The sequence below is a fragment of the Sus scrofa genome, chromosome 10 (genome assembly GCF_000003025.6).
Source record: "Sus scrofa isolate TJ Tabasco breed Duroc chromosome 10, Sscrofa11.1, whole genome shotgun sequence".
Taxonomy (NCBI): domain Eukaryota; kingdom Metazoa; phylum Chordata; class Mammalia; order Artiodactyla; family Suidae; genus Sus; species Sus scrofa.
Genome location: NC_010452.4, coordinates 28,836,133 through 28,908,221, shown reverse-complemented (window position 1 = coordinate 28,908,221; position 72,089 = coordinate 28,836,133). Strand labels below are relative to the sequence as shown.

At 42.5% G+C, this 72,089-nt stretch overlaps 1 long non-coding RNA gene across 1 annotated transcript; it reads right to left on the bottom strand.

Moving 5' to 3' along the window:
* Window positions 35,674-42,108, bottom strand: LOC106507908. Its single transcript, XR_001304273.2, has 2 exons — window positions 41,593-42,108; window positions 35,674-36,231 (listed from the first exon to the last, which is right to left on the bottom strand). It is a non-coding gene; the product is annotated as an uncharacterized LOC106507908 (long non-coding RNA).

Sequence of the window (72,089 nt, the reverse complement as noted above, 5' to 3'; positions counted from 1 at the left end):
CCCTCTGCAAACCACTTCTTTAACTCTCAGGAGGGTGACAAGCAGAAGAGCAGCCTGACTTCATACAGTGAGGTTCTGCTGGCCCCCAAGCTGGGGACCACAGAGCTTGGTTTTTTCTCTTTACTGCTGTCTTGGTGTTTTCTTTAAGTTAGATAATAAGCAAGCCATCTCTTGGATTTCAAGGCTGAAGGTATCGTCTATAACCAAACATTGAATTGGACAAAAAAATTAGAGCAAGTGGCCGTAGAATGACTGAATGATACTATTAGTTCATTTAGATTTTTTTTTTTTTGTCTTTTTGCTATTTCTTTGGGCCACTCCCGCGGCTTATGGAGGTTCCCAGGCTAGGGGTCGAATCGGAGCTGTGGCTGCCAGCCTACACCAGAGCCACAGCAACGCAGGATCCGAGCCGCGTCTGCAACCTACACCACAGCTCACGGCAACGCCAGATTGTTAACCCACTGAGCAAGGGCAGGGACCGAACCCGCAACCTCATGGTTCCTAGTCGGATTCATTAACCACTGCGCCACGACGGGAACTCCAGTTCATTTAGATTTTTACCTAGAAAGATAAATTCATTTAGAAGTTGGAAGGAGAACATTAATTTTTAAAAAGCATTTTAACCTGTTTTATTGAAATCTATTGATTTACAAGGGGATGTTTGTTTCTGGGGTACAGCAAAGTGATTCCGTTTTACATATATGTTTGTGTATATATATGTATGTATGTATGTGTGTATATATATATATTCTTTCCCATATTCTTTTCCATCATAGTTTCTTACAAGATATTGAATATAGTTCCCTGTTCTTTATGGTAGGACCTTGTTATTTATCCATTCTATATATGATGGTTTATATCTGCTAATCCCAGACTCCTAATCCATCCCTTTGCTAACCCTTCTCCCCCTTGGCAACCACAAGTCTGTTCTCTATGTCTGTGAGTCTGTTTTTGCTTCGTAGATAAGTTCATTTGTGTCATATTTTTATTTATTTATTTATTTTTTTGTCTTTTTGCTATTTCTTGGGCTGTTCCCGTGGCATATGGAGGTTCCCAGGCTTGGGGTCGAATCGGAGCTGTAGCCACCAGCCTACACCAGAGCCACAGCAACGCGGGATCTGAGCTGCATCTGCAACCTACACCACAGCTCACGACAACGCCTGATCATTAACCCACCGAGCAAGGGCAGGGACCGAACCCACAACCTTATGGTTCCTAGTCGGATTCATTAACCACTGTGCCACGCTGGGAACTCCTGTGTCATATTTTAGATTCCACACATAAGGGATATCATATGGTATTTGGATTTCTCTTTCTAGCTGACGTCACTTAGTATGATCATCTCTAGTTCCATCCATGTTGCTGCAAATGGCATTATTTCATTGGAAGGAGCATATTAATATAGTTAAATTCAAGCTTAAAATGTCAGTGAAGTAGAAGCTGGGGTTAGGATGGTTCTCAGTTGAATGTCTCTTTTTCCTAAGAGTGTTGTATTCCTTTGGAAGTACTTGGTTCCAAAAGAGGAATAAGAGGAATAAAACTGCTAAGACCACTTGTCATTTCCATGGAGCCGACCTCATACCTGTAAATAGGTGGAGCACCCTGTGTGGGAGGCTGAGAAGAGGAGACCACCAACAGCTCTCTTCCTTCCAGGCCCACAGGAGTCTTGGGCAAGGGGGTGTGGTACAGAGCCATTTTAGGGTTCTACTCGACAGACTGAGGCTTACAAATAGACCTAAACCTACTGATCGGGCAATAGGGCAGTAAATGCTTCTTCTCTTTCATCAGGGGTCAGAGAGATTGTTCGGTAAGGGGTTGGAAAAAAATGGATTCTTTTGTTCAAAGGTTTGAAAAACACCCTGTCAGCTTAGCCATCTCTCTGATGGAATGGAGAGCATCGAGCCTGAAGTTTCCTTATTTTTAAGTTATAATCAGTGGAAAACTTGGTGGAGCAACAGAGTGTCTTCTTCTTCTTGCGTGTTCTAATCACACCCAGTTTGTTAGACTAGGCATGTCAGAGCAGGTTCTTGATTAATACATAGAGGTTGCTGATAATGCCCAGCTTGGTCTCAACAGGGTGGGAACTTGGGACAGATTGGGTACCAGATAACCCTCAGAGGACGCCTCTTTGCAAATGGCAGAATTAAGGCCTCTTTTGTATTATCGGGTATTTTCACAGTGCAACTGTGCAAATGCTGTTATCCTGCATTGAAAAAGAGACCTTCCCATCACTCTTCCCCAATAGAGGCTTTTAACCATCATAACTATTTTTCCTTCCATGTCCCATGCCCTCAATTTTCACCTTTCTTGGACAGCTTAAGTATTATATCTGGATCCTGTAAGCCCCCAAACACACGATTTTTCTCTGTCATTGTAATTTCCACATTTTGAATAATTTTTAAAAACTTGCTGCCTTTAATTGCTTAATTGTTTATATATTAATCTTTTGGAGGGCAAGGTGAGTGAACAGGTAGAAATGGCCTAAAGAAAGGATTCTATGACTTAAGAAAACCACATCAACAGCCAAGCAGCAAGATGTCTGGCTCTCCCCTGACTTCTGAAATTCTGACACACAGAATTTTTACTCCATGTATGGTTTACCCACTGGTCAATAGAGTTCTGCTGCTATACAGATTTCTGAGCTGTCCTGTGACAATATGACATTGAGGTCATGAGAGAGGCCTCGGCATTCAATAATGTCTCCAGATGAGTGGGTGTACCCATGGGGGCAACCCCCAGAGAGCAGATGAAGACCAGCTCAGGGAGTTCCTGTTGTGGCTCAGCGGGTTAAGGACCTGATGTCATGTTCAGGTGGGTTCAGTCCCTAGCCTTGCTTGGTGGGTTAAGGATCTGGCATTTCTGCAAGCTGCAGTGCAGTTCACAGATATGGCCTGGATCCAGTGCTGCTGTGGCTGTGGTCTAGGAACCAGCTGTAGCTCTGATTTGACCTCAGCCCTGGAAACTTTCATATGTTGCAGGTGCATCCGTAGGAAGAAAGAGAGAGAGACCAGTTCTGAAGAGTATCTGCTGGTGAATGTTACTTAAATCTGAACTTTGAGTCATCAAAAATAGAAAGATGTACGTCGTTATGGTACTGTTTCCAGGTAGGTATTATTTCTTTATCCTCAATAGGAATAATGTTTCTAAGCACAATTTTGACTAGTGTTCCTTCAGAAGCAAAGCTGGGAAAGACCACTTACTTATTGACTAGCTTCCCAAGCCTTCCCAAGCTTTGTACCAGCTCCCAAGAAATCAGCACTTGAACTGTGGTCAATTGACATAATGACATATTAGGCTGATGGTTGCCCGCATAAAAGCAACACCAAATTGTATATTTATTTTGCTAGAAACTTTGATTCTTTTCTGACTGAACCTTGGTAGATTTTGGAGGTTTGCACCTGTTTGTTTCTCTGAATTAAAAAAACATCTTTTTAAATTCAGTTTTTAGCACACCATAGAAAGAGCTGTAACTGCAGAATGAATAAACAAATGAGTGGATGGAATGACAGACAGTGCTTTCAGGATACACTCAGCATTCCCCTGCATGGGAGACAGCCTGGGACCTGGGACCCTTTATGAAAGCCCTTGCTTGTACCTAGGCCAAGGAGCAACAGAATACAAAGAAACTATGAGGGACTAAAAATAATTGCACAGTTGCACAGTTGGGGCAGTTCTGAACAAGATACAGAAAAGGCCAAAACCCAATTGCTACTTAGGAGATACTGGGCGCAAAAGGAGGGGACTGTGCATGACCTCTGAACCCAGCACCACCAAAGGGGTGGACAGACCACCTGATCCACGCCTTTCATCCAACCCACTGATCTCCCCCACCCATACCCTGTTTAAGGGACCAGCTCACCCCCCTGCTGCAGCATGAGTCCCAATAAAGCCTTGCCAGAATTCTTCGTCTGCTAGCAATTTCTGTTGATGAAAGGGTACAAGGACCCCAGTGAGAATCAAATGGGGCCTGCTGCATTGTTGTCGAGACTCAGGAAACCATAGCTTCGAAAGCTAATGTGGGAGTTCCCATTATGGCACAGCAGTAATGAACCCAATGAGCATCCATGAGGACGCAGCCTCAATCCTTGGTCCCGCTCAGTGGGTTAAGCATCTGGGCATTGCTGTGAGCCGTAGTGCAGGGCGCAGACACAGCTTGGATCCTATGTTGCTGTGGCTATGGTGTAGGCCGGCAGCCACAGCTCCGATTTGACCCCTAGCCTGGAACTTCCAAATGCTGTAGGTGCGGCCCTAAAAAGACAAAGGAAAAAAAGAAAGCTAATGGGGAAATCATCAAGTCATAAAAATGCTGCTGGGGACCCACGTTTTCACTGGTCCCTGGCATTTCCACAGTCATCGCTTCCTTTCTTTACACATCCAAAGGCTTAGAAATCTCCAACCAGATGCATTGTAGTGTTCTCCTCATGTCTCATGAAACCCAGGGGGAAAAGATGTAAAAAGAGGGGCAGGTGGTTCAGCATTTTTTTTGGTTAGACCCCGTTTTTTGGTTCTCTCTTTCTCTCAGGCCTGCGCATGTGGGCCAGTGTGAATTTGCATGGTTACCTGCAGACACAGTGCTCTAAACTTGGCCAAGCATTGATGTCACTCACCAAACTCATAAAGTAACCAGGTCAAATTTCTGCTCCAGATGGTGGATTTAGCCTTAGTAATTTATAGTCACACCATGAATGGCAAGTTGGGATGTCAAGCCCTGTAGTCATACTTATATTAGTGGTGTTCCCTGCTGAGGATCTAGTTTATGCTGTCGCCTTTCAAACTTGTGTATTCTTTCACCACTAATTATATAACCATTGCAATTTCTGCTTGTCTTCTGCTTTGAAAAAAATAATGATTTTTTTTTTTTTAGGGCTGCAGCTGCGGCACATGGAGGTTCCCAGGCCAGGGGTCGAATCGGAGCTGTAGCCACTGGCCTACCCCACAGCCACAGCAATGCAGGATCTGAGCCATGCCTGCAACCTACACTACAGCTCACAGCAATGCCAGATCCCCAACCCACTGAGCCAGGCCAGGAATCGAACCGGAGTCCCCATGGATGCTAGTCAGATTCGTTAATTGCTGAGCCATAACAGGAACTCCAATATAGTGATTCATAATATAGGTTTTTATATGCATGCTTTGAAATGTGCAGTGGACCATCAAACACAGAAATTGTGAGCTTTATATATTCATTCATTCATTCATTCTTCTGAGTGCCTAGCACAGTGCCCAGCAGGCAGAAGTCAATCAATATGTGTGTGTGTGCGCGTGAGAGAAAGAGAGAGTGACTGAGAGAAAATAATACATAATATCCTTTTTGAAAAATGTGCCAAAGGTGTGTGAAGTTGTTTTATTTTGTTTTGTTGAAGCATAGCTGATTTTACAGTTGTGTTAGTTTCTGGTGTATAGCAAAGTGAGTCAGTTTAATATATATATTCTTTTTCAGATTCATTTACATTATAGTTTATTACAAGTTATTGAATGTTGTTCCCTGTGTTATTACAGTGGGTCCTTGTTTTTCATCTGTTTTATATGTAATAGTTTGTATCTGCTAATCCCAAACTCCTAGTTTATGCCTCCCCCCTTCCTTTTTGATAACCATAAGCTTATTTTCTATGTCTGTGAGTCTGTTTCAGTTTTGTAAATAAGTTCATTTCCAGCATTTGATTACATATATTAATGTGATATTATATGATATTCATCTTTCTCTGACTTCACGTAATATGATAAGTATTAAGTACGTACATCCATGTTGCTGCAAATGGCATTAGTTCATTCTTTTTTATGGCTGAGTAATATTCATGTATATCTCACATCTTCTTTATCCATTCATCTGTCAATGGACATTTAGGTTGCTTTCATGTCCTGGTTATCGTAAACAGTGCTGCTGTGAACACCAGGGTGCATCTTTTTGAATTAGAATTTTGTCTAGCTCTATGCCCAGGAGTGGGATTGCTAAATCAGATGACCACTCTATTTTTAGTTTTTTAAGGAACCTCCATACTGCTCTCCATTGCGGCTGCACTAATTTACATTCCTGCCAACAGTATAGGAGGGAGGGTTCCCTTTTGTGAGAAGTTTTTAATGCCCCAAAACATTAATCCCAAGGCTTAATGCCAGGCACAATTTTAAATGCTTTACCTTATTGGCACGTTTAATCCTCATAATAGTCCCTAGAGGAGCTTTTCATTGTCCATGAACGAACTGGATGCACGTGAAGGTGGAGGGAATTGTCCATGTCAGTGAACGGCAGAGCTAAGGTTTGAACCCAGGCATCCTGTGGTCAGAGATTGTGCCTGTCACCATGATCCTGCCTTGCCTCTCAAGTTGTGATGCTGCCAAAGTTCTTAGGTCCCCGGGAGGAACATGATATAAAGTGCATTTCATTAAAAAAAAAAAAAAGATAGCCTCTTTGTTCCAAGTCTGTTCCAGGCTCAAGTGAATGTTTGACATTTGGTGTAAGAGTTAGTAAGTGGGATCCATCAAGGTACATACGAGTGTACTGGAGTCTTTTCTCTGCTGATTTCCTATCTCATAGTTCATGTTGCATGTAAAATACCTCTGGAGTTCTTTGCCCTCAAAAGTCCACACAAAGGGCCCATGTTTTAATGACGTCAAGTGATCAATCTTTGTACGGTAGTCTTATCACAAGTGTTACAAAACTATTTTTCCTGTGTTTTGAGTAGCTATCGAGACAGTTCCAGAGCCACAGCTAATTCCCATTTCTATGACGCTTCCTTAGCCTATGGTGGGTGTTCACGTCTAGACAGTCTGACCATAAAACTAAACTGGAAGATAAAGGACTGTGAACCTGGATCATGGATTTGGTTCCCAAAGCACCCCCGTAGTGTTCTTTCTTCTTTGTAATTTTCAATTGTGTTCATTAATTATGAAAGTAATACATAACTGTTGTCACAACTGAACTAATGTGAAGATATGTAAAAAACAGTACTTCCTCAACACACATGCACACGCATGCACACGCACACACACCTATACACACACACAATAGTAACAGCCAAATATTTATTTTTATATTTATCTTTCACATTTTCCCTATCTTAGTGAAAACATATACAAACGTAGATACATATATTGTTAAACACAGTAGTGTGCATTTTAAAAAAATTAACAGACTTCATTTCTAAAATGCAGTTTTAGGTTCACAACAAAATTGATTGGCAGGTGCATAGCGTTGCCATAAATCCCCTGCCTCTGCACAGCATAGATTCCCTACACAGAGTGGTACCATGGTTACAATCGTTACAATCGATGGCTACATCGCAGGCTACATGCAATGCATTTTTTTTTAATGTAACAATATATGATGTTCCCAATATTTGACTATTTTGATCCGTAAGATTGGTAATTTCACACAGTTCAAAATAATAGCAGGTCCATTGATAGAGATTTCAAAATATAGGGGTGTGTGTGTGTATTTTTTTTTTCTTTTTAAGGCTGCACCTGTGGCATATGGAAATTCCCAGGCTAGGGGTAGAACTGGAGCTGCAGCTGCCAGCCTATACCACAGCCACAGCAACACCAGATCTGAGCCGCCTCTGTGACCTATGCTGCAGCTTTCAGTAATGTTGGTTCCTTAACCCACTGAGTGGGACCAAGAGTTGAACCCACATCCTCATGGATACTAGTTGGGTTTGTTTCCACTGAACCACAATGGGAACTCCCTCAAAATAATTTAAAATAAATGCACAGATGCACAAAATTCTATCATGGTTATTTAACCATTTCCTTAGGGACAGTCAGATTGTTTCCAGTTTTGGGGAGCACAAGGCTTCAGTAATCATCCTTCACCATCTCTCTTTTTAAAAGAATAATTGTTCACAGCTCTATTCCATTTTCTCAGAACGTAACTTGGCACATGGAAAGTGTTCTCTAAACATTTGTTGAATGACTAAGCGAGTGAAGGGGCTCTGATGCTGTCTTGCCAGCTGCGTGGATCTTAGGCTGCTCATTTGCTTTGCTAACTTGCCAGTGGGTGGGACCATGGGTTCGGCACAGCCCTTCTTATTCTTTCTGCGTCCTCCTGCCATTCACTTCTACCTGTGGCAGCCAGTCAGTGTTTCTTATCACACTCACAGCTTCTTTTGTATTTCCTTTAAAAAACAGCTTTGTTGAGATAGAGTTCATATATCATACAGTTCACTCTATTTGAAGTAAAGGATTCTGTGGGTTTTCCACATGTCCACAAGTATGTGTAACCATTAGCACACTTTTAGAGCATTTTCATCACCTCAAAAAGAAATTCCATAGGTTTTATCTTTCATCACCCCCAGCCCTCCTTTCCCTCCATCTACCCTCACTCAGTCCTGAGAAACCACTAATCTACTCTCTGGTTTGTCTCTGTAGATGTTCCCATTCTGAACATTTTACATGAATGAAATAATACACTGTATGCCCTTTTGTGATCAACTCCTTCACGTGACACATTTTCAAGGCTCATCTATGCTGAAGTGTGTATGAGTACTTTATTCCTTTCTGGACTGATTAATATTCCATTGTATGGATATACCTCATTTTATTTATCAGGTGATGGATATTTGAGTTGCTTCCACTTTTGGCCGTTAGGAATAATGTTGCTATAAAATTCGTGTACATGTTTTTGTGTGATTGTATGTCTTTTTCTTTGGGGTAGATACCTGGGAGTGAAATTGCAGGGTTATATGGTAACTCTATGTTTAAATTTTAAGGGAACTGCCAGATTGTTTTCTACAACACCATGTTATAGTCTCACCGTCAGTGCATGAGGGTTCCAATTCCTCCACATCTCCTCCAACATTTGTTGTTATCCAATTTTTTGATTCTAACCATCCTTGTAGGTGGAATGTGATATCTAATTATGGTTTAGATTTGCATTTCCCTAAAGACTAATAATGTTCATTGCCTTTTCATGTGCTTATTGGTCATTTGTATATCTTTCCTGGAAAAATGTGAATCCCCCCTCCCCATTTTTTTGCTTTTTAGAGCCCCTCTTGCTATATATAGAAGTTCCCAGGCTAGGGGTCATGTTGGAGCTGCAGCTGCCGGCCTATGCCACAGCCATAGCAACACCCAGAACCGAGCCACATCTGTGACCTAAGCCACAGCTTGTGGCAACGCTGGATCCTTGACCCACTGAGAGAGACCAGGGATCAAACCCACATCTTCATTGGATATTAGTCAGATTCGTTTCCACTGTGCCACAACGGGAACTCCCTGAATTGCCCCTATTTTAATTGTTATTTGTCTTTTCATTATTGAGTTGTCAGTGTTGTTTATATGTTCTGGATACTAGTCTCTAAGTGAATATGTTCATTTTCCTTTTTACTGAATTTCTTCATATGGTATTTTCTCTCTTTCTTCAGCTGGCTCTGCTCTTGAGTAAGGTGCCCACAGGGCAAGCAGGGGAACAGGAGGAAGGACTCCCTGTGTAATGGTGGGAAGTCTGAATGGCTTCAGCTGGCATTCAGGAGCTTGTATGCATCTCTCCTCGCCCAACAGGTCCCATACCAGTAGAGCCAGAACTGGTCTTTTTCAAAAACCATTTTATTACAGAAGGCTGCTTTCTGAGGGTGGATTAATGTCCAAACCTCTTAGCTAATTAGTGTGGAACACAAATCACCCTTATGTAATTAGGCTTGACAATCAAATGAGAAGTCAAAGCAAATGTTTCAACTGGGTGTCTGTCCCTTAGAAGCTTTAAGGCAGCTGGACAGGCTGTTTTGTGTCTTCTCTAGTACAGTGTTGATATAACTTCATGTTATGAGTAATATTTTCTATTTTGCACCATCAATTCCTTCATGGTAAAATCCAAGGATGCTTCATATATTAAGATTCTTTTCTCAAGGTCTAAATGGAGAATTAATCTTGAATGATTGGATTTTATTCTAGAAAGAGGTATTTGTGGATTTCTGTGATGGGAAAAGTCTGTATTAGTTAAAAAGAAGTCAAGACTAATTGGACTGATTAGCGGGGTAACTGTTAAGTTGCAAATGGAGAAAATAATAATCACCACTCCCCCAAACCCCTCCCAGTCTTCCTTTGAAGTCCTCTTAATAGATGGACTTAATAGATGGGTTATATCTAAATTGGTATCTGAAGCTGTTACTCCAAGGACATTCCTTTGGATAGATGCCTAGCATTGGTCCTTTCATGTAACCGTCTTTCATTGCAAGAACATATTGTATAATGGCAATTGGTGAATGAAAAATTTGGTTTGTAATAATCAGCTGTTCGGAAACTGAGATATTCAGTCTGTGACATATGAATTTTTTTTTTTTTTGTCTTTTTAGGGCTGCACCCTCAGCACATGGAAGTTCCCAGGCTAGGGGTTGAATTGGAGCTGCAGCTGCCAGGCTAAACCACAGCCAGAGCAACACCAGATCTGAGCCAAATCTGCAGCCTACACCACAGCTCACAGCAATGCCGGATCCTTAACCCACTGAGCAAGGCCAGGGATCGAACCTGCATCCTCATGGATAGTGGTCTGGTTCGTTACCGCTGAGCCACAATGGGAACTCTATGAATATTTGTTTTTAATTGATCTCGATTTTAAAATGACCACTCTAAAGAAGACTGGCCCACAAGAGAATCTTTTTAAAAACTGAGATATAATTAAAATATAATATTATGTAAGTTTAAGGTGTACCATGTGATGATACGATACATTTATGTATTGCGATATGATGACCACTGTAAAACATCCATCACATCATTTTCTTTTGTGCTGAGAACAGTTAAGATCTAGTCTCTTAGCAACTTTGAAGTTTGTCAGAAAACATTGCTGTCTGTAGTGACCCTGCTACATATTAGATTTCTAGGACTTATTTATCTACTACTAAATGCTAGTTTGTATCCTTACATAGCATCTCCTCAATTCCCCAACTCCCAGCTCCCCCCCCGCCCCGTAACCACTATTCCCTGTTTTTATGTGTTCTCCTCCTTGAAATTCTACATCTAAGTGAAATCATAGTCTTTGTCTTTCTCTGTCTGCCTTATCTCAGTGTAACACTCACAACAGAGTCTTAATAAGTATCGAAGATCAAAAACACTCCGTGAAGCCGAATTGCCAAATTCAGGCTGGCTGGCTGTATGAGGGTGGCGTTGATTGTGGGAATGAAGGTTTTAGGGGAGTAGAACCCAAAGCCGCAAACAAGGCTCCCCAGGATGGTGATCATGGAAGCGTGCACCTACCTGACTTTTCTGTGCAGCCCTCAGTGCATTGCTCACATCCCCACTGGTATTTTCACTGTGGCTGGGAAAAAGCATAGATGTAGGAGTGAGACAGACCTGGGTCGTACATCCCTCATCAGCTGAATGATGCAGGACCAAGTTACCTGGTATCTGAGACTCTACAGAGATCACAGCCTAACTTATCTCACAGGTTCATTGCACAGAATAAGTGGGAGTATGTGAATAGAGTGCCTCCTCCAGGAACTGGCCCACAGCAGGCATTCTCCACTTGCTACTTTCCTTCTTCTTCCCTCTCTGCCTTCTGCTCCCTTTCCCTCCACCAGACTGTTCCTCTACAATTTAGGCCAATTTAGCACTTGGACTCTTTGGAGAGTCTGCTCGATTCAGGGCCAAGGAGAGCGTGTCTTCATGTCCGTCCTCAGATCTGTGTGCAAAGTAGAGCTCCCTTCCAGTTCTCACTAGCTTTTTGGCAAAATTAATTGCAGTTCCCATCTCCTAACTCCTTTCTTTGCATGTGTCTTTAAGTTATTCTTTTATTAAAAAACGAAGATATAATTGACATATAGTTTCAAGTATACAACATAATGATTTGATATATGAATATATCAAAATATATACATCCCAAGAAGTTTAGTTAACATCCCTCACCACACAGTTGCTTTTTCTTTTTTGTGGTGAGAACTTTTTAATTTTTTTTGGCTGGGCCTGTGACGTGTCTTCTGCAGTGACAATGCTGGATCCTTAGCCTTCTATGCCACAAGGGAACTCCTGTGATGAGTGCTTTTAAGATGTACTTGCTTAGCAACTTTCAGAAGTACAATACAGTGTTATTACCTATAGTCACTTCCCAGTTATTCTGGACCTCAGCTGTGAATTCCATCTGTCTTCTGTTCACCTTGTAGGTGTATCACTTAAGAGGCAAGCTAGGGAGTTCCCGTCGTGGCGCAGTGGTTAACGAATCCGACTAGGAACCATGAGGTTGCGGGTTCGGTCCCTGCGCTTGCTCAGTGGGTTAACGATCCGGTGTTGCCGTGAGCTGTGGTGTAGGTTGCAGATGCAGCTCAGATCCCGCGTTGCTGTGGCTCTGGTGTAGGCCAGTGGCTACAGCTCCGATTCGACCCCTAGCCTGGGAACCTCCATATGCTGCGGGAGTGGCCCAAGAAATAGCAAAGACAAAAAAAAAAAAAAAAAAAAAAAAAAGAGGCAAGCTAGGAAAAGACAACCAATCCAGTAAAAAATATTGGCAACTTATAGATGAGTGATTCAACATAGTTAAAAAATTATGAAAAGGTACTCAAACCCACTCTTAATTAAGAGAATACAGATTAAGCTAACAGGGAAAATAACCTACAAGGCTATATTGTATAGCCCAGGGAATATAGCCAATATTTTCTAGTAAGTTTAAATAAAGTATAATTAATCCATAAAAATTGAATCACTGTTGTACACGTGAAACCAATGTAATATTGTAAATCAACTATACTTCAATAAAAACCTTTTTAAAAAAATCACACATACATGCACAAATAAAGTAATGCTGAAATACCACTGGCAAAAATTTAAAAGACTATAATACTTATGCAGGCTAGTAGTGAAGTGAATTAACGCTATGTTTATGGAAATAACCAGGCAACCACCAATGAATTTAGCAATTAAATTAATCTATTAAAATGAAAAAATACACATGGTTTCCAACCTAGCAGTCTACTGCTGTGACTGGTATTCCTTAAAAATTAAAGTATTGGAGTTCCTGTTGTGGCTCAGTGGTTAAAGAATCCTGGCTTTGCTCAGTGGGCTGAGGATCTGGCGTTGCCATGAGCTGTGGTGTAGGTCGCAGACGCGGCTCGGATCCTGCGTTGCTGTGGCTCTGGTATAGGCTGGTGGCTACAGCTCCGATTCAACCCCCAGCCTGGGAACCTCCATATGCCGCAGGTGCGGCCCTAGAAAAGACAAAAAAAAAAGTATCAACATGGAAACTTATATTTACAAGTACATGTGCAGAAAAAGTGTTAGTAAAGGAAAAAGCAAAAACAAACAAACAAATGCAAGCTGGAAACAAAGAGTTGTAGAGGAAAATCTGGTAAAATAATTGGTATCACTTCACCAAGCTATATTTTTAGATATTAAAGACAATGAATTAGAGATATCATGGTTGAGGAAGTATTATAGAATGGGAAAATAAAGGATGCAGAGAACTCTGTATAAAACAATCCAATTTGTAAAATCAACATGGATCGACAAAATTCCAGGTGTTTATGATGACATAAGCAAAGAAAAATAAAGATAACAGTTTGAGTCTACTAACATGGGATCCTGAAAAACTGTGGGATAGGAAAAATGAGGGCAAGAGAAAAAGAAAATTAAAGACTGCACTAAGCAGATCTCCATCAAATATGATAGTTGTAAAATTAACGTGTGCATGAATGTATGTACAAAGAAGTAGAAATAAAGGTTAGAATTTGAGCAACTGAATTGTAGACACAATTGCTGTAGACTGAAAAAGAAAATATTGAAGTAATGAGAATAGCATTATTTTAGATTGTAAAACAAAGCCATCCAATTCTCAATGAACCCATCAAACGTGTATATATGTGTTTTCTTTTTCCTTTTTTTTTTTTTTTGGCCTCACCCACAGCATGTGGAAGTTCCCAGGCAAGGAACTGAATTCAAGCTGCAGCAGTGACAACACGGACTTCTTGACCCACTGAGCCATCAGGGAACTCCCCTTGTGTGTGTGTGCTTTTGTATTTACGTGTACTTGCGTAATAGGGAAAAACAAATCTAGTTCTATATTAGATCTGTTTCTTCTACTTTAACCTTTGTACTCTATTTTTTTTTTTACTAAACTTTAGACCTTGTATTCTATCGCTTTTTCTACAAGTTAAGAAAGTTGCTTTTAGCCTGAAATATACAGGATAGCCCATTCTTAAGGCTGTAACCTTTAAGGGTATAATTTTTTCCATTCACATGGAGATAAAAAGTTGCCGGAATACCCTGGTGGTTCAGCAGATTAAGGATCTGGCGTTGTCACTGCTGTAGCCAGGGTTGCTACTGTAGCACGGGTTCAGTCTCTGACCCTGGAACTTTGCATGCAGCTGGTGAGGCCAAAAAAAGAAAAGGAAAAAAAGAAGTTGCAGAACAGAGAATGACATTAGTCTTGTTGGAGGATGATTACAGGAACATCATGACCTGACCTGAGTGGACAGTTGCAAGAACAAAGGATTCCAACACTAAGGAGTCTGCAGCAACCAACCACACCCCCTCCCTTTTTTAGTATAAAAGAAGCCTGAATTCTGACTCAGGTAAGAAGATTCTCTAGAACATTAGTCCATCATCTTCTCAGACTCCCAGCTTTCTTAAGAAAGTCTTTTTCTTTGCCCCAACAACTCATCTCCAGATTTATTGGCTTGTCGTGGGGCAAGCAGAATGAACTTGGACCTAACACTAGTATATGTATATATGCCTACAGAATGTTATGGAAGATGCATATGGGTGTGTTGGATAGCTTTTCTTCATATATCTTATGGACATTTGAAAAAAATATTTTATTATTTTTGTAACTTGAAAAATTATCTAATAAAGAAAAAGGTTATTTCAAGATAATACTTTTTTTTTTTTCAATAAAGAAAAAAAAAAAAAACAAGGCAAGCTAATGTTTATCAAAGGCTGAGCGGCCCTTTACAACTCTGTACTCATGTACTCAAAAATCTGGTTAACTACTTCAGTGGGCATTAACTAAATATTAAGTTATTAGTGAGCTAAAAATGAAAGTGGTATTAAGGAGCTCCCTTTGGGCCAGACCCATCCTAGTTCTTAAGAGTTTTGGCCAGAAGGCTCAGCTGCAATAGCTTGTTCTAACACTGACCTCTTTCACAGAGGGGCTTATCTTCAGAAGCAAGGCCCAGCTGATAAAGTGCCTAGACAGGGTTTGTGGTTTTCTTGCCCAACACACCAGATTTCAAATTGGACTGTCATTGTGGCTTCCACGAAGAGTCTCAGGAGTTCTATAAACTCGAGGTTAAACTCTGGCCAGTACACAGAGACCTGGGAACAACCTTTTCAAATCAATCCTTTAAAAAATACTTTTTGCTTCAGTGGGAAGAAGAGCAGAAGGAGGAGGGGAGGAACCCGCAGCCTTATGGGGCTGTGGATATTTCATCACACCAAGTCATGATGCTGATTAGAGCATTGGACAGAAAGTTAATGATAGATTTTATTTTCCCACGACTTGGGGTTTGTCTGACAAGTCTGTGTTGGAATTCCAGACTCTCTTTTGCATCACCATCTGAAGTCCTGCTGATTGTTAGGAAGAGATGCTTGGGATTCAGAGAAGTGGGCAATGAGTAGCTCCCATTATCCAGACTTTTTGCCAATTGAAAGGAGCAGTGAACTAAAAGGCCTTCTCTACATTCTGCCTCAATGTCCCCCCCCCCCATTTTTCTTCCTCTTCAATTCACTGTCATATCACAAGGCAGTTATAGGTGTTGAATCAAAGTACATAAGTGCAACGGAATTTCATGTCATATGAGTATATCTTTCATTGGAGATTATAAATCTCTTAAGAGCCCCGATCTATAAAGTAGCCTAATCCAAAAAATTCATGGACACACTGGCTAATTACCACAAAGGCACAAGAGCACTGACTGGTGACAATTTCTGATATATTAGGCCACATGTAGCGTTCCCTTTTGATTTGTGATTTTTTTCTAAGCCAAGAATTGTATATAGATATGACAGGAGAGCAGAAATATTTCTGGACATACTGCTTCCCAGTCTTACTTAGAGAACATCTAATCTTTAGAAAGATTATGGATTAATTCAGACAAAGCAGAGCACTAGTTAATTTGGGAAACTCGTGTTCTTTGCATTTATGCTTACTTTTGGACAACCTCTTCTTCTTTTTTTTTCTTTTTAGGCCCATACCCACGGCATATGGAGGTTCCCAGGCTAGGGGTCGAATCGGAGCTGTAGCTGCTGGCCTACACCACAGCCACAGCAACATGGGATGGGAGTCAGGTCAGCAATCTACACCACAGCTCATGGCCATGCCAGATCCTTAACCCCCTGAGCAAGGCCAGGGATCGAACCCGAAACCTTAGGGTTCCTAGTCAGATTCGTTTCTGCTGCACCATGATGGGACCCTGGACAACCTCTTCTGAAGTAACTGCTAGGCTTGCCAAGACAAAAATCACCCATTTACAAAACATAAATAGATGCACAGACTTTGAAAACAAACTTATAGTTACCAAAGGGGAAATGGGGGTTGGAGGAGGGATAAATTAGGAGGTGGGGATTAACATAAACATACTACTGTACATAAAATAGGTAAACCACAAGGACCTACTGTAGAGCACAGGGAACTCTACTCAACATCTTATAATAATCTATAAGGGAAAAGAATCTGAAAAAGAATGGGTATGTGTATGTGTATAACTGAATCACTTGGCTGTACACTGGAAACTAACACAGCATTGTAAATTAACTATACTTCAACTGCAAAAAAAATTACCCAGCTTTTGTGCATTTCCTTCAAAGGATAGGCTGTTCAACCCTCAGTGTATATATTTTTATTCTTTCGTTTCTCTTTTGGAAATTTTGTAATACACTTGTTATAAGGTGCCTCAAATATTATGCCTGATACATAGTAGGCATTCACTATATATTTTTTGAAGGAATGCCATGATCATTAATACATCTAGTCAGTATGGACTAGGTTATGCTGTTGTAACAAAGAACTCTGAAATCTCAGTGGCCTCAGTACAACAAAACGACATTTTTTTTTTTTTTCTCACCACAAGCTCTGATGTGAGTTGGCAGGGGGAGTTCCTCATCTGGTGAGGTGAGGCCCTTCAAATTGTGAGATTATTGTCTCAACAACTGACTTCCAGACTCATCCCAGCAAAGGAAGGAAAAGATGAGAGATTTATTCACTCTTAGGTGCCTTGGAATGAGAATGGCGCATCACCTGCTCTCACATTTCTGTGTCCCAGATGCAATCAGGTGGCCCTGACCCAACAGCAGGGGAGTGTGAGAGATGCAAGAACCTCATGAATATTCAGTGGGTACAATGGATCTCTGCTGACCTTGAATTTTTGGAAACAGTGAGATGTAAATTAATAGCCTGTGCAATATTTCCCATATTTAGTTGTCTAGACTTTATTACCTCTGTATTACAAAGGATTTTGTGGGGAACATTTTCCTGGTAAAACAAGTTTGGGAAATGCTGTGTATTATGTGTAACTCATTGAATTTACAATGTGCAGGTATTTATTAAAGCTCTTGAAGAGTTCCACATGAAATAAACTTATTAAGTTAGAATAGCAAAGGATCCTAGAGAGAAGTAAAGTTATTGTATTTATCTGTTTATTTCTTTGATAATTTTTTTTTGCATCATTTCTTGGGCTGCTCCTGTGGCATATGGAGGTTCCCAGGCTAAGGGTCGAATCAGAGCTGTAGCTGCCAGCCTACCCCAGAGCCACAGCAACTTGGGATCCAAGCCACGTCTGCGACTTACACCACATCTCACGGCAACGCTAGATCCTTAACCCACTGAGCAAGGCCAGGGATCAGACTTGCAACCTCATGGTTCCTAGTCGGATTCATTAACCACTGCGCCACGACGGGAACTCCTGATAAATATTTTTGAATATTATTATTTGCTGGGTGTTCAGATTGACTTTTGGAAGGAATTAAATGAGTAAGGTCTTCTACTTGCTTACAAGCAGATTAGTTCTGGGAGGGGGGTATAAAGCGATTCCATGTGAATGTTCACATTATAATAGTGGATGAATATTTTGCCTGTTCGTCAGTGGGTATCTAAATTTTTATGCCAAAGAAAATGGTCTTGTGATTCATTTGAGCATAACTGGGGTGATATTTCACAGCGTATTCATCATATGGTAGGCAAACAATTTTAATAAATATGTCTTTTTTTGTTTTCGCTTTTTAGGGCTGTACCTGCAGCATATGAAGATTCCCAGGCTAGGTAGGGACTGAATTGGGGCTACAGCTTCTGGCCCATGCCACAGCCATAGCAATGCGGGATCCAAGCTGCATTTGTGGCCTCTGCCAGAGCTCATGGCAACGCCAGATCATTTACCCACTGAGTGAGGCCAGGGATCGAACCCACAACCTCATGGTTGCTAGTCGGATTTGTTTCCACTGTGCCACAATGAGAACTCCAATAAATATGTTCTTTTTTAGAGCAGCTTTATGTCTACAGTAAAATTGAGGAGAAAGTATAGTGATTTCCCCTATACCCCTAAGTCAGACAATTTGAAATATCATGATGCCAGTTTATTTTCTGTGTGGTTGACAGTTTTCCTTAATCCACCGTAAAACAATTATGTTATCAAGTTAAATTATCATAAAAGCTAAATTAATAACAAAATGTACTAACATGATTATTACATTTTTAATTAGAAATTAAAGTGTTCTCGCGGTGAAAATATTAAACAAGCCCAACAGAATATATGTAAACGTTAAGACTTTTGCCTTTAGCCTTTAATCTAAATCTTCTAATCTCTTGTCCAGAAGTAACCACTGTTGCCTTCCCTTTTCTGTATTCATATATGTACATATCCACACACACAAGCCCAGCTTTCTGTATCTGATGGTTCCATATCTGAGGTTCAGCATCTGTGGGTTCAACCAACTGTGGATGGAAAGTATTCAGAAAAAAATTCCAGAAGATTCCAAAAAACAAAACACGAACATGCCATACACTGACAACTATGTAAATAGCAATTGCAATGTATTTACAACTATTTACATAGTATTTACATGGCATTAGGTATTATGAGTAATCTCGAGATGATTTAAAGTGTACAGGAGGATGTATAGGTTATGTTCAAATACTATATAAGTACATATATGTATATGTAGAAGGGACTTGAGCATTTGTGGATTTTGATATATAAGGGGGCCCTGGAACCAATCCCCCTTGGATACCAATGGATGACTGTATGCATCTCTTTTTAAAACATAAGTGATAACCTAGGATAAGCACTGTTTTGTATCTATTTAAAAAAAGGAGTTCCCATCCTGGCTCAGTGGTTAAAGAATCCGACTAGTATCCATGAGGATGTGGGTTCGATCCCCAACCTCGCTCAGTGGGTTAAGGATCTGGCGTTGCTGTGAGCTGTGGTGTAAGTTGCAGGTGTGGCTCAGATCCTGCGTGGCTCCAGATCCTGCATGGCTCAGATCCTGCGTGTCTGTGGCTATGGTGTAGGCTGGCAGCTGCAGCTCTGATTCGACCCCTAGCCTGGGAACCTCCATATGCTGTGGGTGCAGCCCTAAAAAGACCAAAAAAAAAAAAAAATTAAAAACAGATCTAGAATTTCATTCAAACACATACACACACTATTTGGATGTACCATGGTTTAGGTAGCTAGCCTCTTACGGATGATCACTGAAGTCAAAATGGATTTAAATATATATTTTTTTAATGTTACGCTTTTTTTTTTTTTCCTTTTTGTCTTTTTGCCTTTTCTAGGGCCACTTCCCACAGCATGTGGAGGGTCCCAGGCTAGGGGTCTAATCGGAGGTGTAGCCACTGGCCTACGCCAGAGCCATAGCAATGTGGGATCTGAGCCACGTCTTCGACCTACACCACAGCTCACGGCAACACCGGATCCTTAACCCACTGAGCAAGGCCAGGGATCGAACCCGCAACCTCATGGTGCCTAGTCGGATTCATTAACCACTGCGCCACGACGGGAACTCCTGTTTTGTTTTAATTAAAAAAATTTTTTAGGCCCACTCCTGTGGCATATGGAAGTTCCTGGGCTAGGGGTCAAATTGGATCTACAGCTGCAGGCCTGCATCACAGCCACAGCAACACTGGATCTGAGCCAAATACACGTTGCATCTGCAGCTACACTGCAGCTTGTAGCAATACCGAATCCTTAACCCACTGAGTGAGGCCAGGGATTGAACCTGCATTCTCACAGACACCATGTGGACTTCTTAACCCTCTGAACCACAATGGGAATGCCCAGAAAATGTTATATTTTTGAAATTAAAAAACCAAAGTAAACTATTGCATCCTTAAATTGCAGTTCTTGCGAGATATTCTAATACACAAGTGGGTCTTTTAAAAGTACATGTTTTGGCATTTTTAACATATAAGAATATATATCTATGTTCATTCCATACTCTTATGTCTGTATAAGTGTATGTATGTGTTTTATGTGCAACTTAAAAATGGGTTTTAAGAACAATAACTCATTTAGGTGTTAGAATCATTAGGAGATAGTATTCAAGATTTATGTTTTTAAATTCATAGAAATATACACTTGGACATAACATGGGTATAAACTGTTGCATAGAAACCATTATTAATGATAATTCTGTAGCTTTTGTGGAATTTTAAAAAGATGCTAATTTTAAGTTATCATATCTAAAAGTATTAATGCTTTCTGGGTTGTGATGAAAACATGTAGAACTGAGAATATAGAAATTTAGGAAAAAAGGTTAATATGTTTACCTTTGGTTATTCAATATAAACAGGAAAAGGGGCTGGCAAGAGCAATTTTTACTTTTTCTCCCTCATCTAAAAGAGCTGCCAGGAAACAAGGAGGAAGGGCCAGAGATCTTCCATGTGCCACAGCCATAAGCAATCACTCCCATCCTCAAAGTGATTTATGAACATTAATGAAGCTTCCCAACAGCCGTATAAGGTAGAGAGATTATAATTACCCAGTTTTACAAATGGGAGATAAAGACACAAATAGGTTAGGTGCTTTGCCGCAGGCACACTGGGATTCCTCTGATTAGACCGCAGGAGAGCTTGGTTTCACTGGCTCCTTTCACACCCAGCCCGGCGTGGCCTTCCTCTCCTTCCAGGGGAAGGCCCTGGCCCTGCAGACAGCACCACTGTCCTAAGGAAACCATGGCCAGGTCTCCACTAGGACTGAGAGGTAGAGAATTAGGACCACGTGAGGTAATTCAACGACTCCGGGTCACTATTCTCATTACTTGTCTAATTACTTTTCTTGTTTTTGTCTTTTTAGGGCCACACTTGTAGCATATGGAAGTTCCCAGGCTAGGGGTAGAATAGGAACCGCAGCTGCTGGTCTACACACAGCCACAGCAATGCAGGATCCCTAACCCACTGAGTGAGGCCAGGGATAAACCCACATCCTCATGCATACTACTTGGGTTTGTTACCACTGAGCCACATCAGGAACTCCGAGAATGCCTTTCCATATGGCTGTGTACCCAGTGGGCATTTAACAGGAACCTGATGGTAATCGGGGTGGATCACCCAGGGCATAAAGGCAACAGTGTTCCCCCTCAACTGTGTAGATAATTGTCCACTTTGACTCTTCCAAAGACTTGGCAGAATCTAGATTTCAAGTTAAAACAAAGATTATCTCTCATCAACAGGTGGTTAACTCTTTCTCACAATGCTGCTTTAAAGTGTAAGGCAGAGAGTTGAGAAAAATCGCATGGCAGATATAAAATGCTGTGTAGACTGGCAACCTGGAAATGAGTAATTAGGCCTATCTTGCTACTTGTCCTAATCCTACATTCGGATGAACTATTTTTTTTTAATTTTTAAAATTCTTTTTTATTTCAATGATTTTTATTTTTTCCATTATAGTTGATTTACAGTGTTCTGTCAACTTTCTACTCTACAGCAAATTGACCCAGTCACACATACGTGTATACATTCTTTTTCTCACATTATCCTCCATCATGCTCTATCACAAGTGACTAGATATAGTTCCCAGTGCTATACAGCAGGATCTCATTGCTTATCCATTCTAAAGGCAATAGTTTGCATCTATTAACCCCAGATTCCCAATCCATCTCACTCCCTCCCCTTCTTTCCCTTTTTTAAAAATACTACTGGAGGAGTTCCTGTCGTGGCTCAGTGGTTAACGAATCCAACTAGGAACCATGAGGTTGCGGGTTTGATCCCTGCCCTTGCTCAGTGCGTTAAGGATCCAGCAATGCCGTGAGCTGTGGTGTAGGTTGCAGACGTGGTTGCAGATCCTGCGTTGCTGTGGCTCTGGTGTAGGCCGGTGGCTACAGCTCCGATTCAACCCATAGCCTGGGAACCTCCATATGCCGTGGAAGCGGCCCAAGAAATGGCAAAAAGACAAAACAAAACAAAACAAAACAAAACAAAACAAAACAAAAAACTACTGCAATGCTGAAGGTGAACAAAATATGTAAGTAAGGGAAGATGTAAAGAGAAGCTTCGAAATAAATATCATTTGTCCGTTGATTTGCTTATTGGTTAGGCAGAGAGTAAGTTTGGGGAAGGATGACAATCAGAGAGTCAGTAAAACTTTTGGGAACAGCACTTTATTATAACTCAAGAATTGATGATCAACCTCAAACCACTTTCCTGTAATCTATATCCAGAAGGAGAACAAGTGGGCAAGCTAATAGAATACACATGCCACTCATGGAGAAAGCCTGCACGGGCTCTTAAACAATCTAAACATATCTTGGAAAATATACATAGGCATACGCACACACACACATACCTGAGGTATACATTTCTCATCTATAAGCATGTGTAAGAAATAAATACATAAAGCATACATTTACGCCATTATGCGCTTTATATATGTCTGTATTTTAGTTATTTGTGCCACTATCTTACCTCCTAATGGGAGGGTGAGCTCCTTGAAACTGTGGGACCGTGATCTTTTCATCTCTTTCAGCCTACCCAAGACTTAGCAGTTTTTTGCTTTTCATTTGTCAAATAATATCCAAATATGTGTGAATTAAAGATGTAGTCTCAGCTCTCAAGAAACTTAAAGCTCTGAAACACCATCCGGGTTGGCTTGATCTTTCAGAGCCTGCTATCCAGGAAATACATCTAACAGTGTCTCTTTGAAAGGGCTATCTATCTAAAAGACCCTGATAGAATTACTTCTGTTTTGGAGATAGGGCCCCAAGAGAAAGGCCAAAGTTTGTAACTTAAATGTCTTCGTCACTGTCACATTGTATTTGCCTTACAATAATCACCTATGAATTAACTATTGTTGAGAAAAATTAGGAGCAGAAGAGGATAAAATACTAAAGTGATTCTTTCTTTATCTCATCTGTGTTGTGAGGGAGTTTAGAATTTCAGTACATTTCAACGGACTCTGCTTTTTCTCTCTTTCCCTGAACTCCTAACCCAGTGAGTAACCTTCGGTGTTTATCCAAATTTTCATTTTCTCTTAAAGCATTCTGCTTAAGCCTGCAGATGTTGAAACTGCATTTCCAAAAGGCACACAACCCCAGCTTTTTAAAAATTAAAAAATGCAAACCAAACCACAATGTCAAAAAATTCATTCCTCTTGTATTTGTTTATATAGATACCTCGGAAAGTTCCTCTAAGAATAAATTCCATGGACATTTATTCATCTTTTGCATTCTGATTTCAGTGAAAAAAATCTTGCTGCTTTTTCTCTCTGGTTGCACTGCCCCCAGCATTTGGTTGCCTTTCCTCTCTGGCAGCTAGAGCTTCTTTGGGTTATGGCCCCTGGTTGGTTGCTGGCTGCAGTGCCCGTTCTTGATTGATTATTTTGCCTTCTACCCTTGGTCCTGCATGTTCTTTCGGGCAGCCCAGGCCGGTTCTGCTCCAGTGGGGCTCATCCACCTGTGGGTAGATCAGTTCCATCTGTCCTCCGTCCTCTTTGAACAGTGGCTCACTTCAGAGCCATAAATGCCTAGGTCCATGAGCTAATCCAGTCTCCTTGGTTGATAGAATCCATGACAGGATCACAAGCCACAGGGTCATAAACATCATTTGGGTGCTAATAAATTTCAAGCTTTGAAAGGAGGTGTTTATGTCTAGCAAGAGATACTGTTTGCAGAAGGAACTTTCTTGGGGCGTCTGTAATTTGTTTGGTAGCTGTGACACTTCAGAGGCCTGGCAGGAGAATTTCTTTCAGGTCTCAGGTAAAGGGAGGTGAGTGCCGCGTAGTAGCAAGATCTGTGACTCTCTCCCATCCCAGCCTGCTCCTCCCCTGACTCCTCGTTCTTGGTGCAATTATTTTCACTATGCATCTTTTGTGGCTGCCTCTTTCCATCTGTAAAGGAATAGCAGTGCCGGTTTTTATCTTCTGGAAAAAAGGGCATTCATTTTTACTACATTCTTCAGTCCCCGCTTTCCCCCCTCTCCACTTTGGTCTTGCAACTTGCATCCTTTCTGACTTGTGTGATAGAATTTTGGAACTTAGATCTTACTTTTTGAGGTCTTGGATTACAGAATAAAATATTTAGAATTTTGTTCTTTGGGTGTCTTTAAACATAGGACACATTCCTATTTCAGTGGGTCTGTATGGTGTGGTCCTGTATCTTCCACTGGTTGTTCACCCAGGATAATACAATCCTGATCAGCATTGATGAATGAGCTTTAACTCATTCAGGAGTCTTCAGCTACACTGGCGCTGTAAAGGAAAGAGAAGGCATGGATTTACAATCTTGCTGGAAAGGAAAGAGTAGGAAAATGAAAAAAGAAGTAAGGAGTTCCCGTCGTGGCGCAGTGATTAATGAATCTGACTAGGAACCTCGAGGTTGTGGGTTCGATCCCTGGACTTGCTCAGTGGGTCAAGGATCTGGCGTTGCTGTGGCTATGGTGTAGGCTGGCAGCTACCGCTCCGATTTGACCGCTAGCCTCGGAACCTCCATATGCTGGGGGTGCAGCCCTAAAAAGACAAAAAATAACTAACTAAATAAATAGATAAATAAATAAAAATGTTTTGCTGAAACCTTTCAGGGAGTTGGGGCTTTAGGAGGCATGAACAACCTCTTCTCCTTGCATGGCCCTGCAATAAATCTTTCTCTGCACCAAACCAATGTTTTGATTTGTTCAGCCTCACTGTGTGTGGGGCACATGAACTTGAGTTCAGTAACACAAGGATGGGCCTATACTAACCAAAGGCAGTGTAGTGCTTTCATGGCTCCTGGAGATGGTGGTATGATTTGGTTAGTAGGGGGAGTTAGCGGGTGCTTTCCTGGATCGTCTCCTCTGCTGACCTTTTCCCTCTGGTGGAACTGCCCTTCCTCCAGAGGCCTCTGTTAGGGAAGTCTTCCATTTTGGAAGGGCTGCTAGGTTAATCCGTGAATGCAAAATTAGCTCTTTAGAGGGTCATGGCTGTCATGTCTGGCCAGAAAATGGAAAGCAAGTCTGTGTCAATCCTCAGTGGGGATTTCACCAAAGGGTGTGGTGGATTTAGTTCTTTATTTTTATTTTTTAAATTAAAAAAAAATTTTTTTTTTCCTTTTTAGGGCTGCACCCGTGGCATATGGAGATTCCCAGGCTAGGGGTCGAATCGGAGCTACAGCTGCCAGCCTACACCACAGCCACAGCAATGCTAGATCTGAGCTGCATCTGCGACCTACAGCTCAGCTCATGGCAACGCCAGATCCTTAACCCACTAAGCAAGGCCAGGGATCAAACCCGCAACCTCATGGTTCCTAGTCAGATTTGTTTCTGCTGTGCCACGACAGGAACTCCTATTTTTATTTATTTTTTAAGTCTTATTGAAGTATAGTTTATTTACAAGTTTGTGATAATTTCTGCTGTACAACAAAGTGATTCCACCACACACACACACACACACACACACACACACACACACATCCATTCTTTTTCAGTCTTAATTTTTATTGTATTGTATTGTATTTGTCTTTTTGTCTTTTGGTCTTTCTAGAGCCACACCCATGGCATATGGAGGTTCCCAGGCTAGGGGTCCAATCAGAGCTATAGCCGCCGGCCTACACCACAGCAACAAAGGATCCAAGCCGCGTCTGTGACCTACACCACAGCTCATGGCAACACCAGACGCTTAACCCACTGAGCTAGCCAGGGATTGAACCCATGTCCTCATGGATGCTAGTCAGGTTCTTTAACCACTGAGCCACAATAGGAACTCCAGTGTCTTCATTTTTAAAGGTAAGTTGGCTGGGAGTTCCCATTGTGGCCCAGCAGAAATGAATCTGACTAGTATCCATGAGGATGCAGTTTCAATCCCTGGCCTCACTCAGTGGGTTAAAGATCTGGTATTGCTGTGAGCTGTGGTGTAGTTCTCAGAAGCGGCTTGGATCTGGCGTAGCTGTGGCTGTGGTGTAGGCTGGCAGCTACAGCTCCGATTTGACCCCTAGCCTGGGAACCTCCACATGCTGCAGGTGCGGCCTTAAAAAGACCAAAAAAAAAAAAAAAAAAAAAAAGTGGTGGCTGTGTAGCTGCCATCAGCAGCAAGTTCCCTCCCAGGGAGAAGTACTGGGTAAACTCCACTCCTGCCTTCAACGCCTTCCCTAACCCCCAAATCACCCTGCCCCCCACCCTTTATGAAATATGTACCTGACACGATGATGGACGGATGCATCTCTGTGTAGGTCCTGTGGATAATGAGTCTGCAGCTGATTAAATCACAGGTTTCCCATATCATTCTCAGGAGTTCTGTGGCACAGTTCCTTGAGCTGACAGCAGTACAATAGCACCTTTTGAACTGTTCCTGGTTTCATGCCAGAAAACTTATCTTTTCACGGTTTCGCATCCACCTCCCTACTCCTAGGGCAAGTAGAGAAAGGAAGGAGTATGTTTTGAAAGAAATTCCAAGCGTCTATTGTGTGTTTTCCCACTTTGTAGTTCGTTTTGTCATTGACTAAAAAGCATTGTGGAAAAGCGCAGAAGAGCAAATTGTTTTAGAATGTTTACTCAAAGCCCATGTTCATCCTGTTTTAACATCTCCATTGAATATCTGCTATAGGCCAGGCAGTCTTCTAGGGGCTGGAGATAGCAGGTTGGCAAACATTGTTTTGTCACTAGCATTTTTGTGTGTGTGTGATTTTAGTGATCTAAATTGCATAAAATGATTATGCAGTAGGTGAGCTAATGTCTGTGTTTGTTTTTTTTTTTGTTTGTTTGTTTTTTTGGTTTTTGTCTTTTTGCCTTTTCTAGGGCTGCTCCCACGGCATATGGAAGTTCCCAGGCTAGGGGTCCTACTGGACCTGCAGCTGTCAGCCTACACCACAGCCACAGCAACACCCAGATCTGAGCCACATCTGTGACCTAAGCCACAGCTTGTGGGAATGCTGGATCCTTAACCTACTGAGAGAGGCCAGGGATCGAACCACATCTAGTGGACACTGTCAGGTTCTTAACCCACTGAGCCAAAATGGAAACTCCTGCATACATTCTAATAATCTCAAATTCTTTTCGGAATGAGATAGTGGATTCATAAATAAATAAAATCGGAAATAATTCTACCTAAGACAAATTGCAGGCCAGGTATATTTTTGTTCAAAGTTTTCTGGAGATTGTAAGAGCTTATCTAGACAGTTTTCATGTTCTTCAAGTCCCCAAGTGAAGATTCAGAAAGTCAAGATGGACCATAGATATATCTAGTTTATTTTTTAGAATGCTCTTCATTTACTCTTGGAGGGGGTTGTGTATATAGAATAAGAGTAATTCCCCTCCCATCTTATACTGTGAAAGTAATAGAAGCTCATGTTAAAAGATTTCACACAGGGGGTTCCCATTGTGGCACATCGGAAATGAATCTCACTAGGAATCATGAGGTTGCAGGTTCGATCCGTGGCCTTGCTCAGTGGGTTAAGGATCCAGCGTTGCCATGAGATGTGGTGTAGTTCGCAGATGTGGCTTGGATCTGGCGTTGTGGTGGCTCTGGCGTAGGCCAGCAGCAACAGCTCCGATTCGACCCCTAGCCTGGGAACCTCCATACACAGTGGGTGCGGCCCTAAAAAAAAAAGGAAAAAAAAAAAAATTTTTTTTTTCGCGTGGCATGTAAGTTGGAATCAAGTACTAAGTTAAAAGTCTTTTTTTCCTCCCTACTTCTCTAAATTTCACTCCCCTTTGTGTAGCATTATAGACTTTTCTATGTATGTATACTTTTCTATATATGTTGTGTATTTCTATGTATGTATGTATACGCTGATGTTACCTGAATAAATTATTTCAAAAGTAGGCTTTTGTTTATTGACAAAACATGGCAGTATAAATAACTCTCTTTTATTCCTATTATAGTGTTTTATTTTTCCATTGTATGAATACTTCACACATTATTTGACTGTTCTTCTAATACTGGGCGCTTAGCACTTGCTCCTCTTTTACACAAGCAAATGCTGTTGCCAAAAAATGTCCTTGTGCATGTAATTGTTACATACCTCCAGGAAAAGTACATTTCTGGAGACATAATTTCTCTTACGTGCATTAAAATATTTGTAGCGATTGTCAAATGGTGCTTTGAAATGGTATTCTCCAAAAAATGTTACTCTTATTCCCTCCTCCCAGACAAGACTCAATATCATCAAAATTTTTTCCCTTGTATGTGAAAAATGACATTTTTTTGGTCTGTCTTTTTTCCTTACTTTTCTTCCCCCAAGAGTTTATTTTTGGTAAAAAAAAAAAAAAAATCGGAAAAGCTGATTTTTCTACAAGGGAAATCTGCTTCTAAATGATAATTTGAAAATCTTTGCATGTATTATATGTATATACACAAAAATAATGAAGAAGTGTGAATAACAGATTAGGTACTGAAAATTATGAAGGCTTGCCTAAATCAAGAAGCAGCATACAGGGAGCTCCCATCCTGGCTCAGGGGAAATGAATCCAACTAGTAACCATGAGGAGGCAGGTTCAATCCCTGGCCTCACTCAGTGGGTTAAGGATCCAGTGTTGCTGTGGCTGGGGTGTAGGCCAGCAGCTGCTGCTCTGATTCAACCCCTAGCCTGGGAATGTCCACATGCCTTGGGTGCAGCCCTAAAAAATGGCAAAAAAAAAAAAAAAATCATTGTTGATCATCTACTGTTTTTCTATTGCTGTATATAGATATACATATATATCCTTCTGTACTGATTTCCTTTTTTGTAATTGAATTTATCAATATTTCTTTCATAGTTTTTTCATCAGGCTTTGGTACCCTCAACACAATTGTCAGCATATTTAGTTATGCTTTTCTATTATGTTTTATGGTTTAATTTTTTTAAGCTTGTCTTTGACCCATTTAGAATTACTTGATTCAAGAAGTGATGTATGAATTGAATGTTGTTTATTTTTTCTGCCTAACCAATATTAAATTTTACTCACTGATTTGAAAAGACACCTTCATCTTTTTTTTCTGGGCTCTTTAGTTTACTCCATCAGTCTGCTTCTGTATCATTGGCTCTAGTACTAGAAAGGTTACTTTTTTTTTTTTCTTTAAGTTTTAGAATATATTTGACGACGTGTGGGTTGTTTGAGTCCAGTTCTTTGCCTGTTCTCATGGGACTTAGGGGAACCTGATAGTGTGGGGAGTGGGCTGAAATGACTCACTTGGGCTCAGTGTACCTCTCAACACAACCACTGGGGCAACCAGTTAATATTCCACAGCAGTCATGTATTTATTTTACACTTGGCAAAGAGCTTTCGCATTAATCCTAACAATGACCTTGTAAGGCAGAGGTTGCTACTCCTATTTTGTTTGTTTGTTTTGATTTTTCTTTTTAGGGCTGCACCTGTGGCGTGTGGAAATTCCCAGGCTAGGGGTCGAATCAGAGCGGCTGCTGCCACGGCAGTGTCAGATCTGAGCCTCATCTGAGACCTGTGCAGCAGCTTGTGGCAACGCCGGATCCTTACCCCACTGAGCAAGGCCAGGGATCAAGCCTGCATCCTCATGGATACTAGTTGGGTTCATTAACTCACTGAGCCATGATGGGAACTGCTTTACGACTCCTATTTTGGACGTTGACTTTCCTGGAGGTGCTGGGATTCAGCCAGCACCCTGCAGCCCCCATATGGCACAGCCGGGACTCCTGCCCCAGCTTCTCAGGGTGCTTCGCCCAAACCACAGCTGCCCTGTTTCCAGCACTGATTCTGTATCTTCTGCTCTAGGTGAGCCCTGCCATGAAGGCGTTCCTTCTGCTGGCCTTTGAGCAGGTGATGGCTCAATGGGATCTGAGACTTTATCTGTGGCTCCTTTCAGTGAAATCCTCAAACTAGGAGTTCCCACTGTGGCTCAGAGGGTTACGAATGTGATGAGTATCCATGAGGATGCAGGTTCCATCCCTGGCCTCACTCAGTGGATTAAGGATCTGGCATTGCTGTGAGCTGTGGTGTAGGTCCCAGATATAGCTCGGATCCTGCATTGCTGTGGCTGTGGCGTAGGCTGGCAGCTGCAGCACTGATTCGATCCCTAACCAAGGAACTTCCATACACTGCGGATGCAGCCCTAAAAGGAAAAAAAAAATTCTCAAACATCCTTTGGAAACCCACTCCGAGTAGCTAGCACAGAGAGCCTGCTGCCGTGGTCTGTGTCTGCAGCTCCTCCAGCAAGAGGCTGACACGAGGTTGAAAGGCCATTGATGATTGTTTTCCACTCTTATTTTTTTTTTTCCAGGAAGAAAAATTTTCTATAACCTCTAAATTCTTTGGGCAGATAGTTATCAGCAGCCTCTGTGGTGGCAAAAGTGCTGTTCAGCCGAGAGAACGTTGGTTTGGCAGATACACACCCTGCGTAATTAAAGGATTAGCATCGTTTCTCCTGAAGTTAAATTAGGAGTGGACTTTTGTGCTAACTTGTTTATGGTAAAATTATGTGTTGTCATTTTGCAGGGAAATAACTCTCAAGCTGTGAGATAGTGTCAGTTTTGATATTTTAGCCTCAGAGGCCAGTGGGAAGTGACATTTACACAATGTGACCAGTGGCACATACCTGAATTGTCTCCAGCTTGTCAAATCCACACATTTCCCCTTTCTTGAGCAAAGGTGAATACTTCCCTCCCCCACTCTCATTTGCTTTTCTGTGGAGGGAAACTTTTATCTTACACTGTATTGTCTTTTTAAAATTTTTTTATTTTAAAAACTTGTTTAGGGCTGCACCCGAGGCATACGGAAGTTCCCAGGCTAGGAATTCAATTGGAACTGCAGCTGAGGGAGGCCAGGGGTCAAACCCACGTCCTCATGGATGTTTGTTGGGTGCGCTAACTGCTGAGCCACGATGGAACCCCATCTTTCACTGTATTCTGGAAGCAACCTGAGTTTTGGGCGGATTGGGTGATTGCTCTTTTTGGGTGATAAGTCTCTAACCACAGCGACTGAAAAAGAGGGTAGAGGAGCCTGGAGGAGCCTGGGGGCGCAGGATCTAGATAAAAGGTTGTGCAGAAAACAGTTTTTTCCTCCTGAATCAAAGTTTTATTTCTTTAATCCAGGTCTGAACAAACACCCACGACTCTAATTTTATTTTCATGGGTTTGCTTATCCGTCAGTTTTGTAAAAGTACTCAAGGCCAGAGGCCAGGGGCAGGGGGAAGAGGAGGGAAGGAAAAAAAAAACATGTTTAGAAATTAAAAAACATTTTTTTCATTTTTTAAAGTTTTATTGAAGAAGAGTTGATTTGCAAGGTTGAGATCATTTCTGCTGCACCACCAAGCGATTCGGTCATACAAATACACATATCCATTCTCTTTCAATTCTGCTCCTACATTAAAAACATGTTCTAAACAGGAAAAGATAGTTCTTCTTTGATATATCTAGAGAAAGTGAACTCTCCCTAGCCTTGGCCTCATCATTTTCATGAAGTTTTAGAAGCTTAATAGGGAGAGGGGAAGGTATTAGTTAGAGATGACTAGTTTTATCTAGTTATCAAAGCTTGTTCCCTCCAACCCTCTGATGGTTTCTCCCTTTCTTTTTTTTTTGTTTCTCTTTCTTTTGTCTTTTTGGGGCCGCACCTGCCGCATATGGTGGTTTCCAGGCTAGGGATCGAATCAGAGCTACAGCTGCCGGCCTACACCAGAGCCACAGCAACGCCAGATCCGAGCTGCATCTACGACCTACACCACAGCTCACGGCAACGCGGGATCTTTAACCGGTTTCTTTTATTGCAGATGTTTTCCTGTTTCCATGGAAGCAGAGTTCATTTGGCTGGGATGTTCTGAGCTTTTGCTTCCAGACCTTTGATGCCGGGGCATGTTGTCTTCAGCAGAGGCTCTGGCCAAGTCAGATGCCCACGTGTCTCTGCTTGGTGAAGCCGAATGCCTCGCCATGACTCTGGAGAAGCTCTTTAAGTGTCTGATGCAGTGGGAAGAGCTGAGCCACAGCTTGATACCAGTGTTGGGCCCCAGAGTCCCCATATGCTGCCTCTCAAGGGTGGTATTCAAAGTGGGTTGTTGTTCTTGTTGTTGTTTTGGTCACATCCCAGGCGTAACTGCAGTACAACATCACAGCCAGGATGCTGACATTGATAATCCTCCTATCTCATTCACATTTCCCCGTTTTACTTGTAATGTGTGTGTGTGTGTGTGTGTTTGTATTTAGTTCTTTGATGTTTTATCACATGTGCAGATTAATGTATCTGCTACAGTCAAGATATAGAACACCTGAATCCTTTGTGTTGCTCTTTGGTACCCACCTCCTCCCCATCCCTCCACCCCAACACCTGGCAACCACTGAGCTAGTCTCCATACTGCAAATTTTGTGATATCATTTGTTACATAGATGGAATTGCCTATTGCATAGCTTTGGCGGAATGGCTTTTCATTTTCCCCCTCAAAACATATTTCTTTACAATTACTACAAGCTGTTGCATGTATCAGTAGTTTTCTTTCTTTCTTTCTTTCTTGCTTGCTTCCTTCCTTCCTTCCTTTCTTTTTTTTTTTGGCTGAACCAGTAGTGGCAGGCAGAAGTTCTGGGACCAGGGATCGAACCCAAGCCATAGCAGTAACCAAAGCCACAGCAGTGACAATGCTGTACCCTCAACTCTCTGAGCCAGCAGGACTCTCCTCAAAGTGTTTTTTTTTTTTTTTCCTTTCTTTTTAGGGCCACACCCACAGCATATGGAAGTTCCTGGGCTAGGGGTCAAATTGGAGCTGCAGCTGCTGGGTTACACCACAGCCACGGCAATGTGGGATCCAAGCTGTGTCTGCAACCTGCACCATGACTCACAACAACACCCAGATCCTTAACGCACTAAATAAGTGCAGGGATCGAACCCTTATCCTCATGGATACTAGTTGGGTTCATAATCACTGAGCCACAATGGGAAGCCCCCAAAGTGGGGTTTTGGAAGATAGTAGGATTATTCTAGGCTCAGATTAAAGTCAGGTGGGTAAGCATCATTGCACAGGGAGGAAAAAGTGTGAGCCAGATGGTGAAGGCAGGAAAGTTAGAGCCCTCTTTGGGAAGGAGATGGCGATATTGTAGGAACCAGCTTGGGGTTTGTTTGGGAGGGACAGCAGCAGGCTCTCTCCCTGCCTCGTGTCACTTCCCTATGTCCTTCCTGTGATTTGGGGGCCTCTGTGGTGCATGGCCACCTGTATGCAGGCAGCACCAGCATCTTGTCCCTCTTGCTCTGTCTCAGGGCTCTCTCCTGGGTGCAGGAGAGCACTCAGCCTGCTTGCAGGAGCATCTCAGCCCGCAGGCAGCCCCCAGCCCAGGGGAGGAGGGTTGGTGGACCACACCATGACATGTGGTCTACACACGTCCTTTGAGGGGTGAGCCCGGTGCCCACAGTGGTAACCAGTGCGATAACGCTGTTTAACCCTTTCGATACCCTCACACTTGCCTGGGCTCATCTTGCAAAGAAGTCACCTGCATGTGATTTATGAGCATGGAGGAAACTACTGAAGGGTACGCGGTTGTTGGGATGATTGCTTGGTGCAGCGTAGGGAAGGTAAGCAGGAGAGGGAATGGGCATAAAATATACTCAAACCAAACAAAACTACCCATTAGACACAGCATGCTGAGTTTTTTGTTTGTTTGTTTTTGTTTTTGCCTTTTTCTTTTTGCCTTTTAGGGCTGCACTTGGAGCATATGGATGTTCCCAGACTAGGAGTTGAACCAGAGCTGTAGCTGTTGGCCTACGCTGCAGCCACAGCAATGCCAGATCCGAGCTGAGTCTGTGACCCACACCACAGCTCATGGCAATGCTGGATCTCCAATCCAGTGAGCGAAGCCAGGGATCGAACCTGCATCCCCATGGATACTAGTTGAATTCATTTCTGCTGGACCTCGACGGGAACTCCCACATGCTGGGTTCTTTGATAGACAATCTGTAAGGAAAAGAGAAAGGTAGAGAGGAAACCTATGCCGAGAAGAAATGAAGACTTCTCAAAAAACTTTTTAATTAAAAAAATTATTGATTTATTTATTTTTGGCCATGCCTGAGGCACGTGGAAGGTCCTGGGCCAGGGATTGAACCTTGCACCACAGCAGTGACAACATCAGATTCTTAACTGCTAGGCCACCAGGGAACTCTCAAAATTTTTTTTAAATGGACCAGACCAAGCTATAGTGTTTAGGATTTCATAGTTGAGTGATAAGACCATAAAGAAACACAAAGAAGGGAGTATCACTGAAGTCACAATAGTGATTACTTTTTTTAAAGGGAGACAGGTAGTGGCTATCATGGGACATTTGATGGAAATTTCTAAGCTGCAAAGTTCTATTTTTTTGATCTGGGTGGTAGTTATAATAATTCATTGAAGAGTACATTTATTTTGAATAGTTTTTCTGCATTTGTATTCTATTTTACTTTGCAAAAGAAAGATAAAAAACCCTGGTAACTATGATATAAACAATCTGTGCATTTATGCAAAATTACCTGTATGGGTATAGAAAATTACCCTGGCAGCTAAAGAGAATGTTCCAGAATTAGGTTGAGGACTCTCCCTTTTCAAATCCTTGATGCCTCCAAGCATCAGGCTGGGCAGCTTTCCTACCTAACTTTGTTCAGACAGATGAAGGCAGGAAGGATTAGTTCTGATCATGCCAGCTGGATGCATGAGTAACATTCTGCCTGGTAATTATTTTTGACATTTGACAGTTCTAGGCGCAACCTTTTGCAGCTCTGAAATGTTGGCAGTGCCTTTATTTTTGAAGGGTTCATATTTTCCTATAAGTAACCAAGTATTCACAAGATACTTCTTTGGGTGCCTTGTTTCAAATTAGGGTCGAGAGTTTTGGAAAGCCACAAATCCAGAGGGACGCTTGAAGTTTCAGGAAAGTACCCATCACTTAGCAACCACCACCACTACAACAAAAGTGTGCCTTTTAAGTGATTTTTCAAAGCTTGTCCCTATGTATAGAATGGGGGCTTATAATCTTTTTTTTCTTTTTCTTTTTCTTTCTTTCTTTTTTTTGGGGGGGGGGCATGCTTATGGCTTGAGGAAGTGCTTGGGCTAGGGATTGGAACTTTGCCACAGCAGTGACAATGCCAGGTCCTTCACCGCTAGGCCACCAGGGAACTTTACAATCTTTCAGAGTAGATACCAGGTAACTCCCAGGTATCTCCTCCACCTATCCATCACAATGCTGAAATTCCAAATCTTATATTATTCCTTTGGCTAGTGAGTTTAGATGTGTAAATATCCCTAGGAGACGCAACCAGGTTAAGAGGGTTATGAGACATTAGTGCTATGGTGAAAAGAATGCACTGGAGAAAGGGATTCTGATTTGGAGAGAATAGGGAAGGGACATTGTAAAGGACGGGGAATTTGCTCATAAGAAAAAGCAGGCAAAGAAAAGGCACTGAGTGTCTGCTGCAGTGACAGGTATGGAGATTTTATCAATCAAATTCTTTTGGTTTCAGGTGACAGAAAACCAAAACCAATTGGGTTTATGGAAAAAAAGGGAGCTCCAATGGCTCATATAATTTAAAAGTCTCATGGTAGATTTAGGGTGAGGTTTCAGGCATGGCTTGATCCAGGGGTTGAAACAATCCTTTGAAAACTTGGTCTTCTGTGCTCTTGGACCTGCTTTCTTCACTTTTGGATTCCCTTTCAGCAGGCTCTCTGTTCTTGTCATCTCCCAAGTGTCATACAGCAGGTTCTGATCACTCAGCAAAAACTGTGGGATTAGCTCTAATTGGCTCTGATTGGCCACACACTCATGTTGAGGTCAATCATGGTGGCCACCAGAGGCAACCCTCTGGTGGACCATACTGGAGTCATACGCTTTCTCCTGGAGCCAGAGGTGAGTCAGTTCCATTGGTTCACCTGCAGTGGGGAAAGGCAGAGGGTCGAAGAGCCAGACGCAGATCTTGAGATGTGGACGGGCACGTCCTCCTCTTCAGTCCCTGTGCGTCCCAGTCCCGAGTGGCTGTGAAATCAACTTGGTGGCTCATGCCAGCATCAGAAAATTATAGTAAGAGAATTAAATAGAACAGAGGTATATGATTCAGTTATATAGGGGTATATCTGTGGATATAGACACGTGTGTGTAACTGTATACGCATGTATGTATCAATGTGTGGATAAATATGTGTAAACATATGTCCCTCCAGGGAACATGGTGAGAAGGTGTAAAAATGCTGCTCCTGGGATCCTATGTGCTGGCAACGTGAACTGGGGTTGCCCTTCCCTGTGTTTCTCCCCATGGGCTGCTGCCCCAGCTCGGGTGCCCTCTCCCCTGCACTCCCCCACTTTCTCCTCGTCTTCCTGATCTGGCTCAAATGTCACTTTCTCCACGAAGACTTCATATTCTGATCCCCCACCCCTGGGAGTACCGAGCTCTCCTCTGTGCCTGCAGAGAGGCTGATCTGTGCCTTGCCCAGCTGTGGACACCTGTTAACTTGCTGGCCTGAGGAAAGGGCAGAGCTGTGCCATTCAGCACGGTCACCATCAACCTCTGGTAGCCGCTGAGCACTTGAAATCTGACTGGTCCAAACTGAGATATTCTGTAAATGTAAAACATGCAGCAGGCTTCGAAGAGGAAATAAAAACGTAAAATAAACCTCAAGAGTTTTTGTACTTATTACATGGGGATAGGAGAGTAGTTTTGGATATATTAAGTTAACTAAAATATATATTAAAATTAGTGTCACCTGTTTATTATCTCTTTTCAGATGTGGCTACTAGAAATTTAAAACGATGGAGTTCCCATTGTGGCTCAGCAGGTTAAGAGCCCGACTAGTATCCATGAGGACGCAGGTTCAATCCCTAGCCTCACTCAGTGGGTTAAGGATCTGGCATTGCCGTGAACTACGGTGTGGGTCGCAGAGGTGGCTCGATCCCACATGACTGTGACTGTGGTGTAGGCCAGCAGCTACAGCTCTGATTTGAACCCTAGCCTTGCAACTTCCATATGCTGTGGATGAGGCCCTAAAAAAGCAAGAAAAAAAAAAGAGCAAGAAAGAACTTTAAAATGATATTCGTGTTTGTGTCCTATTTGTTCAAAATAGCACTGCTAGAACATAGCAGATGAAGGCTGGACGCTGGAGGCACAGAGCATGGAGCACGGGGCAGAGTGAATGGCTGACATTCTCATCCCCATAGTAGAGATAATGAGAACCAGGTCTTGTGGGATATTTGTGCCTATTAATGGAATAACAAATGGCGCATGGGGAACGCTTAACAAACGGTTGCTGTTGCTTTTCTCTTTTTTTAATGTATAAGAATATTTTATATTCTTTTTTTTTTAGTTGTACAATGATCATCAAATCAAACATAGCATTTCCATCCCAAACTCCTAATGCATCCCCCCACCCCCCACCCTGTCTCCTTTGGAAAACAGAAGTTTTTCAAAGTCTGTGAGTCAGTATCTGTTCTGCAAAATTCATTGTATCCTTTTTTTAGATTCCACATGTAAGTGATAGCATTTGAGGTGGGTGTCTCACACTGTCTGACTGACTTCACTTAGCATAATAATTTCTAGGTCCATCCATATTGTTGCAAAGGCTGTTATTTTGTTCCTTTTAATGGCTGAGTAATATTCCATTGTGTATATGTACCACACCTTTTTTTGTGTGTGTGTCTTTTGTCTTTTTAGGGCCACCCCGGTGGCATATGGATGTTCCCAGGCTAGGGGTCTAATCGGAGCTGTAGCTGCCGGCCTACGCCACAGCCACAGCAATGCCAGATCCGAGCCTCATCTGTGACCCACACCACAGCTCACAGCAACACTGGATCCTCAACCCACTGAGTGTGGCCAGGGACTGAACCTGAAACCTCATGGTTTCTAGTCGGAGTTGTTTCTGCTGGGCCGAGACGGGAACTCCTGTGCCACACCTTCTTTATTCACTCCTCTGTCAATGGACATTTAGGTTGTTTCCATGAACTAACAATGAAAGATCAGAAAGAGAAATTAGGGAAAGAATCCCATTTACCATCGCATCAAAAATAATAAAATATTTAGGAATAAACTTACCTAAAGAGACAAAAGACCCGTCCTCTACTGCTGCTTCTCTTGTACTTGGTGAAGTTCAGTCTGTCTGCCAGACTAGCTGTCAGTTTTACCTTTATTGCACCTAAAAGATGGCCTGGCTCACAGCAGGCAATCAAGAAATATTTCTCAAGTGAATGAATGAATGAATGAATGAATGAAACAACTTGAGAAATGATTTGAGGACATTTCCTCAAAGATAAAATGTTCCTACCTGACAATTTTTTTTGTTTGTTTGTTTCTTTTTAGGACTGCACCCTTGGCATACAGAAGTTCTCAGGCTAGGGGTCGTTGAATCGGAGCTGCAGCTGCCGGCCTACGCCATAGCCATGGCAACGCTGGATCCTTAACCCACTGAGCGAGGCCAGGGATCAAACCTGCATCCTCATGGATTTAGCCGGGTTCGTTTCCACTGAGCCACGACGGGAACTCCCACATTTGATAGTTTTGATTAAGGATAATCATATCAGAGACTGTAAACCACTCTATGCCGAAGGGAAGTTCTTTGCCAGAAACTATGGCAACCAGGCCATTCACCACCCCCCCCTCATCTCAGACCTGTCTCACTTCTTGTAGGTTGGTCTGGAGGTTGACCTAATCTCCTGTATGAATAAGCACTTCAGCAATTTCAATTCCTGCTTCATATTTGCTTTCTTTTTAGGGTTGTTTAAAATTAAAAAAAATATAGCCACATCTTTTTCAGTTTTACAGTTGATATGTGAAATGAATACCATGGAAAAATTACATGCACTTTGTGGGGTAACTTTATGTGGCTTTCCCATGAGCTATTAAGTACATATATGTGCATGTACCTGCATATATATTCTCTTCCTCCTGAGAATTTGGTTACAGCCTTTACATAAATGCACTGAAGACGGACGGTCCCTCCGGATAAGAGAGGCTGGGAGTCTGCCCTGAGGGGCATTTGGGGGCAACACTCAAGCTCAGTAAAGACACACTGACCTGTGGGCAAATTTTCTAACTCTTCTCATCCTCTGTTTGGTCATCTGTAAAATGAGGCTACAGACTTGCCTCATAGGGCTTTTGTAAAGACTGAGTGTGATTTTATATACATATATATATATATATATATATATATATGTGTATATATATATATATATATTTTTTTTTTGTATGTGTGTGTGTGTCTTTTTATGGCCCCTCCTGTGGCATATGGAGGTTCCCAGGCTAGGGGTCTAATTGGAGCTGTAGCTGCTGGCCTATACCACAGCCACGGAAATGCCAGATCCAAGCTGCGTCTGTGACCTATACCAGCTCATGGCAAGACTGGATCCTTAACCCATTGAGTGAGGCCGGGGATCAAACCTGAAACCTCATGGTTCCTAGTTGGATTCTTTTCTGCTGCACCATGATGGGAACTCCATGATAATATATTTGAAAATTGTGTATCAAGTAAGAGATACCTTAAACATATAGGTAGCATGATGCATGTGAGTCCTGGAGTTAGTAAGAGAGCTGAAGAGCTGAGACTGGGTCTGAGGAGGGGGTGTCAGAGTTGGCCAAACTCTTATTTTTCGTCTTGTAAGAGTGGGCTTGTGTGGTGAACAGTTAGTCTGTTTCCTTTCCTTTCCTTTCCTTTCCTTTCCTTTCCTTTCCTTTCCTTTCCTTTCCTTTCCTTTCCTTTCCCTTCCCTTCCTTTCCTTTTCCTTCCTTCCTTCCTTCCTTCCTTCCTTCCTTCCTTCCTTCTCTCTCTCTCTCTCCCCCCATCCCTCCTTCCTTCCTTGCTGCACCCACAGCACATGAAGGTTCCTGGGCCAGGCATTGAATCTGAGCCAAAGCTGTGTAGCCACTCAGGATCCTTTAACCCTGCCCCAGGCTGAGGATCAAACCTGCAACTCAGGTTGCTGCAGTCAGATTCTTAACTCACTGCACGCACCGCAATGGGAACTCCTGGAGAGTCTATTTCATGAAACTCCAGCCAGAGCAAAAGTATGCCCTTGAAACATGCAGTAGATCAGCAAACAAAACAAGAGCCAGGGCCCGGAGACACTGAGCACACAAGGAACGTAGAAGGTGCTGGCAGGGGATGGGTGCCAGTGACAGGCATAGGTGAGGGTCCCTTGGAAGATCATGTCCATGTCACATCCCCAAGGTCTCCCCACCCCCAAGTTTAACTCCTAGATGGAGGGGCAAGCAATGGGCCGCAAGTGATGCCCAGAGAGGCATCATCCACTTCTGATTGGAAGAAAAGGATCCAAGACAGGCTTTGAGGAGGAGGTACAGTGGGGCTGAGCCTGTGAGAAGGTGCAAAGTGGGTAAGTGGAGGTGGGAGAAGGGAGAGGGTTCTTGGAGGAAAAGCATGGTGGTGGAACAAAGGCCATGCCGCCCAATGGGAGGCAGATAGGAAGATGCAGCAGGACTAAAGCTTTGAAGGATTGGGGGAATATAGGGCCATGAGAATAAAGCTGCCAGGGAAGTTGGGGTCACATCGAGAGCTAAATGGAGGTGCTTTGACTGAACTGAGTAAATAATGGAGAGCCACCAAAGGATTCCAAGGAGAAGAAAGTCATGATCAAACTGATGTTTGAGGAAGAGTCAGTGGATAAAATGGGAAGGATGGTTTGGAAATACGTACAAGGAGAGCTGCTATTGTCAGGTTCTAGGGTGAAGAACAAATGAGATGTTTCAAACCAGAGAGCCTTAATATTGTTCTTGATTCTGTGGCTTATTAGCAGTGGGATCTTGGGAAAGTTACCGAATTTTCCTAAGCCTCAGTTTTGCCATCTATTAAAAGCCTCAGTTTTTGCCATCAGACCTAATTTCCCTATTTCCCTAATTTCCCAAAGCCTTGGTATTTGCCATCATACTGACCTCAAAGGTTTGGTCAATGAGGTTCTGCTATGAATTTAAAGAACTCGACACAAAGTCTGACACACACACCCATGAGTGGGTGAGTAGTATTATTAGGGAGAAGGCAGAGAGTAAGCCTGAAACAAGAAGCCATAAAGGAAACCTTGAGAAGCCTGGGTAGTACCCTCTCTTCCCTTCTGTCTTCTAGATCAGGATTTGGCAGACTCTGGCTAGTGGGTCAAATCCAACCAGTGGTCTGAGTCACACTATCCTCAAGCTAGAAATCATGTTTACATTTGTAAAGGGTTGTCAAAAACAAAGAAGATGCAAAGAGACAACATACAGCTCACAAAGCCTGAAATATTTTCCTCTCTGGCCTTTTTCAGAGCTTTGTTGACTCCTTTTCTAGAGAAAATCCTGGACCCTCGCAGCCAAGACCACATCCATGGAAAGCACACATTTCACAGCTGCGTGGACAATGATACTCACACACAGAGGGTCCCACTGGGCACCTTCTTCTTGGCTAGGGGAGCAGCAAAGCCTTTTGCATGTTGGGAGAAGCGGCTTGGCTTGAAAGCTTCACTCTCTGAGTATTTTCTTAAATGCAGTCGTCTCCCGGGCCCTGGGCTCTCCAAACCTCCTTCCTCTCCCATGTCTCTATTCTTGATTTGCAACTAAAGAATATTGTAGGAATCTCCAACGGCTGCACACAGTCATAGGCCCTTGGGGAGAGGGCAGGAAGGCGTCTTTAGTATTTGCATAATATTTTGGAAAAAAAGAGTCTCTGTGTCCTGGAAACATGTAGAAAGTTTAAGTTGTGTGAAGGATAAAGCAGCCAAAAGAGGGTTGTTGGGTGCACTGGTCATATCATTGTGTTACAAATATGTGGGTTAGCTAAGTCAAAACAGATCTGCTGGCTCAGAGATTATTACGAAATCAGCTATTTAAGCTCTAGTTAGAAAATACATGACATAATGGAAATATGTAGGAATCTTTCAGCCAAAAAAAAAAAAAAAAAAAAAAAAAAAAAAAAAAAAAAAAGGAAGAAGAAGAAGAAAGAAAAGGAAAATAAAAAGCAGCAGCTAGGATCTGCATAAATCAGAACCAGATGGGGTGTGTGGATTTGACAAAAAGGAATGAGTTTCAGGAATAGAATTTTCCCTCATAACCCTGTGTCTAACTGGACCTTTCAAAAGCCATTTAAAAATACATCCTCTGGAGTTTCCGTTGTGGCTCAGCAGGTTAGGAACCTGACTAGTATCCATAAGGATGTGGGCTCGATCCCTGGCTTTGCACAGTGGGTGAAGGATCCGGTGCTGGAAGTGTAGATCATAGATGTGCTTGGATCCTGCATTGCTGTGGTGTAGGCAGGAAGCTGCAGCCCTGATTCAGCCCCCAGCCCAGGAACTTCCGTATGTCACAGGGGTGATCCCAAAGTGAAAGGAAAAAAAAAAAAAGACAGAGTTCCTGTCGTGGCGCAGTGGTTAACGAATCCGACTAGGAACCGTGAAGTTGTGGGTTCAATCCCTGGCCTTGCTCAGTGGGTTAACGATCCGGCGTTGCCATGAGCTGTGGTGTAGGTTGCAGACGCAGCTCGGATCCCATGTTGCTGTGGCCCTGGTGTAGGCCAGTGGCTTCAGCTCCGATTAGACCCCTAGACTGGGAACCTCCACATGCCGCGGGAGTGGCCCAAGAAATGGCAAAAAGACAAAAAGACAAAAAAAAAAAAAAAAAAAAAAAAAAGGAAAGAAGTTTAAAAAAAAGTCATCAGTCTTGAACTTTATTTTGACATCAGGGGGTAAGTTCATTAACTCATGCACATATTCCTTTAACAGATATATTTGAGGTGCTCATTATGTACCAGAAACTGGGCTAAGACAGTTATGGTCCCCATCATTATGGAGGGTGGAACATTTGGTTAGAGAAACAATAAGTAAATGAATGAGTGGTTAGAAAGTGAGGTAAGTTGTCTGGAGGAAATAAATAGCAATTTGTGATAGAGAATGGGTGGTATTAGAGGTCTTCTAGAAAGTGGGAGTCCAGGGAACTCTCTCTGAGGGCTTGACATTGTAGCAAACACTAGAGGTTGTCTCTGATTAGGTTCCCCAGAAGCAGAGCCTGAGATTTATTAGTAAAATTTCCTGAGAGGCCAGGTACTAGGGTGGGGGCCTAGAGCACATCATTTAAGGAGGTGCTCATTGTCAGATTTGTGCAAGGGCAGTATCAGCACCTGAGAGGGAGCATCCCCTTAAATTTTGCATCCCGCATGCCATTTGCACCTCACCCTGATTGTGGCAAGCATGAAAAGTCTAAAAGAGGTAAACAAGTGTATAAGAGCCTCTATTTGTAAGGCTTTTGTACACTTGTTTACCTTTTTATAAGCCTCTACTTGATCTGTAAGCCTCAATTCATAAGCCTCTACTCCCAGCCTGTGATAGTTGTTATTAGTTTCCTGAGAGTCTTATCCATATCAAATTTTATGCATGACAACTATAAAACATTGCTGAAAAAATTAAAGATGATGCAAACAGGTGGAATGACACCTTGTGCTTACAAACATAAAGCCTTGTGTTTACAGATATAAAGTTGTTAAAATGTTCATACTACTCAAAGCAATCTACAGAGTCAATACAATCCCTATCAAAATCCCAAAGATTTTTTTTTTTTCAGAAATAGAAAAATCTACCCTAAAAGTTACATAGACTCTTGAGGGACTCAGAATAGCCAAAATTATCTTGAAAATTAAGAACAAAGTTGGAAGTCTCACATTCTTGACTTCAGAACTTACCACAGAGCTACAATAATCAAAACAGTGTGGTATTGCCATAAAGACTGACACATAGTCCAATGGAATAGAATAAAGAGCCCAGAAATAAACTGCCTATATGGGAAAATAATATTTGACAAGAGTGCCAAGACCATCAATGGGGAAAGTGCAGTCTTTTCAACAGACAGTGATGGGAAAACTGGATCTCCACAGGCAAAAGAATAAAGTTGGACCCTTATCTTGCACTATACACCAAAAATTAGCTGAAAATGGACCAAAGTCCTACATATTTCATCTATGTCTATAAAACTCTTGGAAAAAAATATTTGGGGAAATCTTCACAACAATGATTTTTTTAGATATGATACCAAAAACACAGTGAACAAGAAAAAATAGGCAAATAGGACTTCAACAAATTTAAAAACTTTTGTGCATCAAAGGACACTGTCACCAGAGTAAAAAGGCAGTTCAACGAATGGGAGAAAATATTTGCAAATTTAGGGGTTGATATCTAGAATATATAAAGAACTCCTACAACTCAGTAACCAACAAACCTCAAACAATCTAACTAAAAAATGAGCAAAAAGGTGTTCCATTGTGGCTCAGTGGTAACAAATGTCACTAGTATCCATAAAGAACTCCTACAACTCAGTAACCAACAAACCTCAAACAACCTAACTAAAAAATGAGCAAAAAGGTGTTCCATTGTGGCTCTGTGGTAACAAATGTCACTAGTATCCATGAGGTTTGATGAATTCCTGGCTCATCTCAATGGATTAAGGATCTAGCATTGTCAAGAGCTGTGATGCCTGTCATAGACACAACGTGGATCTAGCCTCAGATCTGGTTGCTGTGGCTGTGGCATAGGCTGGCAGTTGCAGCTCCAATTCAACCCCTAGCCTGGGAACTTCCTAACATGGGAACTCCTATATGCTGGGAACTTTGATAAGGTGCAGCCTTATTAAAAAAAAAGAGCAGTCTTGAATAAATATTTCTCCAAAGAAGATAAATAGATATCCAATAAGCACACATATGCTCAACATTCCTAATCACTGCGAAGGACAAAATCACAATTGAAATATCATTTCACAACCACTAGGTGTCTATTATTTAAAAAAAAAAATTCAGAAAATAGCAAGTGTTGATGAGAATGTGGAGAAATTGGAACACTTGGGCATTGCTGGTAAGAATATAAAACGGTGCAACTGCTGTGGAAAATAGTTTGGCATTTCCTCAAAAAAAGCCTAGAATTACATAGAATAAGCATAGAATGATCTAGCAATTCTACTCCTGGGTACATACCCCAAAGAACTGAAACAGGGACTCAGATATTTGTATATCAACATTCAAAACAGCATTATTCACAATAGTCAAAAAGTGGAAACAACCAAATGTCCATTAATGGATGAATAGACAAAATGTAGTAAACCATACAACGGAATATTACTCAGCCCTAAAAAGGAAGGGAATTGTGACACCTGCTACAGCATGGATCAAGCTTGAAGACATTATGCTAAGTGACAAGTCGCAAGGACAAATATTCTATGATTCCCCTTATATTAGTTATCTAGATTAGTCAAACTCATAGGAGTGGAAAGTAAAAGAGTGGTTGCCAGGGGCTGTGGTGGGGATGGAAGAATGGAGAGTTATGAAATCTTCCCATACCTCCAGGTAGCACTCAGGTCACTCTTGAGTAACAGAATGAGAACTGGATTTCAAGCCAGGGATGTGAAAATTCCCTCCTGTCCTGGGCTGGCCCGCCCCACCTCCCACCCATGACAATGCCACCCAGCTTCTGAAGGGCTCTGGAACAGGAACATTTTTCTGAAAAGTTACCTTTGTCTGTTCTAGAAAACATAGCTATTGTCCAGTGGACACAGCTGGGTGTGTCTTGAGTGAGGGTGTGTAGTGAGGGTATTGCTCTGGTGGTCCCTGGGGCAGAGCCTCAGAAAAGAATTGTGTCTGGGGCATTCATCCACCTGGGGGAAGATGAGACCAAGAGTGAGAACAAGCTGGGTGGTATGATGACTGAAAAGGGGAGAAAGGAATGAGAACAGAGAAGCAGCAGAATTGGGGAAAGAAGAGGAATGTCCATATCAGACATAATCATGGCTCTTCCCTGTTCCCTTCCTGCCCCCACACAGCCTGTCCCAGGCCCATGGCTTTACATCTGATGGAGTCAGTGTGGAGCATGTGGATGCCGTCTTAGCAGAGGGGGTGAATGGGTTCATCTTTAAAGACAAAGACAGAGTTCCCATTGTGGCTCAGTAGGTTACAAACCCAACTAGAATCCATGAGAATGTGGCTTTCATCCCTGGCTTCTCTCAGTGGGTTAAGGATCCAGCGTTGCCGTGAGCTGTGGTGTAGGTCGCAGTCAAGGCTTGGATCTGGTGTTGCTGTGGCTGTGGTGCAGGCTGGCAGCTGCAGCTCTGAGTCAAACCTTAGCCTGGGAACTTCCATGTGTCGCATGTGCGCAGCCCTAAGGGGGAAAAAAGAGACAAAGGCAATGTCTATACAGATAGTGTCAGATGCAGCATTTCCCTTTGGGGTATCCCATCCTGATGCCTCCTCCCAGCCATGTCTGTTCACAATGTAATAGATCATGTGCTCAGTGTAATGAGTTTGTTCATCAGGACTGAGATGTCTACTTGTGATGTTCATGCACTTAGAGGAGACATGGCAGGTTTCCTCCAGAAGCCCTCCCCAGACCGGACCAGGGCAAGAGCCTTACCCCTTGTGCTGAGTGTTCAGTGAACTTGGGCTCACCTTGGATCCCTAGTCAGACCACTGAACTCAACAGAATTAGAGCACCCAGTGGTTCCTCATTCTTATACACAGCCACGTTGTCTGAGATCAAGGATTGTAGGGCTGAGTTGGTGGATCGTTGCAACGAAGATACTGAGATGTTTGGAGTCCGCAAAGGAAGAGGCAAAAGTAGCATGTGAGTCTCTGAGGATGGTGTTGAGATAGTGTTGAGAAAAAAGCCACTGAAGCTACCCTGTTTCTTTACTCCTAGACAGGTGTAGAGTTCAGGGCAGTGTGGCTTCTCCTGGCTCCCTCTGACTCTTATCTCACCTAGCTTTTGGATTCATGAGCCTAGAAAAGCAAACTTTAGCTTTCAGCCTAGAGACAAAGCAAAGCCTACTGTCTGGGAAAATTCAGTTCACACCCAATAATCTGACAATACTAAAAATCCATAATGTTATTTTAAAAAATTTTACAAGTTTTATTGAAGTAGAGTTGATTTACAATGTTGTGATAATTTCTGCTGTACAGCAAATTGATTCAATTATACATAATGCACACATCCACCCACGGCACCTGGCTGGAGATGGAACCAGAACCTCCACAGTGACTTGAGCTTCTGCAGTAGGATTCTTAACTCATTGTGCAACAGCAGGAACTCCTTGAGTTATTTCTAATTGTCAGATTAAAAAATATTGCATGCGGTGTACTTATACCTTTCTATTTTATCTGAAATAAAGTGTACCTAACTTTCATCCTTCTTTTGTTAATTATATTTCTCTGGTGATTTGACTTTCCATAAAAGTTCTTTGTTTTGCAGATTTATTTGCTTATAATTTCTTTTTTCTTTTATTACGAATTACCTATAATTTTTTTCTTCTTGTTTTCAGTATGTGCTGGACAAGTTTATTTTCAAAATGGAAGTAGCTTTATTATCTTTGCCAATAATAAATAAGATAATAAAAGTTATAGCTGCACTACATAAAAATTCAGATTTTCATAAAAAAGATAAATAAATAAAAAATCAATCATAGCTGCACCACTCAGAAAGTAAATATTTTTCTTAATAATAATAATTTATTAATGTTTCAATGATATTTTCATAAAGTTTATGAAAATTATATTTAATCAAACCATTCTTCATTGTGGCAAAATATACATACCATAAAAACAACCATTTTAGCCATTTTTGAGTGTAAAACTTAGGGGCATTAAGTATATTAGCATTACAGTGCAAACATGTTGTTTTTCCTCTGATTTGTTTCACTTACATCATAGCTTCTCATGTAAAAAATAAAGGCATGATTCTTTAAAACTCCCTAGGGTAGAATTGTTGGGTTAGCCTATTGATGGACATTTGGGTTTTTTAAATGATTTTAGCTGTTAAAAACCATGTTGTGATGAACATTCTTATGTTATTACTTGTACATTTTTGCAGACCTGTCTATTTACTTTTGGATGAACCCCCAGAGGGTGAATGGCTGGAATGAACAGTAATCACATTTATAACGCATTTGACACATGCTATCAGATTGGCTTCCAGAAATGCCACACCAATTACCAGCAGGAAATGAGAGTATAGGACAATATTTTATTCATTTTTGTGTGTGCGTTTGAATTTTTTTTTGAGTAAATGTTATTAAACTGTTGTCTATTATATCTTTGTTTTGCAAAGATATCACTGGTTTGTTTTCTGATTTTTACATTTGGTTTTCTCTACTTTTAAACACTTACCTGTCTAGGATTTTTTTTTTTTATGTACAATTTGAGAAAATTAGCCAAATTGATCCCCCCACACGTATTGCTAAGGATTGTTACAAAACTTAATACTCTCTCTCCCCCAGTTGATGCCTATTTTATCACATTTTATTGAAAAAATGACCCTACTTTCACTATCAGTATGTAATAACACAAAGCAGGGTGTTTAGTATTCTTATTTTGTCCAAATGCCAGAAATTTCAAATCGTTAATATTTATTGTATTATCCACTTCTATTTTATTATGTTCCAAGGATACAATTATTCCTCTCAGAGAACAGCCTGATTTTATCATGGATCTTGATAGTAATACAGGATTTGCTTCAGTTAACCCTTAGCACAATTCCTTAGAGTACTCCTGCCTGAGTAAGCGATGTGAGACACGGTGGTCTAAGGGTGTAGAGAACTTAAAATTTGGATGCATGTAGTCATGGCTTTTGTGTATTTAACACAGCTCTTGAATAAACAGTTACATTATGTCTACTAATCAGTAGTATTACTAATAAGCAATGACAATATAGCAACCTTTCCACTAAATTGTATAGTCTGTTTGAATGTAACAAGGAAGAACAAATCTGACTCCCTATTGGATCTGTTGTTGTTGTTGTTGTTTTTACTTTAAACTTTGTATTCTACTGCTTTTGCTACAAGTATTCTTAATTTAGTTGCCTATAGCCTGAAATATACAGGATAGCCCATTCTCCAGGCTCTGGCCTTGAAGGATATAACAGTTTTTCATTCATACAGAGATTAAAAAGTTTCAGAACAGAGAATAACACTTGTCTTATTGGAGGTTTACAGGAACATAGTAAACATGATCTGACCTTACAGGACAGCTGCAAGAACAAAGGATTACAACACCAAGAAGTTTGCAACAACCAACCATACCCCTTTCCCTTTCAGTATAAAAGAACCCTGAATTCTAATTCAGATAAGATTGTTTTTTGGGACACTAGTTTGCCATTGTCTTGGTCTGCTGGTTTTCCTAATAAAGTCACTAATCCTTGCCCAAACAACTTGTCATCTGATTTATTGGCATGTTGTGCAGTGAGCAGATTTGATAAGGTGTTGGTTGATATTCTGTTGCCATTCATCTGTTGTCTATCCACCCACCCATCCATCCAACCATTCTCTACCTAGTTCCAAAAATAACTCAAGGTAGTCTTGATATATTGAGACAGTTTTTTGAATTGTGGTTTGTAGTTATTTGTATCAGGATAATTCCATGTACTCTTTCAAAATGTAGAGTCTTGAGCCCCACCATGAACCAACTCAGAATCTCTAGGGGTTGGTGCTGAGCAGCCTCCTCCACATCTTGCGATTCTGGTATGTCCTAAAGTTTGTGGATACCAGAGACTACCGGGATGTTGAAGTGTAGAAATTTGACCCTCTAACCAAGTTAATTAATCTCTGTATGGAACACAGCAGTTGTCCTAATTCTGTGGTTGTTTTTTCAACCATTTGTTGTTTTTTTTATTACGGGGAGTCATGTGAAAAATGTTGCCCACCCTCATATGTTATTACATAGTTTTGGGAATCCCTTCATCCCAATCCAGTGTTTTTCCTCTAAGAAAAGAAACAATGTAGGAAGAAAAACATCTGAATAGCAACACACATTTATTTTTTAAGACAAGTTTTGAAGGAAATCATCAGGTGTTTTCAAAACTACACTTTTTCCCCCTGAAGGCAAAGGGTGAAAACTTGTATCCTTTGAGCTTCCTAATGCCACTGGAAGAACCCACATCTATGTGTGTTTTATGAAGGGGTGCTGTGGGTAGCAGTCGTTTCCTAACTTGCAAGGTAAGAGTCACGTAGAGTTAATTGTCAAAGATACAGATTTCAGATCCGTACCACAAAGATGCTGAATCAGAATCCCCAGGGGAGTCGACTGAGCATCAGATTTTAAACAAATACCCTAGATGATTCTTCTATTTAGGCATACTTGCTTTCAAAGTATGGGATTAGATCCTTATTTGTTACCTTAGCCTGGCGATCTTTGGCAAACTACTGCTGAACTTCTCCAACCCTCAGTTTCTCCATTTAACTGTGATGCTTCTTTTCTCAGGCATCTTGTAAAGATGAAATAAACCAGTAGTAGGTTAAGCTGCCAACATAGTTTCTAACATGTAGTCAGAGCTTAAGATTTGTTACTTCCCATCCTACTCCCCTTAAAATGATTATGTTTGTTCAAATCCTATCTACATTTTAGGAATTTATGATCGCCCTTTATGCAAATAATTCAGGCTAGCTTTCTGGCAGGGAAGCAGATGGCAAAACCACAAAAGGAAACTTCTCCCTGTAGATCTGAGCTCTGTTTTTCAAATTGTGGTCCGTGCATCTGAATCACCTATGACTCGCTTTAAAAATAATTAAATCAATAAACTAGGTTCCTGGCTCTCATTTCATACTCAACCAATCTGAAATTCTAGGAGCAAGGATCCATGATCAGCTTTTTAAACAAGCACTCTAAGTAATCCATGCACATATGAAAGTTGAGAAGCAGAGAGAAAAAGGTTTTAACAGTCAGAAGGACCTCTTTGCAGAGAGTGCCCTGAATTGGGCATCTGATATCCTTTTATCTGTGCTGTAGCCCATCTCATTCGTTAGCATCCTTCCTAGTAGGCAGCCCCTTCTGTCACTTTTCTTTCTTTTTCTGGGGTGGGGGGGTGGCACACCCAAGGCATATGGAGGTTCCCAGGCTGGAAGTCAAATCAGTGCTGCAGCTGATGGCCTATACCACAGCCATGGCAACACTGGATCCTGAACCCATTGATCGAGGTCAGGGATCAAATCTGAATCCTCATGGGTACTAGTCAGGTTTGCTACCACTGAGCAACAATAGAAACTCCCTTTGTCACTTTTTTTTTTTTTGGTCTCCACTGCCCTTGCTTAACTGTGCCCAGCCCTTGGATGTTCAGGGGACATCATCATTCCAGCTGGAGCGGAAAAGAAATTTGATCTAACATTTCCTGCTCTGCCTCTGGTTTCCATAGCCTTCTTGCCTGGTCTCCTCCACCCCCTCTCCTGGCAGCGAGGGCTGTGACTTGTGCACAACTGCTGGGTTGTGTCATCTCCGGTTGACAGTGGTCCTTCTGGGAGCACTGGCCGAGGAGACCACCTTTGCTGGAAAGCTGTCCAAGAAATACAATTCCAAACATAAAATGTTGAAAGGACAGCATGTCCTGAGAGCTGTTTTTCAGAAGTGACAGGTGGTGATTGGGCTGTGCCCAGAGATGTCTGAATATTCCAAGAGCAACTTTCCAGTTTTGGTCCTTCCTAGCTTCTCAGCTTTCCAACAATATCAGCCTCAGTGTCTGAACAGAGGGAGCACCTCAGATTCCAGATTTGTTCTCATTTCAGGGATGCTCAGCTTGTCTGCTGACTTTAAAATCAGGAGTCTCAGTATGAGAGTCTCTAGTTCCATCCATGTTGCTGCAAATGGCATTATGTTGTTATTTTTTATGGCTGAGTAGTATTCCATTGTGTATATATACCACATCTTCAGAATCCAATCATATGTCAGTGGGCATTTGGGTTGTTTCCATATCTTGGCTATTGTGAACAGTGCTGCAATGAACACGTGGGTGCATGTGTATTTCTTAAGGAAAGTTTTGTTCAGATATATGCCCAAGAGTGGGATTTCTGAGTCATACGGTAGTTCTATGTATAGATTTCTAAGGTGCCTCCATACTGTTTTCCATAGTGGCTGTACCAGCTGTCTGGGGGCAGAGGGAGGGAGTGGGAGGGATTGGAAGCTTGGGGTTAACGGATGCAAACTATTGCTTTTGGAATGGATTTACAGTGAGATCCTGCTGTGTAGCATTGAGAACGATGTCTAGAAACTTACCTCGCTACAGAACAATGGGAGGAAAAAGTATGTGTACATGTATGTGTAACTTGGTCCCCATGCTGTACAGTGGAAGAAAAAAAATCAGAAGTCTCCATCCTTCAAAATCAGGCTCCTGGGCCTGAGTTCTGGGCAATATCTAATAGGGGAGCATAGGTTCAAGTTCGGAGATGGAGCCTTGCCTCTTCCGTGGCTCTGCATGTTGGTTAGTGGTCCAGGAAGCCCCACCCGGAATGTGGTATGAGAGATTCAAGCAAATGAGAGGGGTGAGCTTCCCAGAACTCAGGGTGACCCTGGAGTTAGCGCTCAGGTTTGTACGTCCAAGGGAGTACAAAGGGGAGGAAAGGGAGGAAAGGCTGTGCCCTTATCTTAGAACATAGGACCCTCCTTCTCTGCTCTCTCTGAGTGGAGAGATAAAGAGTGATTTATGGCAAACAACATTTGAGCAGCATTCTTCATCCTGGCTTTTCATTAAAGGGACCTACGAAAGGTCATCATTGACCCTGGTCTCCGCAGCCTAAACTGATTCACACAACTGAAAACGGAAACAAAACCCAAACCCCAGCAGTGCTCCCCCCCAACCCCCGATCACATTTAACCACGCTAGCTCTCTTTGCTGCTGCTTTTTGTTTGATAACAGTCTGTCCTAATGTTAATAATTCTTGCAGCCAAGGAACACATGTTCTTGAGTCAGATGCCCTAACAAATTGATGATCCGAGTTTCCTGTGGATTATTTTTCAGGCATGAGAAATTAATGGTCCAAGCGTAATCCCATAGTTCAGCTGGAGATTTTAGCAAGTTTTCCCCAGAAAGTTGTCAAGGAAATCTCAGATGGACACGGTGTCCCAGGTTGTGAGGCAGCTCTGAGATGGGGTTCTGGGTCTGGGCTGTTTATCAAGGAGGGTCCTTGGGGTGGGGAACGGGATCAGGAGTGGGCAGAATGCAGGCACACAGCGGTCTCCGCTGACTCCATGTGCACTCTGGAGCTAGAATGGCCCTGCAGAGTTGGCCCACATTGGGCTGGGATGGATCAGTGATTACATATGGACCACCTTGGGGAGGGGCATGACTTCAGATGAGTCAGCTTCTGCAAGCTGAGACAGTCCTGGGAAGGCCCCATGGTGAAGTTGTAACCGAGCAGGACCTTAAGAATAGATCTCCACTCATGTTCTCTGCCTGCCTTCTGTCTGCAGAAAACCTTTAGACAAAGAATAAATTTAAGAGTTCTCACTGTGGTGCAGCAGGCTAATGATCCGGTGTTGCCACAACTGTGGTGGAGGTGCAGCTGTAGCTTGGATTCCATGTGCTGTGGAAATTTCCATGTGCTGTGGGTGTGGCCAAAAAAAGAAGAAATTTAATCAGAGAAATGAGACAATGCAGAAAGGAAAACAGTTAAGCCAGACAAAATAATAATACTTCAGTCATTAAACAAAGTCAAGAATCTTTAGCTCACAGCAATGCTGAATCCTTAACCCACCGAGTGAGGCCAGGGATTGAACCCACATCTTCATGGATACTAGTCAGGCTCATTTCTGCTGGGCCACAATGGGAACTCTGAGAGTTGCTTTTTGAGCACTGACCCAAACCTCTGGGAGTGTGCGCCACTCCCACACCTTCTTCTTCTTTTTTTTTTTTTTTTGGTGTGTGTGTGTTTAGGGCCAAACCAGAGGCATATGGAGGTTCCCAGGCTAGGGGTCAAATCAGAGCTGTAGCCTCCGGCCTATGCCATAGCAATCCCAGGTGTGAGCCGAGTCTGTGACCTCCACCACAGCTCATGGCAACACCAGACCCTTAACCCGCTGAATGAGGCCAGGGATCGAACCTGTGTTCTCATGGAAACTTGTCAGGTTCGTTATCACTGAGCCACAACGGGAACTCCCTCCCATACCGTCTTCTGACAAAAGCCATCACTTTCTCTGTGTATCAAATCCTCCTTCTAAAAAAGGAGAACACCTAAAGCCAATTCGAATTTGAAAAGAGACTTCAACCCAGAGGCCATGTACTGTCTTTGATGCTTAGCTTTGCCATTTCCATTGAGAAGGCTCCTCAAGGTTTTGTTAGGATCCATCCTCAGATGTTTCTATATTGCCTAGTCCCCAGCCTTTGGCCCTCCTCAAAATGGGCTGGCTATCTGTTTGTTGTTGTTGTTGTTGTTGTTTGTTTGTTTGTTTTTGTCTTTTAGGGCCAAACCTTCGGCATATGGAATCTTCCAAGCTAGGAGTCAAATCAGAGCTGCCTCTGCTGGCCTACACCACAGCTCATGGCAATGCCGGATCCTTAACCCACGGAGCAGAGCCAGGGATCAAACCTGCAACCTCATGGAACTAGTCGGGTTCATTACCACTGAGCCACAATGGGAACTCCGCTGGCTCCCTATGGAGGGCCATGAAGCAGGGCTCGTATCTGTGACTTCTGGAGGAAATGTCACTGAGGGTCCTTTACTACCCAAGTCCTGTCGATGTGGAAGGATCTTAGCCCTTCCCATTGTAGCATCCGCAATAACAGCTGCTTTGTGTTTTCTGCTCAGATTCAGCTGAGGCTCATCGGAAATCAGATCTGATGAGGGCCCTCGTTCTGATGACTAGGCTAACCTCATCCGATCGGATTTCCAGTTAGTCAAGCTGGTGGCTGAGTCCTTTGTCCTGTTGTTTCCTTGAGACCAATTTGGAACTTCATGAATAATCCATGGGTATTAACCAGCTGCACACATACGGGCATTTCCACTGCGTCTTTGCCGTGGAATTTTAGATGGTTCCGATGTCATCCGTAAGCAATCAGGAAGAGCCAGGCTCTGACTGAAACTATCTAGAGAACTTTGAGGGTCCTTTCAAGTTTCCAAAGGGAAGGCATAAGTGGTCATAGCAGGGATATTTCCCCTGGAGAGTCTTTAACGTCATAGTTGGCAGCTGTATTACAGGGACGAAAAGCATATGAAGATATTTCCCCAGTTATTTGAAACAAAACTTTATGCCAGCTTCTTTTGGTTCTGCTGGTTTCTGTTGTTGCCTTAATCACCAAGTGGTGTGGGTTAAAACAAAAGCCATAATTAAATCGAAGCCAGTTTAGGGGGAAAAATTGGGCAACTCTTTGCTTAAACAGAAGCAGGTGGTGTTGGAATGCTCAGTGGAAGTGAGCTGTGAGGAGGGAAGGCAGATTTTTTTTTTTTCTCATTGAAAACAGTTAAAAATACTTGCGGTCTTTTGTGCCAGGCTGTGGTTGAGATATATACATATACACCTTAATTATATATAGATATGTATGTATTATGTATATACACACATTTATATATATATGAACCTGAGATAGATAGCTATCCATCTCAGTTTCAGAAAAACTGTGATGAAAATGCAATACAGTTTTAATTAGAGAGGGATCTTTTGTGGTAAGAGAGGGTGGAATTTGCTTCTGTGTCTGTGTGTGAGAGAGAGAGAGGGAGAGGGGGAGGCGGAGAGGAAGAGTTTATTTTAAGCGTTGTTGTAAATACAGTTGTTATATTCCAATTAGAAATGTGATTTCATTCCTACTCCATTCAGAAACTCATCTGCGCTGTAAAGAATGCCCATGATTTATGTAGCAAATTTTCACAATGGAAAAGAGGTTGGATGGAAGAAGCTGGCCACCACCTCATTGGCTGCCTGGGATGGGAGCGCTGATCTGGTTGACAAAGTAGGAATCCTATTCTTCCCTAATTGTTCTAGGATTTTCCTTCCTGTGTCTATGTGTTCGCTCCATGGAACGTTCTCACCGGGGTAACAGGTCTCCAGGCACATGAAGAGGAGCCATAACCCAACTGTGAAATGCCCATTTCCCTCAGATATTGCTGCAAGATAAAACACATGATGCCCAGATAAGTTCGAGTCACAGATAAATAATTGATACTTTTTCATTGTAAGTATAACCTAAGAAATATTTGAGGCTAAAAAATTTTTTTTTGGTCTTTTTAGGGCCGCACCCGTGGCATATGGTGGTTCCCATGTTATGGGTTGAATCGGAGCTGCAGCTGCCAGCCTACTCCACGGCCACAGCAACACTGGATCTGAGCCACATTGGTGCCCTAACTGCAGCTCATGGCAACACTGGATTCTTAACCCACTGAGCAAGATCAGAGATCGAACCCGCATCCTCATGGATCCTAGCTGTGTTCTTAACCTGGTGAGACACAGTGGGAACTCCCTGTCATTGGTACTTTTGACTTCATTAAATTCACAAGGATACCTGGATTTTTTATAGCTTCCACTTCTTTTTTTTTTCTATTTTATTTATTTATTTTTGCTTTTTAGGGCTGCACCTGTGGCATATGGAGGTCCCCAGGCTAGGGGTCCAATAGGAGCTACAGCTGCTGGCCTACACCACAGCGACAGCAACATCAGATCCAAGCCGAATCTGCCCCCTACGCCGCAGCTCACGGCAATGCTGGGTCCTTAACCCACTGATGGAGGCCAAGGATGGAACCCACAACCCCATGGTTCCTAGTCGGATTCATTTCCTCTGTGCCATGATGGGAACTCCTGTTTCTTTTATTTTAAATGATTTTTATTTCTTTCCATTACAGCTGGTTTACAGTGTTCTGCCAATTTTCTACTGTACAACAAAGTGACCCAATCTCACTCACACACACACACACACACACACACACACACACACACACACACACATTCTTTTTCTCACATTATCCTCCATCATGCTCCATCATAAGTGACTAGATATGGTTCCCAGTGTATAGCTCCCACTTCTTCATTGACGTAGAGGTGGGTTTCATGATTTCTACTTAAAAAAGGATAATTGGCCAGCCAGCATACTCTCCCACTTATAAGCTACCATTCAATATTTCTTAGTTGAATGCACAGAATAAATGCTAGTAAATTGCCAAGTTCCTTGAGGGTTTTTACAGATGAGGAAAAACAGAATTGTGTCTTGGGAAGGCCAGTTATAAAAATAAAGGCAACTTATTCAAGCCTATGATAGGACCAATGATGTTTAGTGAAATAAGAGGTGAGATGACCGGTTGTGTTTCCAACTCTGAGGTTGTGTTTCCAGCTCTGTGTGACCTGAAATCAAGCACTTAATCTCTCTGGGTCTCATTTTCTCCTTTTGCAAAATGAGCTGGCTGGATCAGATGACTTTGAAGGCCTTTTTATTCCACTGAAAATATGTAATTTTTTACTCCACTAAAAATATGTAATGTTTTCAATAGTCTGTTAAAAATATGTGACTTTTCCAACACTCCAGTGCATTTCTGATTCAGTAACTCGGGAGTCTGAATCTGCAGGAAGTGAGGGCATAAAGGAATTCCTCCAAGAGTATGACCAGCAGTCATTTTATCACTTTAGCAACAGCAGGCTATTTCAGCAGGAGTTCTTTCTTGCTTATTCCATTCGACCACCTAGCCAAGCCTGGTGCAGTTGTGTGGGTTTGAGAAACCAGACAGTGGAAGATAGGGTCTCAGTCTCAGCCTGCTGTGTTCAGGGTAAGGATGGGTGTGGAGAGACACAGCGAACAAGTCAGAACCTTGTGGTAAGTCCTAGACTGTAGACAACGGTGGGTGAGTGTGAAATATAGCACCTATGACTGACTTTAGTTGGTGCTGATTGAATTCACCATAAATTCCAGTATTTCTGGTATCTGGCCACTCTGATCAGAGGCAGTGACAGAATGACATTACTTACTCCTGTTACCATGGCATCATGGACACATGAGCTGGTGTGTGTACCAGTGTGCCTGCGAGCTCACCCACCCACCGATACACACCCATGTGAAAGCTTCCTAGAGAGAGAATGAAAAAGAAGTTTTGAGTACAAAGAAAGCGCAGAGAGAAGCAAAAACAGAGAGCTGCTGCTCAAAAGAGCCACTTCTCATTTCCACTTCTTTTCCTACTCTCTATTATATTCCTAAGATGACGGATTTTAAAAAGGAGTCACAATTGATAAAATACTATGTGTTACTCATAGTTTTAAATGTGCTACACATACTCACTTATTTAATTCCCTCAAGGAGGCTATGCAATAGATACTATATTTAACCCATTTTATAGAGGAAGAAACTTAGGCATCAATAGGATGATTTTTTTTTTTTTTTGCTGTATGTTTAAGGTTTTGTATGTTTTTATTTATTTATTTATTTATTTATTTATTTATTTATTTATTTATTTACTTTTTGTCTTTTTAGGGCTGCAGCCACGGCATATGGAGGTTCCCAGGCTCGGGGTTGAATAGGAGCTACAACTGCCAGCCTACACCACAGGCACAGCAACGCAGGATCCGAGCCCCGTCTGTGACCTACACCACAGCTCACAGCAACACTGGTTCCTTAACCCACTGAGTAAGGCCAGGGATAGATCCCACGTCCTCGTGGATACTAGTCAGGTTCGTTAACCACTGAGCGATGACGGGAACTCCGTTCTCCCTTTTTTTAGATGAGATATCCCTCTACTGTTCTTACAGTAGTTGGTCCAGGTCTAAGAAATACATTCAGTATTTTTCTTAGGGCTTCTGTTTCCTAAGGAATTAGTAATTATGGATTTTGTGAACTATTTTTTTAAATCTGGCTTTGCATATCTCAAATGAAATGCTTTCACAGCACAACAATTTCTCCTATTTTCGCCAGATCCAACCGAATAGTTTGTTCCTCATTATTTCTGAGGGGATGGTCGTTAGGCAATGCATACTTTCCCCTCACCTCCCCCCCCAGAAGATGGATGGATCAGTACATTATTTGAATTGGTTTGCACAAATAATTAAGAAATCACTTTTAATAGAATGAGCAGATCCGAATGTGAGCCTTCCAAACTGTGCATTGGATCAGACACCCCTGGATCAAAGCCATGTTTAATAATTATCTGCAGAAGAGATGTGTGAGCCGTATTTGTGAAGCATTGATGAGGAGCTGGCGAATGCGGGCGGCAGCGGGGCGATGGAGGGTGGAGCTTGTTCTTGGCTGTATTGTCGGTCCAGGCGGTCCACTTGGGGATGGGGAGTAACAAAGGACAGAGCAAATGTTGACAGTCCCCTCTGTCAGGTACCTGGGAAATTCATCTTGGATTTATTAGCCACATAAATTACTTTTCTGCAGAGGGTAGCCATAAATCACCCCAGAAAGATTGAAATGGTATCATTTCCCTGGGAATAATAAGCTGGAGGTGGTGTAGCAGTCTGAGAGCAATTATAACCCAATTAAATGTTCAGGTTACTCCCTCTTCCTCGTGATTGATGCCTGAGAAAAGTGCACCCAAAGGTCTATATTTTCAAGAGGAGGTCAGAGCTGTCCAGGAGCCAAGACCAGCAACAAAGACACTGACGATTCCCAAGCAGAAGACTAGCAGCTTGTCATTCCTCTCTTAGAAAAAAAAACCTTATACTATGTAAAATGTGAAAAACATACATACCATGTAAAAACTCATATGCCATGGAAACAGGGCAAAAGCACAAATACGCTTTGGTAAAATTTATATACAATGTAAAACTCATATACTATGGAGACAGGTCAAAAGCACAAACAGGCTTTAGTAAAACTTCTATGCCATGTAAACATGAAACACCATATATGCCATGCAAACATATAAAACCCATGCATCCTAGGTAAACATGTAAAACATGCATATCATGTAAACATGTAAGAAAGACATATACCAACATTGATTTATAGCTTTATAATTTTTCTTTTTTTTTTTCTTTGCCTTTTCTAGGGCCGCACCCACGGCATATGGAGATTCCCAGGCTAGGGGTCCAATCGGAGCTGCAGCCGCTGCCTACACCAGGGCCACAGCAACTTGGGATCCGAGCCGCGTCTGCGACCTACACCACAGCTCATGGCAATGCCAGATCCTTAACCCACTGAGCAAGGCCAGGGATCGAACCTGCAACCTCATGGTTCCTAGTCCGATTCATTAACCACTGAGCCATGACGAGAACTCCTATATCTTTATAATTTTTCTAAGAGTATGATGAGAAAGAATCTGTTGGTTGGGGGAAATTACAATCTAATCTGAAATATGATTGCAAATGGCCTTTGAATCATAGACTGTTTGAGTTGAATGGGAAGGTAGAGTCTATCCTCTTTAGCCAAATACAGGAAACCATGTGACACACATTTGTTGACTCCCTGCTAAGTGTATAGGGCTAGTCTAATGCTGGGTAAAAAAAGAAGTAAAATGACACCAACCACATGAGCAACAAAAGAAAAAATGGATAACAGATAATTGGACTTTTTCCAAATTAAAACCGTTTGCATATCAAAGGAATTATCAAGACAGTGAAAGGACAACTTAGAGGATGAAAGAAAACAGCTTCAAATCATAAATTTGATAAGGGTCTAGTATTCAGAATATAGAGAGCTCCTGTAACTCAATAAGAAAAAGACAAACTGGTTTTAAAAAGGGCAAAGGGGAGTTCCTGCCGTGGCTTAGTGGTTAACAAACCCGACTAGCAGCTATAGCTCTGATTGGACCTCTAGCCTGGGAACCTCCATATGTTGAGGGTGCAGCCCTAAAAAAAGACAAAAGACAATAAATAAATAAATAGGGCAAAGGACTTGACCAAGTTCTTCAAAGACGATATGTAGGAGTTCCCGGTTAATGAATCCAACTAGGAACAAAGAGGTTGCAGATTCGATCCCTGGCCTCACTCAGTGGGTTAAGGATCCGGTGTTGCCGTGAGCTGTGGTGTAGGTTGCAGATGCAGCTTGGCTCCTGTGTTGGTGTGGCTCTGGTGTAGGCCGGTGTCTGCAGTTCCGATTAGACCCCTAGCCTGGGAACCTCCATGTGCTGTGGGTGTGGTCCTAGAAAAAGACCAAAAAAAAAAAAAAAAAAGATATGTAAAGGGCCAACAAGCACATGAAAACATGCTCAAAATCCTTAGGGAAATGCACCTCAAAACTATATGAGATACCACTTCACATCCACTAGAATGGCTGTAACAACAAAAACAGAAAGAAACAAAAAGGACAATAACAAGTGTTGTTGGAGAAGATGTGGAGAAATCGGAACCCTCATTCACTGTGGATGCCATGTAACATGGCTCAGCCACTGCGGGAAACAGTTTGGTGGTTCCTCAAAAAGTTAAATGTAGAATTATTGTATAATCCAGTGATCTCACTTCTGGATACAGATCCAAACAAATTGAAAACAGGGACCTAAATAAAATACATGTTGGGGAGTTCCCGTCGTGGTGCAGTGGTTAACGAATCCGACTAGGAACCATGAGGTTGCGGGTTCGGTCCCTGCCCTTGCTCAGTGGGTTAACGATCCGGCATTGCCGTGAGCTGTGGTGTAGTTTGCAGACGCGGCTCGGATCCCGAGTTGCTGTGGCTCTGGCGTAGGCCAGTGGCTACAGCTCCGATTTGACCCCTAGCCTGGGAACCTCCATGTGCCGTGGGATCGGCCCAAAGAAATAGCAAAAAGACAAAAAAAAAAAAAAAAAAATACATGTTGATAGCAGCATTATCCACAATAGCCAGAAGGTGAAAACAAGCCAAGCATCCATTTCTGGAGGAATGAGTAAACAACTTGTGGTTTATACACACAGTGGGATGTCATCCAATCTTATAAGGAACCAAAGTACTGATACAGTCTGCAATGTATGTGAAGGTCAAAAAAACTATGCTAAGTGAAATAAACCCTACATGAAAGGTCACTTTTTTTTTTTTTTTTTTTGTCTTTTCTAGGGCCGCTCCGGTGGCATATGGAGGTTCCCAGGCTAGGGGTCCAATCGGAACTGTAGCCGCTGCCTACACCAGGGCCACAGCAACTCAGGATCTGAGCCGAGTCTGCAACCTACACCACAGCTCATGGCAATGCCAGATCCTTAACCCACTGAGCAAGGCCAGGGATCGAACCTACAACCTCATGGTTCCTAGTTGGATTTGTTAGCCACTGCGCCACAATGGGAACTCCGAAAGGTCACATTTTATGTGATATTATTTGTACAAAATATCCAACACGGGTAATCCAGAAGGACAGAAAACAGACGAGCAGTTGCCGCTAGTGGTGTAGAGTGAAGCAAATATTTCGGAACTTGACAAAGTGGTGGTTGCACAACATTGCACTGAATTTTACACTTTAGGATGGTTGATTTTATGTTAAAGTAAATTTCACCTGCATTGAAAAATAAACCAGGAGTTACCATCATGGCTCAGCAATTAACAAACCTGACTAGGATCCATGAGGATGTGGGTTTGATCCCTGGCCTCGCTCAGTGGGTCAAGGATCTGGCGTTGCCATGAGCTGTGGTGTAGGCCACAGATGTGGGTTGGATCCTGTGTGGCTGTAGTTGTGGTGTAGGCCAGCAGCTGCAGCTCCAATTGGTTCCCTAGCCTGGGAACCTCCATGTGCCACAGGTGTGGCCCTAAAAAAAAAAAGAAAAAAAAAGAAAGTAGTGCATGGTATAATAAAAAAGTCCCTGGATTTGGAATCAGACTTGGGTTTGCTCGTGGACTTTGCCACTTTCCCTGTCTAGGAACATGGAGAAATCATTCAGTCTCACTCTGGAAAGTGCCCCTTCATAAAACAGGCATCATTCTAACCTCCTCAGCTGGGCATTTAGTTACTAATTAATGGACAACTAAGAGGACGTATGTCAGACAGGTCTCTCTGTGATCATGATTGTCATATAAACTGGCCACAGACGAAGCAAAATGGGAACAATCATGACATGATACTGTGGTAAAAGGGTGCATGGTGACTGTGGAAAGAAATGCCAGAGTAAGTTAAGTGGCGGGGGGAGGGGTGGGAGCAAGACTGGACAGTGTCTGGGCTTCTGCTGGCCTTTCCACGTTTCTGGGCAGGCAGGTGCACACGGTGTGTGTCAAGCTGAGGACCAGGCAGTGGGGGGTGGAGGGTGGGGGGACAGGAGAAGAGGGCTGGGCTCATCCGCAGCGAGATAACCCACCTTGTAACCAAGAGCAGGTGAACCCGTGGGAAGTTAAGTGTGGGTACCACGTGAGGGTGGCGAGGGCTGCTGATTTTGTGTGTGTGTGTGTGTGTTGGTTTTTTTTTTTTTTTTTTTTTTTTTTTTTTTTTTTTTTTTTGGTCTTTTGTCTTTTTAGGGCCGCACTTGTGGCATATGGAGGTTCCCAGGCTAGGGGTCAAATCAGAGCTGTAGCTGCCGGCCTACATCACAACCACAGCAATGCAGGATCTGAGCTGCGTCTGTGACCTACACCACAGCTCATGGCAATGCTGGATCCTTAACCCACTGAGCAAGGCCAGGGATTGAACCTGTCTCCTCATGGAAACTAGTCAGGTTCGTTAACCACTGAGTCATGATGGGAACTCCCAGAGGGCTGCTGATTATATTTCGTTTGCAATGTGCAGACGTGCCTTGTTGCCTAAGCCTCTGGGCACGGCAGTGATAATGATGCAATTTATCAGCCTTGGGTCATCTTCCTCAAGGCACCCAGTCCACGTGCTCGCTGACAGTTGACTCTGCCAAGGGAGAGACAGAGACAGAAGGTCCTGAGACCCAGGGGGGAGGTGTGTGTCGGTTCGCAGCAAACAAGTGGCTGCTTCTGTCCTGAGCGGTGTGCAAACTGCTTTAAGGGCAAGGGCGAGGAAAAGCCTTTGTTCAGGAAAAGAAAAAGCTTTTGTACTCTGGGTCAGCAAAAGTCAGAGAGGCAGATTCACTTACATCCAGTAACGGGAAAATATGTGGTTTGATATTGACAGGTAGTTATTTATTATTTATTATGTAAATGTTTGCTTTTGTTCTAAATAATGCCAAAGCCTCCCATTATGGCTCAGCAGGTTATGAACCCAGCTAGTATCCATAAGGATGGGGGTTTGATCCCTGACCTTGCTCAGTGGGTTAAAGACCTGGCACTGCTGTGGCTGTGGTGTAGGCTGGCAGCTGCAGCTCTGATTTGACCCCTAACCGGGGAACGTACATATGCTGCAGGTACAGCCCTTTGAGGTGTTATTAAGGTCTCTGTTACTGCGATGGTCTCTTATAACAATGAACTGGTGAAGCGCTGCAGTGGAGTAACAAGCCTGAGGAGAAAGCGCTAATGGGAGTTCCATTGTGGTGCAGCAGAAATGAATCTGACTAGGAACCATGAGGTTGTGGGTTCGATCCCTGGCCTTGCTCAGTGGGTTAAGGATCCGGCATTGCTGTGAGCACTGGTGGAGGTCGCAGACTCAGCTCAGATCTGGCGTTGCTGTGGCTCTGGTGTAGGCCGGTGGCTACAGCTCTGATTTGACCCCTAGCCTGGGAATCTCCATATGCCGCGAGTGTGGCCCTTACAAAAAAAAAAAAAAAAAAAAAAAAATTGCTGATGGCCTTTGCTGTTTGGGAGAAGAGGTTAGTGGACTGAGGCCCAAAGCCAATCTTGAAATCTTGGCCCCCAAGAGTAAGGAGACAGAACAGGGAAGGTGGGGAAGAGAGAGAGTAGTAGGGCTTCTTCACTGGATGAGAGAGATGGAAGTCCAGGAAAAACAAATGAGAAAAAGGGTTGCTTTTCTCTTTTGGAAGACTTTCCTCCTCCCTGCCCCTTCCAGGGCTGATGAGAAAAATGTCCAATTATGAAACAGTTTTGCATGAACAAAAATATGTTTAAGACCATTTGCTTACCTGGCATTGATTTCCCCAAAATAATTTGTAAAATTGTGCAAGAGGGAGGCTTCATGGGAAACACATTGTTTCTGCACGTGATAAGCTGTCATAGTGATAAATGGTACCATTGCCACATTCCCGTGGAGGCGCCAGACGCAGTCCTCCCTGGAGGAAGTACCTTTAACATTGACAGTGGCTGCAAGGGGTCAAAGGCGTTAAGACATTTCATAGGCTACCAGTGCCTGTCAATCAATCCGTCATTTTCCTAGATTGAGGGATTATTATTACCCACGTATTTTCCATGCAAGTTTCTAGAACTATGAGGTTATATAGAATCACCACAAAATAAGAAAGATGCACTAGGAGTTTCTGTTGTGGCTCAATGGGTTACCAACCCGACTAGTATCCATGAGGATGCAGGTTCGATCCCTGGCCTCATTCAGTGGGTTAAGGCTCCTGGGTTTCCTTGAGCTGTGGTGTAGGCTGCAGACATGGTTGGATCCCGTGTTGCTGTGGCTGTGGCATAGGCCAGCAGCTGCAGCTCAGATTAGACCCCTAGCCTGGGAACCTCCATGTGCTGCGGATGTGGACCTGAAAAGCAAAACAAACAAACAAAAAAATGACAAAACAAAACAAAACAAAACAAAAAAGAAAGATTCACAATGAACTGACCGCTTAAGGCATTAGTCCTCCCTAGACAGCTTCCCTTCTTTGCGATGAAGTCAATTTTGGCTGATTGTCAGATGTTGTAAACGTCCAGTGATGCAACATAGATACAGCGTAAGGCCCAGGAAAGAGTGATCCCTCCCCTGAAAATGAGAGACGTGAGCCTCTTCAGCGACCCCGTGGAGTCCCCACCAGTAACTGATGATGTTTCTGGCAGCAGCACAGCTTCTTAGGAACTTCAATTCAGGGAGGTCACCCTCCAGTGGGGAAGCCTCTTGTATCCCTGCTCCAGTGCAGCCCTTGGACTGTCCTATGCTGTGTCCTTCAACAGATGAAAGGAGCGATGTCCTTTGCCTCTGTGACCTCAGTTTCACCATGTGACAGCCATGCACATGGCTTAGTCCTCCTGGGCTGCTGTAACAGAATACTATAGACTGGGAGGATCTTAAACAACAGAAAGGTGTTTCTCACTGTTCTGGAGGCTGAAAAGTTCACGGTCAAGATTCCAGCCCATTCAGTGTCTGGGGAGGTCCTGCTTCCTTGTTCCTAGAAGGCTGTTTTCTCCCTGTGTTCTCACACAGTGGAAGGGGCTCAGGAGCTGGCTGGTCCCCTCTCTCATAAAGCACGAATCCCATTCACGGGGACTCCACCCTCAACTTAAGCACCTCCCAAAGGCCCCACCTCCAAATACCATCACAGAGAGGGTTCTATTTCAACACATGCATTTGGGAGGGGGCAGGAATATTCAGTCCAGAGCAATGCGGATAGATGACAGGAGCTGCTCAAGGGAGAATAAGCCGCCTAAGAAGAAAAAAGAATGAAAATAATAGCATACCCAGGGAAGATATCTATTGTAAAATATACCAAAAATAGGGAAAAGCATCAGTGTTAGCAGGTGCACTGCCCAGACTTGAAGCATAGTAACAAGCCCAGACTGGACGTCCATCCTAAGTCTATAGAGGGGCAAAACCCAAGCCCTCTTGTGTAAGTCTAGAGTCTACAGTCTTTAGCCTACATTGTCTATAATCTTGTTAGATATTATAGTCTTTAGTATTTCTTTTTTTCAAAAATAAGCAAGGAAGGGGAGTTCCTGTCATGGCTCAGTGGTGATGAACCCAACTAGTATCCATGAGGATTCTGGTTCTATCCCTGGCCTCACTCAGTGGGTTAAGGATCCCACATTGCTATGGGATCAGGTCGCAGATGTGGCTCTGATCTGGCATTGCCGTGGCTATGGTGTAGGCCAGCAGCTGCAGCTCTGATTTGACCCCTAGCCTGGGAACTTCCATATGCCACAGGCGTGGCCCTAAAAAGACCGGAAAAAAAAAATCAGAGAAGAACAAAGATTGATGCAGTCTTGGAGTAAAAACCAAGGAAACTACTAGAAAGGGTTGCAGTAAAAAACTTTGAGGAGTTCCCTTGTGGAGCAGTGGGTTAAGGATCTACTGTTTTCATTGCAGTGGCCTGGGTTGCTGTGATGGTATGGGTTTGACCCTTGGCCCAGGAATGTCTGCACGCTGTGGGTGTGGCCAAAAAAAGAAGGTCGGAAACACCCTGGGGTTCCCTCTGAACCGCCTTCATGGTGAAGGTGATCTCTGCATCCAGCTCCGGGGCTTCCCTGGGATGCCAGCCTCCTTGGTCCTTATTGCATCTGAATTAGCCAGTTCATCTTCATCAACATTCATCTCCGAGGGTCCCAGGTTCACTGAATATCTCAGAGGACTTTTGTAAAAGGGCAGAAGAAAGAAAAGGAAATGGCTCTATTGAGTTCTGAAAGAATTTCAGAAAATTATTAGTGCTCTCTTGACTCTTTAGACTCTAAAATCGAAGGCAGGCTTCCTTTGACATTTTAGTATGACACAGAGAAACCTGTGGTCATGAGAAGACATTGGTGCTGTATTTCTTTAAAAAAAAATTTTTTTTTTAGGAGTTCCCGTTGTGGCACAGTGGTTGACAGGTCCAACTGGGAACCATGAGGTTGCAGGTTCGATCCCTGGCCTTGCTCAGTGGGTCGAGGATCTGGCGTTGCCGTGAGCTGTGGTGTAGGTCACAGACTAGGCTCGGATCCAACGTTGCTGTGGCTCTGGCGTAGGCTGGTGGCTACGGCTCCAATTGGACCCCTAGCCTAGGAATCTCCGTGTGCTGCGGGAGCAGCCCTAGAAAAGGCAAAGAGACAAAGAAAAAATTATTATAGTTGATTTATAATGTTCTGTCAATTTCTGCTGCACAGCAAAGTGACCCAATTATACATATATGTATACATTCTTTTTCCCACATAATCCTCCATCATGTTCCATCCCAAGTGATTGGATATAGTTCCCTGTGCTGTACAGCAGGATCTCATTGCTTATCCACTCCAAATGCAAAAGTTTGCATCTACTAACCCCAAACTCCCAGTCCCTCCCACTCCCTCCCCTCCCCCTTGGCAACCACAAGTCTATTCTCCAAGTCCATGAGTTTGTTTCTGTTCTGTAGATAGGTTCATCTGTGCCATATATTAGATTACAGATATAAGCAATATCATATAGTATTTGTCTTTCTCTTTCTGACTTGCTTCATTTAATATTAGAGTCTCTAGTGCCAGCCATGTTGCTGCAAATGGCATTATTTTGTATTTTTTTTGGCTGAGTAGTATTCCTTTGTGTGTATATACCACATCTTCCTAATCCATTCATCTGTTGATGGACATTTAGGTTGTTTCCATGTCTTGGCTATTGTGAAGAGTGCTGCAACGAACATATGGGTGCATTATATTTCTGAATTGTATTTTGTCCAGATATATGCCCAGGCATGGGATTGCTAGATCTTATGATAGTTCTATATTTAGTTTTCTGAGGTACCTCCATACTGTTCTTCAGAGTGGTTGTACCAATTTACATTCCCACCCACAGTGGAGGAGGGTTCCCTTTTCTCCACTCCCTTTCCAGCATTTGTTATTTGTATACTTTTTAATGATGGCCATTCTGACTGGTGTGAGGTGGTACCTGCTAGTGGTTTTGATTTGCATTTCTCTAATACTAGTGATGTCGAGCATTTTTGCTTATGTCTGTTGGCCATCTGTATATCTTCTTTGGAGAAATGTCTATTTAGGTCTTCTGCCCATTTTCCAAGTGGGTTGTTTGTTTTTGTGTTTTTTAATAATATAAAGAAAGCAGGTCCTCCAGTCTGATGGGTAATGTCTGATGTAGGCAAGCTCTCAGACCTCTGCCATCATGCGATGGGCAGCATTCACTTTCTCATTTTCTTCCTTCCTTCTTGCTTGCTTCAGTGGGATGGGAAAGAGCTTGGTTTATGTCAGGACAGCTTCAAACAAATAAAAAAAATTGGTGTGTTCCTTTTCTGCTCAACACCGTAAATGACACCAGAAAGTACAATATTCCTTTTTTAACCTTCGTTTGATGTTTTTCTGGGTTCTCAAACCTCTCTCAGCTTACTATAAGCTGGCAAACCTCAGCATGTGTTAGGTTAGATTTCTTAAGCTTCATCAGTATACAATGCCATGTAAAGGCCTATTAAATTTGTACATAGTTCCTTTAGAAGTTAATATACAAAGCAGTTTCCTGGAGTTCCCATCGTGGTGCAGTGGTTAATGAATCCAACTAGGAACCATGAGGTTTCGGGTTCGATCCCTGCCCTTGCTCAGTGGGTTAACGATCCGGCGTTGCCGTGAGCTGTGGTGTAGTTCGCAGATGCGGCTTGGATCCCGCGTTGCTGTGGCTGTGGTGTAGGCCGGCAGCTACAGCTCCAATTCGACCCCTAGCCTGGGAACCTCCATATGCCGTGGGAGCGGCCCAAGAAATGGCAAAAGAAAAAAAAAAAACAAAAAACAAAGCAGTTTCCTTTAAAGATGAGAAGCTCACCCTCTCTCCTCTTTGGTTTCACAGGGGGACATGAGCAAAAAGGATAGAAACTTCCATGGGAATAGCTTTTGTCCTGGTGCACATGATATATTTTACCTTCCTAAATACACCCAGAGGCTTAATTTTTCAATGGGAACAAAAAGCAAGTTGGAGCTGGGAGTTCCTGTCGTGGCGCAGTGGTTAACGAATCCGACTAGGAACCTTGAGGTTGCGGGTTTGATCCCTGGCCTTGCTCAGTGGGTTAAGGATCTGGTGTTGCTGTGAGCTATGGTGTAGGTCGCAGATGTGCTCGGATCCCGCGTTGCTGTGGCTGTAGTGTAGGCCAGCAGCTATAGCTCCAATTAGACCCCTAGCCTGGGAGCCTCCATATGCTGGGGCAGCCCTAGAAAAGGCAAAAAGACAAAAAAAAAAAAAAAAAAAAAAAAAAAAAAAGCATGTTGAAGCGATTTCAGTATCTCCCCACCTACCCCTATTACTTGTCAAACAGCAGCCTAGTGGAGTGCATTCCTTTCTTTTATGGCTACAAATTTTCTGAAAATTTTACATTTCTCCAAAGGCCATACTGGCGTAAATGGCTAGGATTCATTTATGGGGAAAGGAATGGGGCTGGCTTGATGTTATACCAGAAAACGGGTTTCCCTCATGAACAGGTCTGTGATGCATTTCTGCACCCCCAGCACCCAGCACAGTGCCTGGCACGATCGCAGGCTGAATAAACATGCGATGGGTTGACCTATCCTCTAAGATGTTCTCTGTGGACCAGAAAAGGATGATGACTTTTGTTAGAAGCCAATACCTGGGAAGGGGTGGGGGGGTAGTGATGCCAATCCCTAAACACATTCTAAAGTTAGCTTGGGAATACGTTTTGTTCAGAGACAACATTGTGAAATACAGAGTGCCAAAACGAGAAGTTAGCTCACCAAGTAGCTGATGGAAAAAGGGTAGAACTTCCAGAAAGGGGTAGACATTCCTATTTGTTACTGAACATCTGATCTGTACCAGCCAGGGTCACCCTCAGAAGTACAGTGAGACATGCATTGTTTCATGTAATCCCCTCAAGGGATGATGCCCATTTCACAAATGGAAACTGAGGTTCAGGGATGTGTGTGACTTCTCCAGAATTACAGTTAAGCATCAGAGCCAGGGTTCTAATCCAGGTCTGTACGACTCCAAAATCTATGCCTTTGCCCTAAAAGGGAAACACTCCTCTCACCGTCTTTATATTAGAGCAGTATAGGCATTGAGAATCTTCTCAAGGGTAGAGATCCGTATGGGAGCTGTGATCAGGATGCAGGGTTCTAGAAGAGAAATCAGGCAGGTGTTCCTGACATGGCCAGGAGGGCCTGCCCTGTTCTCTCTTGAGAGCCTGAGGGCCATAGGGCTGGCCCACAGCCATGCTTAGAGGCAAGGAAAGTTCACAATAGGAGTTGCAGGACATCGTATGACATAGAATTCAGGTTCCATTTTTTTTTTTGTCTTTTGTCTTTTTAGGGCCGCACCCAAAGCATATGGAGGTTCCCAGGCGAGGGGTCGAATCTGAGCTGCAGCTGCCAGCCTACGTCACAGCCACAGTGATATGGATTGGAGCCATGTCTGTGACCTACACCACAGCTCACAGCAACGCCGGATCCTTAACCTACTGAGTGAGGCCAGGGATTGAACCTGCATCCTCATGGATACTATTCGATTTCATTAACCACTGAGCCATGATGGGAACTCCCAGGTTCCATTTTTTAAGATTCCACAAATGTGATATTATATGATATTTGTCTTTCCCTGTCTTACTTCACTTAGTATGATAATCTCTAACTCCATCCATGTTGCTGCAAATGGCATTATTTTGTTCTTTTTTATGGCTGTGTAGTATTCCATTGCGTATATATACCACATCTTTATCCATTCATCCTTCATTGAACACTTAGTTAGCTTCCATGTCTTTTAAAATAAATGATACAAATGAATTTATTTACAAAACAGAAATAGACTCACAGACATAAAAAACAAACTATGGTTACCGAAGGGGATGTGAGGCTTGAGGGGGGAGAGATAAATTAGGAGTTAGGGACAAACATATACACATGCATATATATATGTGTGTGTGTGTTCCATATATATATAAAATTGTTATATAGATTGTGTTTATACACACACGCACACACATATAAAATAGGTAAACCACAAGGACCTACTGTATAGCACAGGGAATTATACTCAATATCTTGTAATAACCTACAATGGAAAAGAATCTGAAAAAGAATATATGTATATATGTAACTGAACACTTTTCTGCACAATTGAAACTAACACAACATTGTAAATTAACTATACCACAATTAAAAAAAGAGAATTCTGGCTCCAGTATGCTGAGAGGTCTTCCTTTTGGAAGCCTACAGTTTGTCAAGTCAACACAGCCACAAGTAGTGTCAGCTGAGCAGAAAGGGAGGGGAGGTTGGAGAAAGATGCTTCCAGCTCCATCAGGTTTTTACTCCTTCTACATGGTGTGCATTTCATTACCCTGTCATTTACATTGAATTGTTAAAGTAGCATGGAGCTCAAAAGGTGTAAATTCTTAGTCCATTTTTTTTTTCAAAACTCATCTTTTAAAATGCAAGGAAAAAAAAAAAAACGGGGAAGTACAGTAAAGTAGGAAAGAATTTTGCTTAGTGAAATATGAAGCCCTCCTGGGCAGATCCAAATGTTGAAGGGATAAAGGGAGAGCATTAAAATGAAAACAAATGAATAAACAAAACTCCTTTGTTTAATACCTATAAAGGATTTCTGGAATCATTTTTTCCCTCTCTGAC